We start from the raw sequence: 66962 nt of genomic DNA, 5'->3' as shown, positions 1-66962 counted from the left end.
TGTTTAATTTCGTAATTTCTTATTCATGAAAACGTACCATAATATAGTAAATGTGATATAAAATACGAATTTGCTCACTTTGTTTGTACCATATCACTCAATCATCATTCGGTCGCCCTCAATCGCTTTTTAGCTTATTTCACGCTATTTTTCATCTTATAATCTCTTATCCATAAAAATATATCATAATATATTAAGTAGCATATAAAATATGAACTTACTCACTATTTTTTTACTATATAACTCAATTTCCATTCGGTCGCTCCCAGTCGCCATTCGGTCGCCTCAGTCATTTTTGCTTTATTACACACTATGTTTAATTTCGTAATTTTTTATCAATGAAAACGTATCATAATAGAGTAAATATGATATAAAACACGAATTTGTTCACTTTACTTTTACCGTATCACTTAAGAAAAAAGAACAAATGAGCAGCCCAAAAGAAGAAGAAGAAAACGTTAGTTTAAGTTCAAAGAAAAAATTTTTTTTTAAATAAGAGTAAAATGGAAATTAAAAAAATGAGTGTTAATTTTTTAAATTCGTTGTTGACGAGGGTTATCTACCTAAATTCCCCCTAAATTTATGTACTTAATTAGCTTCTTCTTTTCATTTCATCTTAATGCTAACATGCAATATTAGTACAACATCAATATGAAGTCGAATATTAATGACATGTCTGATATCATTGCATTACTCCATCAAACATAAAAATGACTAAATACGAAAAAAAAAGGAAAAATTAATTGGCCAACTTTCTGAATGAAAATTGCTATGTGTCTTCCATACAATAAAAACCATATATTATATATTTAAGTTAAATTTTTTAAATTTGTGGTTGTTATTATTCCATCACACCTATTTTAATTGGAAATTAGTGTACACCCACTTATTTTCATACAATAGAAGAAAAAAAAATCAATGTCGACTATGTAAAAACAAGGCTGGTGTTTGAACTTTTTGAACACTTTAGAAGACCTTGCATGATAGCACCACACACACACACACAAAAAAAAAATTTGAGAGGGGATGAATATATATATATATATATATATATATATATATATATATATATATATATATATATATATAGAAGTGTAGGTATAACTACCTTTGTACTATCTTTGAGAGACAACGAATCAATGAATATCTCATCTATAGTTAACAAAAGTCGTATAATTTTCTAGTTAATTAATAAAGGCAATATGAAATGGTGTGGTGATTATTTATTTAATTTAATTTGATTAAAAAGAAAAGCGACATTTCCTCACTTTATTTACTTTGGGCGATCGACCCTTTCTTAGTCTCATTACGTTTTCTGGTTTTCTCATGGTTAGGATTGTAGCGACGCGAAAAATTGAATTTATGATCATAATTTTTTATAGAAACGGGCGGCGACGTCACCAGAATTTTCGGGTAAAAATTTTAGAAATATCTTTTGGTGCACCTTTAATTTTGAGTTCAAAGTCCTCTTGAATAAGAGTGTGATAGGATAAAGAAGGTTTTTTTTAAGAACTGCGAAATAGTGTCTGAATAGAGAAGCTCGTTTAAAATTTTCTTTTCTAGCACTTTTCGGAAGTAAAAATATCTTTTCTTTTACTTTTTAGAAGTAAAAGATATCTATTTGAATGAGAGAAAATTTATTTGCTTCATTCGTGTTTTGCTCAAGTTTTACAGCAATCGGAGTTAAAAAATGAATGGTAATGTTATTCTTATATTTTAATTTTTCATCTCATTCTTCGTCGTCTCATCCAACGAGTCAAACAATACCAAAATAAGGAAATATGACTCGATCAGGGTGGACCGAGGGTTTTCGAGATGTCCCTAAATAAACCCAAGTTTTGAAAATTTAATTTTTTAATGTTTGAAAAAATGTTTAAAGATATATGAAAGATTTATGGAAAAACTAAGAAGTCGTTGAATAACATAATTCATTTGAATTCATTTTAAAATTACTGAATATTAAGTAGCTGCCTCAAATACTGTACACTTACTTGTAAACGATCCAAATTGTGTATTTGTCAAATTTCTAAGGGCGTGTTTGGTAGTGTTTTGGGGTAGAATTTTGAGAAATAATTTTAGGAAAATATTTCATAAATATTAGTTAAAGTTTTACTTTTGGAAATAAACCATAGTAATTATGGTAATCTAACTGATTTTTGTGTTTCCAGTTTGGCAGGTGTTACAATATGAAACACCTCCACAAATTTATATTTTCCATACATTTTCCTTAGATTAATAATTACTTATATTTTGAAGCAATATCATCACATCCATTATAAATAAAAAAAAATAAAGTTATAACTGTGATGGAGATTCCATGCATGTACATAAATAAAGTAAAATAAAAAATTGAAAAGAACATCATTTTCAGAAATGAACATGAAAAGATAGCATTAGGTAACCTTAAAGTTTCCATACAAGAAAAAGATCTGTCCTAAGGTCATTATATATATATTTGTAAGAAATTTAATAAAATTTCTCATTCTTCTTTATCTCCCTTTCCTTTGGAAAAGTAGAAGCAAATATTTGAATCAAACGTACATAATTTTTTTCCTCTAACTATATATAAAAAGTCTCCACCAAATCTAACAACTCCTCATTTATTAGTCCATTATCCTCTACTACAACTTGTGCCATATCTCTTATTGTCATTACACTGATTCGATATTTGTCTTGTATTGCGAAATCCAGACAGATATCTAATCAGTGTAACATAACATATGATCATATCGGATGCTGGGAGACATTCGAATCGAGTACGTTACCCGCGTGTATCATGTCCAAAGTGGTTCCCAAGCCACACCCAAAATGCTTTCATCCAAAAAGAATTGGGAATTATTAATCTCATCATATGGGAACATTAGTTCTTGTGCCGAGTTATGATTAGTTTCTTGATCAAGATCATCATGTGTTGCCATCTTTTTGCAGATTATTTCGAATAATTTGGCGTTTTGGCATTGCATGTTCATGATTTCTGCTTGTGCCTTAGCCAATTCACCTTGGAGTTCACTGATCTGTTTCTGGAGCTGGCAGATCGAACCCGCGCAACCGTAAACAGGATCCCTTAGCCTAGCGTTAGCCTCGTACACCATGCTGGTTACGGCATCAGCCCTTTGAGCTTCAGGAAGATCCTGAAAAAATACATGACAATATTAGTTTAATATATATAAATATATATTTTTAAAAAGTTGATTATTGTTGGTCTTCATGAAGAATAATTAACAAGTTTAATTGAATAAAATGACATTTTGGTGTACCTAATTTTGTTGGTATTTATGTTTTCCATATACGTCTTTTTCTGTGGTGAAAAGAGTTGAATTTTTGTTATAAATGCTGTTTATTAGTAAAATTCCACAGAAAATAAGGTGCATTTTGATTAGTTGGCCTTGGTCCATTGACCTCAACACAAGTCCTTTTCATCGAATAATAATCTTATTGAAAATATTCAAATGTGAGGATTATAATGAATTTAATATGCAACAATTAAATATTCTAATTATGTAATTAGATTCGATCTTGCAGAAATTGATTAGAAGTCAAGCGAAAGTAATACACAAACCTCTTTTTCTTTGTTGTGACAAAAAATCAATACCGACTTATTGGTGTATTTTAGTCGCTTTTCTACATAATTTAAATAGAGACAAAATTAATTTCTAACTTTGTCTTCCTTTTGTTTCCCTAAAAGAAAAGTTTATTACCGTAAACGCATGGTCGGAGTTACGTGCATAAAACTTGCACTAAGTAAATATTTTAATATTTAGATCGCCCTATTACTATAAAACAATATATTTGTAATACGTCGAAATTTATAAATTCATGCTATGAAATTTCATTTTTAGTTATATATATTTCATTTTTTTGGGATAATTTAGTCATTTTTCACAGGAAGTGTCGGTATGTACTACACACAACAGCACCAACCGGTGTCGCATTGTGTCACGTCACTATCACATCGAAAGAATGACTATAATTTTTAAAAAAACCCGTAAATAACGGACTAAAACTAAAATTTGACAACATAAAATATAAAAGTCAGTATAAAAACTAATTTAAAGGAATGATATTACAATTTTCCATTTGTAAAATTCATATGTAGAATGACTTTCTACTGCTATCATGGATATTTGACTGTTTTTACGTGAGATATAGTGTCATGCAGCAATATGAAAATGCTTCAGTTCCGAAGTTTTTTCAATGCCACAGTCTAAAGTTGTAATAAAGTAATTACATAATTTCCACCGAGAAAAATTGAAAATGTGAAATACTTTTTTCATAGCTGACATAAAATACAACCACGATATTTAATTTTTATACTTATATAAAATTTCTTATTCAACCACTAAGTATTTATATTATATGTAACATATAATATAGTGTGAAATGCAAAAAAATTAATTAATAGCATTATTTATATCTATAATTTATAAACGATATTTAGTACGACAACCAATAATTTCACACAATTACGATTTGCTTCACTGTGGGTTTTCTAAGTCACATGCAAGAATTCAGCAGCATTATGCTGTCGAAGAAAACTAGTAAATTATTCAGAAATGATGAATATTATTTACCCGCAGTAGCTTAATTATGTTGCTAGCTCCGAAAACCCTGTGTGCAATGGTGAACTTGAGGGGCTGATCCGGCGGGAAGTAAGGCGCCAATATGCAGTTCTCGACACATCGGCGGCGGAGGATCTTGCAGGCTGCACAGGGACTGAGAATCACGTGCGGCGGCGGAGGAGAGGCCGCCGACGGAGATAATGGTGAGGGTGTAGGAGATATAGAGGAAGGATAGCCTCCCGCCGCTGCAACGGAAACGACAACAGCTGCGGCGGAGGAGGTGGGGGATGTGGTGTTTTCGCTATATTCCATTATTTAGAAGCTTTGAGGTATAATGGTGTGTGGGGTATTTGAAGTTTGTTTATGCTCAATTGCTTACGATGAAGAGCAAATATTTATAATAGAAAGAGCGTAATTAAGCCAATTTAAAAAATTAGAAATATAGAAAGAAACAAAAATATGGTAGTTGGTGATGCAAGGCCCACGTCATAAATAAGGTGAATAACTTTATAAATTACATCCTATTTTGTTTAAAGAATTTACAAATTGGCGATTTTTTTTAATATAATTTGCATTTATTTTTTAAGACAACATGCCATTTAAAAATGCTTCACATTCTTGTCGTATATCTTACACTTCCATGTTCCTAAGGACTTCATCCCATTTTAGTCTACAGTTTAGGGTTATTCTTGATTCAGTATCTCACACTTGTCTCATAGCAAAATGGTCCATCGTGTTACAATTTTTTACCCTCCTGCCACATAAAACAGACGAGTTGAGTTCGTAATTTTTTGCGACCTCCGCCACCCCATTAATCTGTTTTGACAGTACCAGATCATTTTGATACGACATATGCAAACATGACTTATCCGATAGGAAAAACATCTAAACTACATGGAATAAAATGAGTATTAACTATTCATATTATTAAGCCAATTACTCAACCCGCATCATACGACTCAAAATATGTTCATATTGGAAGAAAATTCAAATTTCCACCAAAAAGACAATAAAAGAAGACGCTGATTTGCTAATCTATATGTCAATGTTGCTAGAATTTATTAAATTTGACTCCAAATCTCAACTTTATTATCTGTAAAGTATGAGAATTAAGGTAATGTAGAACTTATGGTTAAGTAATAATTCAAGAAAGTACTATTGATACAAGACCAATGACTTAGATTTTAACTTTTATCAATTAATAATTTAACGTACAAAACTCGGTGTACATTCGTGCTTATTTAATTGGCAATCAGTAGTCATTAATTTCAAGATTGTTTGAACATTCTTTTATTTAATATGCCAAAAATATACATAAACTACATAACTTTAAATTTCTTTTTTTTTTCCTATGTTGTTTGTCCTTCGTTTTTTTTTTTTTTTGACTCAATATTTTCTTCTCATATAGTATTTCATTTGGATGAACATATTTTATTTAAAAACAACAGGCGATTGGACTGTTGTGTGGCACTGGCATGGTTCTGATGTATATATGTAGTGTCACGTTACTACTTTTATAAGAAAAAATGAATAAAATCGAAAAATCAATAGTAACAAATTAAGTTCTTATAATTGAAAAATTATGTCAAAATAAAATTTTAACATGATATATTATATGATTATAATATCTTTAAATTAATTAAAATCGGTTTGATTTGGATTATTTTAATCTAAAATTTAAATCAAACTGATATTTTTTGTTTGATTGATTTTTAAATGATTGAAACTATGATCGGCTAAAAACCAATCTAAACCATCCGTTTGGCTTGCTCTGGCCTAGTTTAGTTAATGCTCACCCAACGTGTACGAGCCTCTTTATGAATTCACACATGAACTATTTCACACCTCAAAAGTCAAAACATGGTCGTCCTCGTTACAGGTCCTTTCCTAAGCCAAAATTATTTGATTAAATTATGAAAAATGTTTATTTTTTGTCATGTTTATCATATAATCTTGACTATTTTAAATCCCTGGATCATCAATTTTATAAATTCGTGGCAGATTTTTTTAAACTGTATTATATATTATTGTATATATTTTCTGTCACGGAACGTGTCACAAAATTTTAAAGTTAATTTAACTCTGAGTTTATCTTCAGTAGTTGCATCTTATAATACTTAATTTTATAATCATTATGTTTAATGAATGTTTGTAGTGGCATATTTATTGAATAATGGGTCTCTTGTGAGACGGTCTCACGAATTTTTATCTGTGAGATGAGTCAACTCTACCGATATTCATCATAAAAAGTAATACTTTTAACATAAAAAGTAATAACTTTTTTCATGGATGACCCAAATAAAATATGTCTCACAAAATACGACCCGTGAGACAGTCTCACACAAGTTTTTGTCTTTCTTTGAATTAATGTGAAAAATAATATTCATTATTAATATTTCGAATTTTCCCAAGTTGGGATAAAAAAAATTATTTTAAAGAGATTATTAATTTATCGGATATTAATTTATAGATGTTTTACTGTAGAATAATAAAACGAAGCGATTATCGTATACTCAAGCCATGTAAAAACAAGAATATATACGGGTCGTTGGGGAAGTTTCCTTATCATGGGTCCTATACGACTCGACTTAGGACTAATTTAGATCCTAATTAAGTTTTTTTTAAAGAATTTTACAATTCATTGATTTCTAACATTTTAAAATGACATGTCTATTCAAGAGATCAATCAGTTTAACTACGGTCCTTTAAACCTAGCTATTTTAGTCAATGTAATAGAATTTTCCCTCATATTTTAATAAATAAAAACACATTTATGTAAAAACTTTTGAATAAATTTAAAGTGTAAAAAAGCCATATATAGTTTATTTGACATATATAGTTAGGAGTTTAGGGAAATGAATATAATAATTATCAATATTTTTGGGATTTTTTGGCATCAAAACTTTTAGAATTTTTTTTTCACCTAATGGATTTAAAAACTACGTGTGCATGCAGCCTTTATATATTTGACTTCAGCCACTACCTCAATTCAAGGCCGATCCTAATCATATTTGAGCATGAGTTTAACTTTTAAAAAAAGATATCTGAATCATAATGTGTGTTCATATTTTTTTAGTTCCATAACAATTTTTCAAATTTAATCAATACGTCAAAAGACAATATAAAAGACTAAAAGAATAAAAATATCAAACATGTCCAAACGATCACTAAAAAACAACCCGCATAACAGTTTTAGAGCTAAAAATACTAATTAAGTCTGTATAATCAAGTTGTTCAGTTATTTCTTTCTCAATCGATAACATAGCCAATCCATTCAATCTTTCTCGTGACATGGTTGATCAGAGAAAAGTTTTGATCATGAGATTTATCTTTGAGAAACTTCATTCTGCACTTGCTACTGTGACCGGGACAGTCAACAAGATTTTATAAGCAATATGAGGATTTGAAAGTCGGATAAGCATTACATCTACCAAAATTTCCGTCAAAAAACGTAGATTATAGATGCCATATAAAGCCCCGAAGAAAATAAAAAACTACAATAAAAAAATTAGAAGCTCGAACAAAGCAAATACAAGAAAATAGACTTACAGCTCCTCACGAGTCTTTCAATCAAACTTAGAGACGACGCAATGACTGGAGTCGATTATGGCTTGTCTACATATGAATATTGAGGAAGATTAGGGAATAAATCGATAGCAGGCTAAGCAAGTTCCATTTAATAAATACTTAGTTTTGAGCTATCTAGTAACTAGTATTATATATAATAAATTTTTTAAAAAATTTTGGGCCCCAAAAAAGAGATGAGCGTGAGTCATTAGACTCATTTGCCTCTTAATAGGCACGACCCTGCCTCTCTCACGCCTCAAAACGTGCTCTTCATGGGGTTTTGCCCTAATTATTAAGCATAAAAAATTTGATTAATTTATTAAAAAACTCATATTTTGATATCATATTTATCATACAAATCTTGAATATTTGAAATCCCTTGTTCAAATATTACAAATTTGTGGTTCTTTTCCTTTTCTTTTCTTTTTAATTTGGGGGTGAGAAAAGACGCAAACCTGAGTCTCTATCACATTTGTGAGATATGTAAACATGTTTTCTTTTAGTATAATACTAACTTGAATAACAAAAATTGTGTGAGACGGTCTTACGGGTCGTAATTTGTGAGATAGATCTCTTACTTGGGTCATCCATGAAAAAGTATTAACTTTTATGCCAAGAAAATTAATTTTTATTGTGAATATCGGTAGGGTTGACCCGTCTCATAGATAAAGATTCGTGAGACCGTGTCACAAGAGATCTACTTAACTTGAATTGTATTATCTCATACCTAAACATGTCACAATTTTTTTAAATGTTTAACTCTATGGTTTATCTTCACTAATTTCCTCTCAGCTTTATTTTTAATTCGATTCAATTTGTTGGTTATGTCGTAATTAACAATGGCAAAAACTTGTATGAGACGGTCTCACTGGTCGTATTTGTGAGACGGATCTCTTATTTGGGTCGTCCATGAAAAAGTATTATTTTTTGTGCTAAGATTATTACTTTTTATTGTGAATATGAGTATGGTTGACCCGTCTCACAGATTAAGATCCGTGAGACGGTCTCACATGAGACTCACTCATTAACAATATATGGGTGACCCTTGCAGTGGAATTAGTGTGCCTATCTAAAATTTTGGATGAATTAATTGAAGTCGTGTAAATAGACAATAAATATGTATTTGGTCTGGGAATTTTTTCTAATAATCGTCCAACTCGACTTCGGATTAATTTAAAACTACAAGGCAAGAAATTACAATATGTACGATATTGTAACTTGAGTTGATCATTGTTTTAGAACGTCGATGGATACATAGATTAAACTGTGTCTATATAGTTGGTCCCACAACAGTGACACGATAATGTCGAAATTTGTTACTGATCTCGAAGATGAGACTAAAATCTTGATGGTGTTTGACTATCAAACTACTATTCTAATATATATATATATATATATATATATATATATATATATATATATATATATATATATTATAAAAAACTCCAAAATATTCGGTCAGGTCTTTTCATCAATTGGCATGAAAATCAGCTTGCACTTAATGATCAATAATGTCAATTTTAAAAGTCTAAAATTAACCAAATATAAATTATTTATGAAAAATATACATAAATACTATTTATTAGTTGAATTTTAGTCTTTTGTGTATGTATTGATGTGTGACATTTTTAGTTATGTATGTTTCTTTAATTTGAATCAATTATAGTACAATAACTATGAGTATTTTAAAATCAATTTTAGTCCTTGTCAAAATCGTATAACTAAATGTCTAATATCATTGTTAGAATTTATAATTAAGTTGTCAAACATATGTTCATATCTCGATAATTTTTTTAACTATATATACTTACAAAAAAATAACAATAACATTGATTTTTAATTACATGATTTTTGGGAGAAGGACTAACATGATAAAAAAACATAATTACGTACAAGATTATAATTGATTCAACGAAACGTACATGAATAAAAATGTCACACACCAATACATAAAAAAGTAAAATTGACATTAAGCCAATTAGATATTGAAAAGAAAAGCTTCACAAAATTATCTCAATTTTCACTTGTTATTTAAAATTAATTACAAAACAATATAATATTTTAAAAAACTCATAAAAAATTTACAGCTATAATTTTTAATATAATATCTGAAATTTCAAAAAATCATCGAAACAAAATAATAATAATTGAAGTATATGTAGGCATCGCATTCCCAGATGTTCATCCAAATGTTAAATGATTTTATTGCACCTCATCCCAAAAAATATTAGAAAACACAATAATTTTTTAAATAGTTTCATTTTTATATAGTCTCTAGTTTTCATGCAAAATCCAGAAGGGGAATATATATGGAAATCTTGGTCAAACGAAAGTGAATTTTGAAATTTTCCCATTAAAACCCAATCAATTTTTATATATATATATATATAATTTAACATGATTTCTTTCAATTATAATATTTAAGTTGAAATATTATAACTCATATATACGTAATAAATGGGAAAAATTAGATCTTCAAATATACCTTGGTATTAATTATGAGCAAAAACTTATGTAAGACAGTCTCATGGGTCGTATTTTGTGAGACATATATTTTATTTGGGTCATCCATGAAAAAATATTACTTTTTATTCTAAGAGTATTACTTTTTATTGTAAATATCGGTAGGGTTGATCCGTCTCACAGATAAAGATTTGTGAGACCGTCTTACAAAATACTTACTCTTAATTATGATACACAATAAAAATTTAAAATTTGATGTTCATTTACTAAAATTGCGAGACCAATTAAATGTATGAAATTGATTTGATAAAATAAACGAAATATTATACTAGAATAATACCAAATGGCGTAGCCCTCCGGTTCGTATGGTGCGGTACCGACTTTTTAACAGTGTAAAACGACCATTTAGTTCCGAGCCGCCAAGAAAACGCGCGTTCTCCCAACTAACGACACTACGTGTTAATTGTTGATAAGCCGGGAAAAAGGAAGTGCTGGTGCACGTTTATAATGAGAATGCGACTTCAGTTTGAAACTAAAGTCTCAATGAAAGCGATATGAGTGAACAGTGATGATTCTCTATACGTATATAGTTTATATTATTTTTAAAAAAAATTGTATAATTTTTAAGATCGAAATACCTTTTTTGTCCAAAAATTAAGTAAATATGGTAAATAGTTAGTAACATTGAGATTCGAGAGCTCAGAGCTGAAATGTTTTTATTCGAAACGAATAGTAGGATACTAGATTGAATTCGATTTTTGAACCAAGTATGAAACACTCAAAACAACTTTATGAAAACTTGGTTTGATGTTTCTTTACAATAATTTTGAGAAAATTATGGAAATTTAAATTTACGCACAACGAAAATATCAGAAGCAACCCGCTAAGAGCGTACTCAATTGGGATTGAAGTATATCAAATCAAAATTTTCACTTAGATTCATCAATTCAAACAAAAACTAAGTGATTTCAAATACAGTAACTGATCTCAAATTTATTTTTTCACCGTAAACCGCGACTAATATAATGAGAAGATAATGGCTCTCACTCAATCTCCATCAATCTGGCATTTGACTTCAAGATTAAGAGAAGATAAGTCTCTCACTTTCTCAATAACTAACTTTTTGCTTATACTTTTCCACTCACAATTGAGTTTTTCCATATGAATAGAGAAATAATAACCCAACTCTCTTGGGATGATGTGTGGAAATATCTAGAGGAATGGATTTTTTTTTTCTTGGATTTTTTTTCTCTGTAACATCCATCTCAGTCACTTTCCACCCTTATTTATATCATTAGGTTAACATTGGATGAGAATATATTTACTGAAATTAAAACAAATGCCGTACCAATCTGTAACATTTGTCACAATTTTCAACTACACTTGGGAAAAATCAAAATCCAATAATTACGTGAAACAGTCGAGAAATGTTGTATAATGGTATTTGCATATTTTTTCAATACTTCAGTATTATTTATTTTGAGTCTAAATTCTCATATATTTGTTTTTCATTTGCGCAAAATTTTTTATATCAATAAAAATATTTTTTATGTCATAAAATCATGATATTTTTCGTGCATTTTCGATATATGTATATGAATAATTGTGGTTGATATTTCGATAAGTATTGGTTGAGGCCTACTATTTTTATTGACAAAAACTGTCTTACAGGTCGTATTTTTTGGGACAGATATCATATTTGGATCATCCATGAAAAAATATTACTTTTAATGCTAAGAGTAATATTTTTAATTGTGAATATCGGTAGGATTGATTCGTATCACAGATAAAAATTCGTGAGATCGTCTCTATTACCCCTATTTTCTGAGATCTCGGATGGGATTTTTCTTTGTTAAGATAGAATAACGATGCTAACCTATTATGGTATTCAACATAGAGATACAACATCCTAACAGATTGTCAAATCACTTGACTTTTTGATATCGTCAAAATTGATAAATGGTCATAATTACTAAAAAAAATTCTCTTTGATTTATTGAATAAGTGATAATTACGCTTTGAAAACTGTGTCTGTAGCCTGTGCGCAGCCTGATATTATCAATAAAATAATCATTAGATTAGCTTAACAGTTAATTCTCTGTAACAAATTCTGACTCTTTTTTTAATATATATAAATATAATTAAATTGATGTAATGAAATTAGGGAATTCGATTACAGATTCTCACATAGAACACAAGTTCCTAGACCATTCGAAATTATTTGGACCAAGTTCAATATTTGACTAAATGTCCTCTTTTTCTTCTAATGTTAGTGATGGACAGGAACATGTGCGTGTGTTAAAGTCTTGTATATGATAATCTTGGATTAAACGTGCTGGAGTGAGAGTAATATCGAGATGAGTGATCTCAGGAGAAGTTCTCATGTGTTAAATTACTGACATTGCGCTGCTTGAATTGGTTTGTTATCTGCTAGGGACATTACCTACGATAGAGAAAATGTAAGACTGATATCTAAGGCGTCACGTCCCGGGCCCGGGCTTGCACCGGCGTGACTGTACAATGGACCCTTATAGCAACTACTTCGTTTTCGTCCTCGCTTTTATGAAAATGATTAACCCAAGTTGCTATAGAAGTCCATTGTAAGCTCATTATAAAATCATTTTAAATATTTAATTTTTAAGATGTGGGACAAAAGTATCACAATCACCTATCCTTCAGAACGCGACGTCTTCGTCGCGGTCTGACCAGTCGATACACCAGCGCCGAGAATCTAGAGGTGACTCCTACAGGTTCAAGAGGTGGCTCCCGTCATGTAGCACTGTGCCCCGCAGGTTCAAGAGGTGGCTCTCATGCACGTAGTACTTTGCCCCGCATAGCACTTATTTCCCGGTATTCCTTTCTGGTGACCGGCTCTGATACCATTCTGTCACACCCCGAGCCTGGGCTCGCGCCTGCATGACTGTACAATGGACCCCTATAAAAACTACTTGGTATTCGTCCTCGTTTTTACGAAAAATGATTAACCCAAGTTGCTATAAAAGTTCATTGTAAGCTCATTATAAACTCATTTAAAATCTTTAATTTTTAAGATATATGACAAAAGTATCTCATAAAGAATATGAGAAAATATAAGCAGATAGACACGCACTTCTCCAACTCATTGGCTTAACAGGCAGACTCATTAGTCTCAAAGTAGGTACACTATGCGTTGTCACGAATATAAGGAAATAAAGTTGCGACTTGGCCGAAAACTATAGCTTTTGGCCTAGTGACAAGTGTTTGATTTTAACAGACAAATAATCCAAATTAACTCAAATTGCTAAAAAAGTATGGTCACCAATAAGAACACTGAAGAATAACTGATATGCAAAGTAAAGTGCCGTGGGTAAGGGAGTCATAACTTAAACATGCAAGGGAAACTGATTCAATCCACCTCCAGATTCTCTGTTTTTATGGATCGATAGAGTGGCGGCAAGAACATCATGTATTATTGTGGGGGTAACCAGAACTCTTATCTCACATGAGTTAGAACAAGAAATTTTAAAATGATTTATAATGAGATAAATGTATTTTATTTGAATTAGTTATTTTCATAAAGCGAATATAAACACAAATTAAATATTATTAGAGTTTATTGTATAGTCGACAAAAAGTAATTATGAATATTTGAAAACATCAAGCCTGCTAATGAGTAGAAATATTAAAAACTAGTCTATTTTATGAAGTAATAATTAATAATACGTATTTTTTATTGTATTATGGGCATAGAATACATGAAAATATTGTTTCAAATGAAACACAAACTACAACAATGATTAAGCTAAGACAAAAACTTGTGTGAGACGGTTTTACGGGTCGTATTTTGTGAGACGAGTCTTTTATTTAGGTCATCCATAAAAATATTACTTTTTATGCTAAAATTATTACTTTTTATTGTGAATATCGGTAAGGTTGACCCGTCTCACAGATAAAGATTCGTGAGACCGTCTCTCAAGAGACCTACTATTAAGCTAAATTTAATAGAAATAACTAAAAATGAAGCAGCAACATCAATATTTATCTTGCCAAAAATTATAAGGATCTACTATCATCAATAGGAATTGGTTAGGGATGTCTACTGATAGATATTGAAATCACTTGTATTGCAATTCAAGTGGATTTCGAATATATTTTATACCAAGTTATATAATTTCAATAAAAATTGTGGTAGATTTCAAATACGTACATCTAAGGTTGTATATGGAATGATAGATTTAAGATGTATTCAAATGTATTTTTGTTGTTTAGATAAACAATATCATAAATTTCAAATATATCAGTTACATGTTTATATAATATTTTGTAAGGACCGTGTATCGTATTATCGTAAATCTTATATGATTATCGATAATTCACGAATTTGTTATGTGATTATACATTTGATGTATATTATGACAATGAAATTGAGAAAATGAATATTGTATATGAATTGACGTTGTAAGAGATCGATTGGAAAGGCCGGACGCCAATATAGTACAAAACTCATGTATTGTACAGAACATGTGGCGCCCGAGCGGTAGAAAATTACCGTCCGAGCGCCAGGGTATTTGAAATGTGATATTCGGGCAGAACACTTCGCGCCCGAGCGGTAGTTTGTGACCGCCCAAGCGCGAAGCGAGTGGCATGGGACAGAACATGCCGCGCCCGAGCGGTAATGTTTGACCGCTCGAGCGCGGTACAAGCAACTCTCGGGGACAGAATGTCTCGCGCTCGGGCGCGAGAATTCTACCGCCCGAGCGCGAGAGCGGTGAGGATAAGAATCCTTTCTTTTCTCTTTCCTTCGCCATTTCTTATACGATAACTTCGAGGGAAAGTTAGAGAATTCGATTTCTTTCGTCCGATTCGACTTTGAAACGCCGTCTAAACGCGAAACAAATTATATATTTGTTATCTGCAAGTCGAGGGCTTTAGACTGAGGTACTTTTCTTCTGGTTTCAGCAGCTGTAAATATCAAAGTGCTGGAATAGCATGTATTTGAAGTTGAATTTCTGATATGTAATAGAATAACCGACAATAAACTCGTATTCGAAGTCGGAATTGAATTATGATATGATTATGATTTGATATGAATTTTTGAAGTTTCAAATGATATTTGAAACTCATATTAATGATTTTGGAGTATGTTATTGATTGAAATGAGTATGTAATTGATGTAGATAAAGTGTATCTTCAAGCTACATCAATTGGAACGAAGAATTGAGGTATGTTGCGACCGGGTAACATACGACAGGTATCTGTATTATATGATATATGATTGGATATGAGATGTGGGATTGATGGCGCTTCGTCGACGCTATCATATGTGTATTCCCATATCGGCCGGTGTGCCAGCTCGAGCATTGATTTGATTTGATAGCGATTCGATTGATTCTGACATGTGCTCAGTGGATGGGCATTTGACCCTATACCTCCACGACATACATGCATTGCATACCATATATCATTGTTTAGATATCTGTGGTATATATGATTGGTTGTTCCATACGGAGCTTTGCTCACCCCCAAGGGGGGCTGTTGTTGTCTTTGTGTGTGGACAATGGCAGGTACTCCAGGATATCAGGAGACCAGAGAGGGTACTTCTGATGGGAGCCACAGCTTGGGCTGAGGTTTATGTTTATGTCTTGTTCCCAGTATATATATGTATATATATCTATATACCGGGGCATGTCCCGAGGATATGAGATGTTTGTATGTGATTGATTACGTGTGGGCGTGTTTATGATTTGAATTTAGATACTATTTTTAGTATTTAAATATCAGAAGAGATATTTAGGGCTCATTGTCAAGAAATTTTAAACCCGTTTTCCGCTGTGATTAATTAAACCCTAATCAGATTGCATTGTAATAACGATTAGGAGTTAAGGGCCCCACACTAGATGGTATCAGAGCATAGCTGGGAATGCTCTATTGAGTCTTGTGTACACTTGAATAGGCACAAATGAATTGTGCGTATGTGTTTGACTTATTTGTATTACTTGCTCTTATGTGATTTGATTTGAGTAAGTATCTGATGAGATTGATGATATGAGGTGATGAGATTATGAAATTGATATGAAATTGTGATATTCATCTTTTGATTTGTAGATGGATCACACAAATGAAACTGCGAGTAGCAGTACTGAGAGGATTGTTGGACAATTTGAAGGGTTGTCCATGGATGTTGTGATGGCTCGATTCCAGGATCTGAAACCACCGAAGTTCTTTGGCACTGAGAGTGCTGAAAGACCTGAGGCCTGGCTGAAGGATATCGAGCACTTGTTTAATATTGTTGAGTATTCCAAGGCTCGGAGACTGAAACTTGCTCTTTATCAGTTGAAGGACCGAGCTAAATCTTGGTGGGAAGCCGCTGAGATTGGACTGAAAGAGGCTGGGACTGAAGTCACATGGGATGTTTTCAAGGCCCAGTTTTTGGAGCAGTATTCCCCTCCTTCTTATTATACTGCTCAGGAGAATGAATTTAATAATCTGCAGCAGGGAACGATGTCTGTTGCAGAGTATGCTTCAAAGTTTTCTACGTTATTGAAGTATGCACCTCACGTGGCTGGGAATGCGAGGGCAAAATATAACAGGTTTGTAAATGGTTTACATCCTGTCTTGTATACCTATGTTGTTTCTGGATTGCCTACCAGCTACGCAGAGGCAGTTGAACGAGCCAAGGCAGCCGAGGCTGGACTTAGGCGGGGAGGTCCACAGTATACTCCTCCACCACCGGTGTCAGCTCAGCAGCCTACTTTGCGACCGAGGGGTAAGAAGTTCAAGAAGACTGGATCTGCTTCTTCGTCTTCTTCGAGCTCTAGTGGATCACAGCGAGGGAGTCCTGTGATAGCTCCCTACTGTAGTCATTGTGGAGGCAAACATACTATCGAGCAGTGTCGAGGTATGTTTGGTACTTGTTATCAATGTGGGCAGGAAGGCCATTTCTCTCGAGTATGTCCGAACAGGGGTACGACTTCTGCTCAACCCCAGCCAGGATTTAGAGGTGGCCCTAGTATGATGAGACCTGCTGTTCCTGTTCCATCTTTTCAGCAGTCGAGTGTCCCATGATATCGAGGACCGGGTGGTCAGAGTGCCCAAGTTCCTCCTCAAGTGAGAGTGTATGCCATGACTGAGGATCAGGCAAGAGAAGCTCCTGGAGGTGTGATTGCAGGTATTTGCACGCTTTTCGATTATCCTGCACGTGTTTTATTTGATACAGGAGCATCTCATTCATTCATATCTCATGCATTTGTTGCATCTCACGATATTGAGTGTACCCCGTTGTATGATACCTTGTCGATAGCCACGCCGGCAGGGAAGATTATATTGTCTGAGAAAGTTGTGCATAATTGTGTATTGATATATGAGGATAATGTGATATTTCTGAATCTGATTGTCCTCCATATGCACGACTTTGATTGTATTGTTGGCATGGATATCTTGATGACGAATCGAGCTACTGTTGATTGTTGTCATGGAGTAGTTCGATTTCGACCGATTGATGGACCCAAGTGGAATTTTTATGGCAAGGGTTCCCAAGCCAAAATTCCATTGGTATCTTCCTTGGAGATGTCTCGATTGTTGAATAGCGGAGATGAGGGTTATCTTATCTACGCTATTGATATTTCGAAGAAGGAATCTTCCTTGTCTGAGATTCCTGTTGCGAAAGAGTTTCCAGATTTGTTTCCCGATGAGATTCCTGATTTTCCTCCTCATCGAGAAGTTGAGTTTAGTATTGATCTTGTGCCGGGGACTGCACCTATATCTAAAGCTCCCTATCGCATGGCACCATTGGAATTGAAAGAATTGAAAGAACAATTACAGGATCTTCTCGATAAGGGATATATTCGACCGAGTGTATCACCTTGGGGAGCTCCAGTTTTATTTGTTCGGAAGAAAGATGGTACGATGCGAATGTGTATCGACTATAGGCAGCTGAATCGGGCTACTGTGAAAAATAAGTACCCACTTCCTCGTATTGATGACTTGTTTGATCAGCTTCAGGGTACTTCTGTATACTCGAAGATTGATCTTCGTTCTGGGTATCATCAAGTACGAGTTCGAGACGAAGATGTACCCAAAACTGCTTTTCGTACGAGGTATGGCCATTATGAATTTCTGGTTATGCCTTTAGGTCTTACGAATGCTCCTGCTATTTTTATGGACTTAATGAATCGGGTCTTTCGAGATTATCTGGACCGATTCGTTATTGTGTTTATCGATGATATTCTTGTGTATTCGAAATCGAGAAAGGAGCATGCTGAACATCTGAGACTGGTACTTCAAACTCTTCGTACTAGTCATTTGTATGCCAAATTGTCCAAATGCGAATTCTGGATGGACAAAGTGGTATTTTTGGGCCACGTCATTTCGAGACATGGCATATCTGTTGATCCTACAAAGGTCGAAGCTGTATTGAATTGGCCGAGACCTACGAATGTTCCTGAGATCCGTAGCTTCATGGGTTTAGCTGGATATTATCGTCGTTTTATTGAAGGATTTTCGAAAATAGCTAAACCGATTACTCAACTGACACAGAAAATTCAGAGATACATTTGGTCAGATGAATGTGAAGCTAGTTTTCTTGAATTGAAGACGAGATTAACCACAGCACCTGTGCTTACTATTCCCTCAGGTACCGGAGGATTTGTGGTTTGTACAGATGCGTCTGGTAAAGGGTTGGGCTGTGTTCTGATGCAACATGGCAAGGTGGTTGCTTATGCGTCTCGTCAATTGAAATCTCATGAAACTCGTTATCCTGTTCATGATCTCGAATTGGCCGCCATTGTGTTCGCTTTGAAGATTTGGCGCCATTACTTGTACGGAGAAAAGTTTGTTATCTATTCGGACCATAAGAGTCTGAAATATCTCTTTTCTCAATCTGATTTGAATATGAGGCAACGCAGGTGGATGTATCTCCTGAAAGATTTTGATTGTGAGATTCAATATCACCCTGGATCGGTGAATGTTACTGCGGATGCCCTGAGCCGGAAAGTTCATGATTCTGTTCTAGCTTCTGTCAGTGTCGCCAAGGTACATGAAGATATATGTACTTCTGGTTGGACTTTTCACTCGAATTGGAATTCTGTCACTGTCTCAGCATTGCAAATTGAGCCGAGTTTGATATCGAAGATACGAAAGGCCCAACGAAGACGACCCTTGGAATTTCAGAAAGGTGACAGAGTGTTTTTGAAGATATCTCCCTTTAGAGGCACTGTTCGATTCGGCATGCGAGGGAAGTTATCTCCTCGATATGTTGGTCCAAACGAGATTCTGGATCGAGTTGGTGATCTTGCGTATCGATTGGCATTGCCACCAGCTCTATCTGCTATTCACGATGTGTTTCATGTTTCTATGTTGAGAAAATATGAACCTGATCCATCACATGTGCTTGCACCTGATGAGGTTGAACTGGATCCTTCTCTTTCCTATGTTGAACAACCTGTTCGCATTATGGATCGAAAGGAAAAGATATTGAGAAACAAATCGATTCCTCTGGTACGAGTTCAATGGACACGACATGGTGTTGAAGAATCGACGTGGGAATTGGAGAGCAAGATGCGAGATTCGTATCCGCATTTGTTTGATTCTACGACATCTATTCCATTGTATTCGATGTATTCTGATCCTTATTCTGACTTTAGCTTTGATATGTATTATAACTGGTGACATATATATATGTTTACCTAGGTTATGTATATAATGATATTTGAGATTTCGAGGACGAAATCTTTTAAGAGGGGGAGAAATGTAAGGACCGTGTATCGTATTATCGTAAATCTTATATGATTATCGATAATTCACGAATTTGTTATGTGATTATACATTTGATGTATATTATGACAATGAAATTGAGAAAATGAATATTGTATATGAATTGACGTTGTAAGAGATCGATTGGAAAGGCCGGACGCCAATATAGTACAAAACTCATGTATTGTACAGAACATGTGGCGCCCGAGCGGTAGAAAATTACCGCCCGAGCGCCAGGGTATTTGAAATGTGATGTTCGGGCAGAACACTTCGCGCACGAGCGGTAGTTTGTGACCGCCCAAGCGCGAAGCGAGTGGCATGGGACAGAACATGCCGCGCCCGAGCGGTAATGTTTGACCGCTCGAGCGCGGTACAAGCAACTCTCGGGGACAGAATGTCTCGCGCTCGGGCGCGAGAATTCTACCGCCCGAGCGCGAGAGCGGTGAGGATAAGAATCCTTTCTTTTCTCTTTCCTTCGCCATTTCTTATACGATAACTTCGAGGGAAAGTTAGAGAATTCGATTTCTTTCGTCCGATTCGACTTTGAAACGCCGTCTAAACGCGAAACAAATTATATATTTGTTATCTGCAAGTCGAGGGCTTTAGACTGAGGTACTTTTCTTCTGGTTTCAGCAGCTTTAAATATCAAAGTGCTGGAATAGCATGTATTTGAAGTTGAATTTCTGATATGTAATAGAATAACCGACAATAAACTCGTATTCGAAGTCGGAATTGAATTATGATATGATTATGATTTGATATGAATTTTTGAAGTTTCAAATGATATTTGAAACTCATATTAATGATTTTGGAGTATGTTATTGATTGAAATGAGTATGTAATTGATGTAGATAAAGTGTATCTTCAAGCTACATCAATTGGAACGAAGAATTGAGGTATGTTGCGACCAGGTAACATACGACAGGTATCTGTATTATATGATATATGATTGGATATGAGATGTGGGATTGATGGCGCTTCGTCGACGCTATCATATGTGTATTCCCATATCGGCCGGTGTGCCAGCTCGAGCATTGATTTGATTTGATAGCGATTCGATTGATTCTGACATGTGCTCAGTGGATGGGCATTTGACCCTATACCTCCACGACATACATGCATTGCATACCATATATCATTGTTTAGATATCTGTGGTATATATGATTGGTTGTTCCATACGGAGCTTTGCTCACCCCCAAGGGGGGCTGTTGTTGTCTTTGTGTGTGGACAATGGCAGGTACTCCAGGATATCAGGAGACCAGAGAGGGTACTTCTGGTGGGAGCCACAGCTTGGGCTGAGGTTTATGTTTATGTCTTGTTCCCAGTATATATATGTATATATATCTATATACCGGGGCATGTCCCGAGGATATGAGATGTTTGTATGTGATTGATTACGTGTGGGCGTGTTTATGATTTGAATTTAGATACTATTTTTAGTATTTAAATATCAGAAGAGATATTTTGGGCTCATTGTAAAGAAATTTTAAACCTGTTTTCCGCTGTGATTAATTAAACCCTAATCAGATTGCATTGTAATAACGATTAGGAGTTAAGGGCCCCACATATTTCATGTTAATTATGATATATTTTAAGTTCATTTAATAATTATCATTTGAAATTCATTATACTTTAATTTGTATTACTAATGCATAAATAATAAGGCGTGAATTTAAGATTTGATATATTATTTCATTGCAAACAATAAAACTATAATCGAAATAAATGAGTTTCAAAATCCATCTCCAAAGTGCACCATAAGATTATTTTTAGTTTAAATATATCCAACAAATCCTTTTTTCAAATCAAACTTTCGTTTTAAATCAAATTCGTCAATTCAAACACAACATGAGAATATTACGCTCGATATATATGTAATGACTAGTATTTTCCTAAAAAAATTTTCATATAGGGTCAAACACGAACCTCACATATTTGGATCAATAATAATCACTACAAAAAAAATTTATGATTAGCGACGGTTTTAGCGACGAAAATAACACTACCCCACTCTGACACATCATTAACGGGCTATAATGCTCATACTATGGCTACATTAATGGCTGAATGAATCCTCCTACTTACTGTCATTAAATCCAATTCACTTCTCATGAGAATAACATGATTAAGACGGCCTAATTTTGATTACTCATACGCCCACGATTTAATTATGGTCGGTCGATAACTTTACAGGAAGATAATGGATATTTTCCCAATCTTGTATGTAAAGACATGCAAAATTTTATTCCACGATACGTAACAATATACCCACAAATAGAAATGTTTCATACACAGATTTGCCGAATTTAAAACATGACACGATCGAACAATAATAGAACGTAAAATCGTCGTCTTCGTCATTATACACTCCGAATCTAAATGATTCGATCGGGAACTTTTGGTCATTTGGGTGTGGACGGATGAATGAAAAATTGTCCAAAAGTAGTATAGAAATTAATCAAGGATAGCCCATGCATTAATTTTTATAATCAATATTACCGCGTATAAGCTAGACTGAGATTTTGAGAGGAATCCAGATATAGTTTGAAATGTGACTGGCACGTTCTGTGTTCAAACTTTAGACAAAATAATAATCATTAATCCACATTATATTTCTTGTACTTGGACTTATGGGAACAATGAAACGAATTTAAAGCACTACAATTTGGCATATAACACTACATTCTTATCTGTCGCACGTGCGTGACACTCACTATGTAGGATGCTTCCAAAAAAATTGGCAATTTAATTGGAATATATATATATATATATATAATCCATGGATACATGTACTCCTCCTCATATCTTACATCGTTTGGAGGTTACATTCAATTTCGTGTCTTATATAATGTGCACAAAATTTATTATATATTACAATATGTTCCAAAATTGGACATGTTTCGAGTTCGAGACTTGTAAACTTTCATCACCAATATCAAAATATATGTATATATGGTTAGAGTATTTTTGGGGAAAAATTTATTTTGGTAGTGTATATTTATACTTTGTGATTTGTGTCGTTAAATTTTAGTTTAATTACGATGTCTTTGATTTATTTATTTATTTTTTTTTTTGCAATTTTGATAATTTTTCTCGACATAATGCTGACGTGTCACCAAGGGCGGAGGCACTTATTTGTTCACCCGGGCTTTAGCCCGGGTGTTCTAAAAATTTTTAAAAAAATTTATATGAAATTTTTTTAATAATTTCGGATAAATTTGATATTAGTCCGGGTAGATCAATTTAAAATATTAAAAGATTTTAGAGTTTAAAATTCTAACCAAGGTATAATCGGATTCCTGGCTCCGTCCCTGTGTCTCACTGATGAGTAGGGTCGTACCTGACTTTTTTCGGACATGAAACAAATTTTAAAAATGGGGCTTCTTAAACGATACAGTACGATATTTATTTTATCAATGATATATTTTTAAAAAAATATATTTAAAATAAAAATCAATTAAATATGACAACAATAAAATATCATCTAAATTTCTTTTACAAAAGTTTTATTTGAGTGGAGCATAAATAAAAATTAATGAATCATGCTCCATTTTTTTTTAATATTTGAAGTTATAATTTCATAAACAAATTTTTTTTATGAAATATTTCTCATAATAACTAATAGATAGAGTTGTTAATTTCATACGCAACGTTATAAATAAGTTTCATCCCTTACCATGAATTCACTAATAAAAATGAAATTCAAAATATTATGAATTAAAAATCAAGATAAAAAATTGAAAATTTGTTATCTCTCAGTTATGTCGCATTGTCATCATAACATTATTACATTGTATCATTTTTTTTCAACGTATTTTTATTTTTACACGATCTGTTATTCGAAGAGAGTCCATAAATTTTTTGGACGATTGAATTTCTTAAATAATTAAATTAGCTAAAACTTAATAATTATTTTTTTAATATAAAATTAATATATGCTTTATTTTTTGGGGGCCTTATTAGACGTCTCAACCTGAGGCGGATGCCTCGTGGGCCTCTCCTCATGTCGCCATGTTGATGCAACACTAACATGACATCGACATAAGGACTACTACATTAACAGTAACAAAAGAAAATATATCAAGACTGAAATTTGACAAAACAATTAGATTAAACATACACAAAAAAATGAATATTGTTGTAAAACTAAAATTTGATAATAAAAAATCCATAAAAGGAACATTTTCATAACTTACATGTTTTTCATTTTAAATAATCATGCTGACGAATAATTCTATCAATTTGTATTTTTTTTTTATTTTAGTCATTTTTCGCTGGAATACTGATATGACGCCAAAAACCATGACTTGAAATAAGAAAATGATGGCATGCCATCGAAATTTGTTTACGCCATGTTGGACATTGTTGACATGACATCGACTACGTCGTAAATCTTGTGAAAAAGGAATAAAATTGAAAAAAAAAACTCTTAGTAAACTAAAATATGAATCGAATAATAACATGATAAAAAATAAAAAAACATAGAAGTTACAAGAAAAAAAGTTTAATTTCCTCATAAATAATCTATCTAGATCACTTTACAAGAGCGAGTTTTGAAATTCTTTTTTTTTTTTTGGTATACTCTCAAATTATACTATCTTTTTTCTTTAAAAAAAAATCTATGGATCCCATAATAAATATTCAGACATGAGGGGGGGCATTACTTACAACTATACAAGACTTTTGTGGGATAAAATTAAATAAATATGAACCATATATATACTTTTTTAGGACAGCATCCACACGGTTTCGTGCATTTTGTGCCACCAGCCCAACATGTTTTATATTAACATCGCATTTACGTATAATATAACAGCTATATCATTATTTTTGAATTTTTTTTTATTCTGAATTCCGTGTGGGGTACCTTGTTCCCGTGCAGATGGACACGAATTTCCATTCATTTAATTTTATCTTCTTTTTTTTTTAATAAAAAAACAATTTATCGGGGTCTAATATAAAATTATATATGATAGAAATTGTAGTTTAAGAAATATTTAAATAAATTTCATTTTTTTAAGTGTTTTTTTTTAAAATGATTTTGACGTTTGGCTATAACTCTCATACTGTGGCTACATTACTGGCTGAATGAATCTACCTACTTACTGCCATTAAATCCAAATCCCTTATCATTCAGAGTGAGTTTCATTTGAGATCGTCTCACGGATATTAATTTGTGAGACGGATCAATCCTACCCGTATTCACAATAAAAAGCAATACTCTTAGCATAAAAAATTATATTTTTTCATGGATGACCCAAATAATCGACCTGTGTCACAAATTCGACTCTTGAGACCGTCTCACATAAGTTTTTGTCTATCATGAAAATAACATGATTAAGATGGCCTAATTTTGATTAGTCAGATTACCACAAATTAATTATGGTCAGTCGATGGTGTTAAGATTGGAACTTGGACCTAACTCAACCCCAAAAGCTAGCTCAAGGAGGGAGGATTGTCCAAGCCAATATATGCCACTCAAAGGTTATTTATCTAACCGATGTGGGACATTTAACACACCCCTCTCACGCCCAGGAATGAACATCTGGAGCGTGGAGTTTACAAATGACCCAATTATGGGCAGAACGGGTGGCCTAATTATGGGCAGTCCAACACATAACGGTGAAACCCGGGCTCTGATACCATGTTAAGATTGAAACTTGGACCTAACTCAACCCCAAAAGCTAGCTCAAGGAGGGAGGATTGTCCAAGCCAATATATGCCACTCAAAGGTTATTTATCTAACCGATGTGGGACATTTAACAGATGGCAAGATAGGAAGAGAATTGATATTTTCCCAATCTTTTATATAAAGACATTCAAAATTTTATTCCACAATATGTAACAATATACACACAAATAGAAATATGTCATATTCAGATTAGCCGAATTTAAAACATGACACAAACAATAAATGAACATAACATCGTAACAAAATTGTTTTTGTATGATAATCACGTTTTCTGCATTATAATACACACTGAAACTCGATTTCTGAATAATTATGATGATAACAAAATTTTCCTCAGTGTTCGATCTAATGAATGGGTTTTCGAATCCTCCAAGATTTGTGGGCCGGGTCGGTGCTATGAGATCTACACACAGACAATAATAGAGTTAGGGGTGTCATAATGTTTCTGGCGTGACGACTCTGATACTTAAGTTAATGTTCTGATTATAAATGCAAAGAGCTAGAGGTAAGAAACTTGGGATAGCGGGACTCAGTAGATGGCTAGAACTCTTGGCTGATCTTTGATAGATTTGGCCAAATTCCATATTTATCGAAGTTTCCTATTTATCGTCAAAGATCTTTATCCATTCTCGATAGCCACCATTTGTCCGTGTGCTCTGCCCTTTCAAAATGGTGATGGGCTCGGACCATTGGTAACAGTCAGGGGCTTGGACCTTTTTCCATATCCTTGGAGTCTTGGGGGCCCAAAAAAAATTAAGAAATGGGCTCGGATTAGCCCAGACGTGGTGATTTTTAGGGTCCATCAAATTCGATCAAGAACTTTTGGTCATTTAGGTGTGAAAGGGAGAATGAAAATTGTCCAACTCCAAATAAAATATAAATTATCCAATTAAAAAATATTTCCGTAGATTGATGTTTATTTAAGTCGCGTTTACTTTTACGAATTGTGAAGATATAATTTATAGGGTGATTATTAAAATAATTGGATATGATATAGAATGATTATGAATAAATAATAAGATTAAGAATGTAATTAAACAAAAAGCTAACAATTTTGGGTTAAATTGATTTATCTCCAAAGTGAAGAAATTCGCAAATTTTCGAAAACAATAGCTTTAACCACCGTCTAATTGTGTTCTACGACCAAAAAATAGACATTTTGACGTTCGATTGACCAAAATAATCAAAATTCATAAGTTATTATACTAAAACCAAAAATTGAAAAGTTAGTGGATCAAGTATAAAGAAGGAACAACCTACTAATCCAAGAAGTTATTTTTCATTTTTGTTTATCTTTTTAACTTTTCAAGATTGAGTACTTGAGTTTGATTATGAATGTCTTTTGTTAGTTTTAGTTTTATTTCATCCTAGTGTGACGTGTCATTTGACAAGTTACTAGTTTTTCAGCATTGCATCAGTATTTTTTAGTGTCACGTCAATATTTTTTGATGTTACACCATCACTTTGACAATATAAGACTAAAACCTAACAAAACAAAAAACAAAATTCCATAACACTCATTTTAACAAGTTAAAGGACGAAAATAGAAAACTTGACATTTAACAGGATGAATTTGACATTTGATTGTAATACGTGAAGCTTATATATATATATATATTTATATATATATATATATATTTATATATATATATATATATATTTATATATATATATATATTTATATATATATATATATATATATATATATATATATATATATATATATATATATATATATATATATGAAAATGATACCCTACACACCTTTGGTGTATACTTACTCGGGCACCGTTGAGTCGGCGTCCACATGGCTCCTATTATAATATGACACGATATTTAGTATATATTTGTTTATATGTTTACATGTATAGATAATAACCATTAAAGGAAGATGAATGAATCGACTAAACAAGCTCTTCATTACCTTTTGTAAATGTTGAACAAAATCCAAATACTGTATATATGAAGAATCTTTAAGCTTTCTGTTTCATATCAATGACTTGTAGAAGAAAAGCAATGCTAATAAAATAAAAATGATTGATAACTAGCTGATAATAGATGTAGATGGCATTCGTACATATAGTTTTTCACATTGTTGGTGGGTAAGTGTCGATCGCTTTTTTTTTTTTTAGAAGAAGGGATAGTTTTCCTGATCGCTTATTTTTTGAGAAAAAGATATAGTTTTCCTGATTTTGTGTATTGACAATTGTAAAAAAAAAAAAAAGGAGCCACGTGAACGCCAACTCAGTGTCACCCAGGGAAGTACACACCAAAGGTGTGTAGGGTATCATTTTCTTATATGTATATCTAATCTAATTTTTTTAACATATAATAAGAGAATCTTGGGATATATAAAAAACAGATTTCTTCCATATATTTGAGATTTCTATCGGATAGGATGACATAAGAATTTTAGGTTAACTTAACTACAATATTTCATCTTATAAAATAATATATTTATAATATATTTTCAAATTTTTTTTTTTGAAGGAATATATTTTCAAAGTTACGTTGAGGGCTTAGAGTATGGCTTAAAATAACAAAATTTAATGTTTTGGTTTTTTTTTTCTCAAATTCCAGAAACATTCAATTTTTATTTAATGAAAAAAATCATAAAAACCTGTTTTAGTAAATTAAATATCTTATCTAAAACTATCATATTCTAGTATATTATATTTTATCTATATTTTTAACTTTTAAAATAATTGTGAGTATAACGATAGAACATTACGGTAAAGTTGAATAATAGTATAAGGATTTCAAGTTTATAATAAATCGAGTGACTGTAAATAAGAACAATTGTTGTTCCCAAATATGTTTAAGAAAATAAATTAAAATTACAAAATTTCTCTATCAGCTTTTAATGGAAATTGAACGTATAACGTTATATATGAATGTGCGTGTGGTCTTGTTAAAAAAATTATAAATTTATTTGTAAAGATCATTAAACATCGAATTTAAATTTTTTTCTAAATTTTTAAATTTAATTTTTATGCAGATAATAAATTTTCTAAATCAACAATGATCAATAATTTTCCATATATACATACAAGATTTCTACTATCGTATGTGAGGAGTTTTATACTTCAATCTTATTTAAACAATATTCACGCAATTCACAATTCCTTGTTCTCTTTTCTTGAAAAACAATGGTGACCCAAGAATTAAATCCTTTCGAAAATCTTCCACAGGACCTTATCACCGACATCTTATCGAAACTCTCCGTGAAATCTCTTCTCCGGTTAAGATGCGTTTCGAAATATTGGCTTTCCCTCATTTCCAGCCCCGAATTCCAGACCAACTATCTCGAAGTATCGACTGCCGAAGACTCGTCTTCGGCTCTGCTACTAAACTTTATACTTGCCCGCTTGACGGTATCTTTTATGAAGATCCTCCTGTAGATGATGCGCTGTGCGATTTCACCGAGGTTCTCCGATATCATAACATTCATATAGTGGGTTCTTGCAACGGGTTGGTCTGTTTAGTTAATCTACACACAGGTCATATCTTCGTGTGGAATCCGGCGATAAGAAAGTATAAGAAACTACCTTTTCCTTTGCGATTCAGCTCTCGGGAATCCTACAGGTTCTGTTACGATGCGTCTTCAGATGATTACAAAGTCGTGCACATAATTAAAGAGCCAAATTCCAGACCCTATTCCAGAACTTACAGCTTAAGAAACGATTCGTGGAAGTCGTCGGATTGGTCTCATGGTAGGACGCCGTTTGCTAGATCAGGTGTGTTTCTGAATGGGGCTATTCATTGGCTAGTTGGCTACAATGACAACGGTGCCAAAGTTAGGGCCGTGGTGGCGCAAAGCTTGGCAACAGGAGAATTACTTTGGAGTGTGGCACTTCCATTGCAAAGTAGGGCCTCTCTACAAGTTTTGGGGGAGCGTTTGTGTGCGTGTTTCCAAGGTGATATGCAAATCGAAGTTTGGGTGATGGAGGAGTATGGTGTGCAGAAATCTTGGAGCAAAGTGTTTTGCTTGGATGACGAATTCGGATCGAGGAAGCCTTTATTAGTCACGGAGAAAGGGGTTGTCACGACCAAAACTTTTAAAAGATCGATGGGAGAGAGAGGGATTGTCACGACCAATAATTTTAAAAGATCGATGGCATACATATTTCTTGAAAATGGAGACGTTCTTCGATATTTAGAGCGTAGATATATTACGGCTACTACCTATGTTATAGGTTCATTACATAACTATTACTTCGTACAAAAACATTGAATATTACATCTTACGCACTTTATGGTTTGTTTGCATCTTTTGTTAACTGAGGCGAAGTTCTATTCCAGCGGTTTATTTCATCCTACCTATGTGGGCATTGCCCCATGATAGGATGGATGGTCAAGATTTGTCCATGCATATGTAGGACCCACAATTATTTTTTTGAAATTGTATGTTTGGCAAGATCTTGGCCATCCATCCTCTCATGGGACAATGCCCACATGGGTAGGATCTCATTAACCATTCCAGCATATCTATATCCTGAAAGTAGATCCAATGGTAAAAAAATTGGTTCGTTCGAAGCTATATATGGGGGAACTGCCCCACATGATTTAGATGGACAAGATTAACACACATATGTGATTTTAAAAAAATTAGTGGACCCCATGTATGTGTGGCTCTATCATGAGGTAATACCCCTACATGTAGGATGGAATCAACCAAAAAAATTAGTCACGTCTAGCATCCAAATTTAAATGGCCAAAAAGGTATCACAGACACCAAAAACTAATTGGATCCTTCCACACTCGAACTCAAATTTCTCATAAGCAAATCCAAGTAATTGATCATTGAAAATACATTATATATAATAAGTCTGCTAATGATTCACCACCTATATCAAATAGAAGTATAAATGATTGAATAACTAATTTCGATCTGCTCCATGGAGTAAAATCAAATGAAGCAAGTGTATATAACAATCAATCATATGCAGTAACAAAAAATAATTGGATATGATATAGAATGATTATGAATAAATAATAAGATTAAGAATGTAATTAAACAAAAAACTAACAATTTTGGGTTAGATTGATTTATCTCCAAACTCAAGAAATTCGCAAATTTTCGACAACAATAGCTTTAACCACCGTCTAATTGGTGTTATCCGACAAAAAATGGACATTCTGGCGTTTGATTGATCAAAATAATCAAAATTCAGAAGTTATTGTTGTAAAACCAAAAATTTAAATGTTAGTGGATCAAAAAAAAAAAAAAAAAGAAGGAACAAGCTACTAAAAAACCAAAAAGTTATTTTTTCTTTTTGTTTGTGATTTTAACTTTTCAAGATGGAGTACTTGAGTTTGATTATAAATGTCTTTTGTTAGTTTTAGTTTTAGTTTTATTTCATCCTAGTGTGTCATTTGACAAGTTATTAGTTTTTCATCGTTGCATCAGTATTTTTTGGTGTCATGTCAATATTTTTTTATGTTACAGAGTTACACCATCACTTTGATGATATAAGACAAAAACCTAACAAAATTTTTTTTTCCATAACACTCATTTTAACAAGTTAAAGGATGAAAATAGAAAACTTTACATTTTACAGGATGAATTTGACATTTGATTGTAATACGTGAGAAACTAGAGCTATAGAATGTTTAAGAAAATAAATTAAAATTACAAATTTCTCTATCAGCTTGTAAAAAAAATTAGAAATTTATTTGGAAAGATTAAAATCGAATTTAAAATTTCTATAATTTTAAATTTAATTTTTATGCAGATAATTATAAATTTCCCAAAATCAACAATGATCAATAATTTTCCATATATACATCTAAGATTTCTACTAGCTACCACATACGATGACATGGGAGGAGTTTTAGTTTAATTCAATTGCAATACTTCAATCTTATTTAAACAATATTCACGCAATTCACAATTCTGTGTTTTTTTTCTCTTTTCTTGAAAAACAATGGCTCAAATCCTTTCGAAAATCTTCCACAGGACCTTATCATCGACATCTTATCGAGACTCTCCGTGAAATCTCTTCTCAGGTTAAGATGCGTTGCGAAATCTTGGCTTTCTCTCATCTCCAGCCCCGAATTCGAGACCAACTATCTCGAAGTTTCGACTACTCGCCGCCCAAGACTCGTCTTCGGCTCTGCTACTAAACTTTATACTTGCCCGTTTAACGGTATCGAAAATCCACCTGTAGATGATGTGCCGTGCGATTTCACTGAGGTTCGCCAATATCATAACATTCATATAGTGGGTTCTTGTAATGGGTTGGTCTGTTTAGTTAATCAAAACACAGGTCATATCTTCTTGTGGAATCCGGCGATAAGAAAGTATAGGAAACTACCTTTTCCTTTGTGGTTAAGCTCTCGGGAACCCTACGGGTTCTTTTACGATGCGTCTTCAGATGATTATAAAGTCGTGCACAAAGTTGAAGAGCCAGATTCCAAACCCTATTCCAGAACTTATAGCTTAAGAAACGATTCGTGGAAGTCGTTAGATTGGTCTCATGGTAGGACGCCTATTGGTGGATCATGTGTGTTTCTGAATGGGGCTATTCATTGGATAGTTGGCTACAATGATAATGGTTCCAAAGCTATGGCCGTGGAGGCGCAAAGCTTGGCAACAGGAGAATTATTTTGGAGTGTGGCACTTCCGTCGAAAAGATGGGCCTTTCTACAAGTTTTGGGGGAGCATTTGTGTGCGTGTTTCGAATGTTATTTTCGAATCGAAGTTTGGGTGATGAAGGAGTATGGTGTGGAGAAATCTTGGAGCAAAGTGTTTTGCTTGTACGAACCGCGATTGAGGAGGAGGCCTTCATTTTTTTTTGAAAAATGGAGGAGGCCTTTATTTGTCACAGAGAAAGGGGTTGTCACTACCAAGACTTTTAAAAGATCGATTTCATACATATTTCTTGAAAATGAAGACGTTCTTCGAGGTTTAGAGTGCAAATATGTTACGGCTACTACCTATGGTGAGAGCTTAGTGAACCCTAATAAAACATGGTAGAAATTATTGGTTTGTTTGCATCCATATGTTTTGTTTTGTTCGAAGTTCTATTACAATTTATTCCAACATATGATCTATATCCTAAGAGTAGATCCAATGGTCAAAAAATGAGTCACGTTTGGCTTCCAAAGTTTTAAGAAATTAAAATTACAACTATGTGATACCTTTTTTTTTTGGCCATTTATATTTGGATATACGTACAAAATTGTTACTCTGCTTAAGAAATTAAAACGACAAAATCCTTGTATCGACATCGAAAGTTTGATGTGAAATAGAGAAATATAATTTTAAAAAGAGTTTGAAATTTTTTGTTATATATGCAATTATTTCTCTTCGAGATCTTCGTATGAAACTTGGATAAGCGAGTGAAACCAAGTAATTGATTATTGAAAATACATTATAACAAGTCTGCCAATGATTCACCACCTACATTAAATAGATGTATAAATTATTGAATAACTAATTTCGATCTGCTCCATGGAGTAAAATTAATCAAATGAAGTAACCAAAAAAAATTACAAGCGTTTGGCGACACTCGGAAAAATTCGAGCCGTTGGATCAACCCTTGCGGACACTGCCAGCAGAGGTAGGGTCGAGTTAACCATATAGAAGAGGAAACTCCTTCAACTTACCAAAATAAGCATAAGTATACATTATCAAAATAAAAATATGTAATGAAATTCATATCATTACAATCAATCATATTTATAATGACTTCTTCGAATGTTTCAGATCAAGATTTATAGATAAAAATGAAATTCAATGAAAAATTAAGATAACAAATTGAAAATTTGTTGGTTCTCTGCTATTTCGCATTTTCATCAATACATTATAACTCTGTATCATTTTTTTCAACGTATTTTTACTTTTAGACAATCGTTTATTCGAAGAGAGTCCATAAATTTTTTGGACAATCGAATTTCTTAGATAATTAAATTAGCTAAAACTAATTAATTAATTTTTCTAATCTAAATTAATATATACTTTATTATTTTTTGGAGACTTATTAAACGTCTTGGCCTGAGGCGGATGCCTTTTGGGCCTCCCCTCAGGTCGCCATGCATGATGCAACCCTAACATGACATCGACATAGGGACTACTACTACATTAACACTAATGACAAAAAATATATTAAGACTGAAATTTGACAACACAATTAGATTAAATGTACAAAAAAAAATGAATATTGTTGTAAACATAAGATTTGATAATAAAAAAATCCATAAAAGGTAAATTTCCTATAACTTACATGTTTTTCATTTTAATCATGCTGCTGAATAATTCTACCAATTTGTATTTTTTTTAAAAAAAGTTAAGTCATTTTTCATCGAAGTGCTGATACGACGCCAAAAATTATGACTTGGAAATAAGAAAATGATGACATGGAACCAAAATTTGTTTACATGGTGTTGTACATTATTGAGATTGCATCGACTACGTCATAAATCTTATGAAAAAGGAATAAAATTACAACCAAAAAAAAAAAACTCTAAGTAAACTAAAATATAATCAAATAATAACATGACAAAAAATATAAAACATGGAAGTTACAAGACAAATAATTTAATTTTCTCATAAACTAATCTATATAGACCACCTTACAATAGCGAGTTTTGAAATTCTTTTTTTTTGGGTGTACATAAATACTTGTGATAATACCTAATGCTCTGTGTTTATTTCAAATGAGTGATTTTCTAACATTTTTATATTGTATACTCTCAAATTATACTATCTTTTTCTTTAAAAAAAAACTATGAATCCCATAATAAATATTCAGACATGGGGGGGGGGGGGGCATTACTTACAACTATACACGACTTTTGTGGGATAAAATTAAATAAATATGAACCATATACATAATTTTTTTAGGCCAGCCTCCACACGCTTACGTGCATTTTGTGTCCACCAGCCCAACTTATATTAACATCGCATTTGCGTATAATATAACAGCTAATCATTTAAAAAAAAAAAAAAATTCTGAATTACGTGTGGGGTACCTTGTTCTGTTGTTCCCGTGCAGATGGACTAAGCGTGTTAATTCGAGTGGATTGGGTCGGATTGAGCAATAGTACTATTAAAAAATTGCTCAACCCGAACCCGAGCTAACCCGAAAACTCTTAACCCGAACTCAAACCTGTATAACCCGATTTTAAATTTTTTTAAATATAATTCAAAAAAATTAATAATATTTTAATTTAAACACGTAATAACAAGATCTCACACACACACACACACAGATATATATATATATATATATATATATATATATATATATATATATATATATATATATATATATATGCTTTAAATTTGAAAGTCTAACTGTAGAAAAATAAAGTATATTTACTAAATCAAATAAACAATGATTTAAAAAATAAAAAAATATTCAAAATAAATATTAAATTATGAAAATTATGATATAAATATACAACAAATATTTTTCCAGATATACAATACATAAAAATGTAGGCAATATTTATTAATTATATATTTTTTAAAAAATATATCAAATTTCCAGATTGACCCGAACCCAACCCGATCATTTTTTTCGGGTCAGCTATCAGGTTCAACCTGATCTGACCCGAACCCGAAAACCCAAAATTCAAACATGATTTTTTTTTTGGGTTGAACTATGTCGAGTTGGTGAGTTGTGTCTGATTTTGACATTTCTAAGATGGACACGAATTTCCATTCATTTAATTTTATGTTTTTTTTAATTTATCGGGGTCTAATCTAAAATTATATATGATAGAAATTGTAGTTTAAGAAATATTTAAATAAATTTAGTTTTTTAAAATGTTTTAAATTTTTTTTAGAAAAAATGATTTTGACGTTTGGCTACAACTCTCATGCTATGGCTACATTACTGGTTGAATTAATCCACCTACTTACTGCCATTGAATTCAACTCACTTCTCATGAAAATAACATGAGTAAGATGCCCTAATTTTGATTAGTCAGATGACCATAATTTAATTTAATTATGATCAGTTGATGACAAGATATGAAGAGAATTGATATTTTCCCAATCTTTTATATAATGACATTCAAAATTTTATTCCACAATATACACACAAATAGAAATGTGTCATACGCAGATTAACCGAATTTAAAACATGACACAAAAAATACTACAAGGCGACATCGAAAAAACAACTTGTTATTGTATGATAATCAAGTCGTCTTCCTCGTAATACACAATCTTGATGTCTAAATGATCATGATGATACCAAAATTTTTACATCGAGTTCGATTTGGTGAGCGGATATTCGAATCTTCCCAGCTTTGTGGGGTGGGTCGGTGATATATGGTCTGCACAGACAAAAATAAGGTTAGAGGGCGTCAGGGATGTTTTTGCCGTGACCTATCCGATGTTTAAATCAGCGCTATTATTATGAATATAAAAACCAAAGAATGTGATATAGTAGTGTTAAGTGAGCATGAGAGTGTGAATAAGTAAAATCGTAGTAAATTTCTGATATTTATAGTAGCAAGAGGGGCTAGTCTTTAAATATGATAGAAGGGTCATTATTTTAACTTTTGATTAATTATAGTTTAATTTGATTACAAACTCTTTCGAGTTGATTGTTACAGAAAATTTGTAAGATTGTGCATGAATAATCTAATAATTTAATCGAAATATAACATTCATAATCTAACATTTAATAAAATCATTATAAAAAAATAATTAAATTCAATCAAACTTTAATAGAATTCCACCTTCTTAATCATATTTAGTTTTTATTGAAAATTTTAAAAGCTAATTTTTAACATTTAGGCTACAAAATATCCAAGTACAAACTCCATAATATTCTAATTTTTTAAACTTATTTTTTAGATGAGTTTTTTGGTATGAAAATTAAGTAAAAACGAGTTTTCACACAAGTATATTTTTTGGTAACCGGATCGATATCTAAAAAGGAAAAAAATATTTTTTTGTGCGAAGAAGTTGGTTAAAATTGGACTAGAATAGTTGTATCCAAACCATTAAATTTAGATTTTTTTATTTTTTATTTTTATAGATAGAAGGTTAACTCGACCCAACTCGACCTAACACATGACCTTAAAAAGCTAACCTATTTTGCCCCACTTGTGCCCAACCCAAATTTTTTGAGTGTTGGGTTCACAACCCAACATAATTGATCCATTTTAACATTTATGATTTTAGTTATGTTAGTTACCACATTCTTTGTTGGTAAAAATTTAGAGTTTTTTTGGTTTAGTTCATTAATTTTTAAATTTTAGGCCTTAGTACAATAATTTCTAAATTTCGAATATTTTGATCCATCTATCATCGAAATATTCAATTTTTTTCCTAGGAAAACTAATTAGGTGATTGCTAAAACACATTTTGGTGTCAGAATCATTGAATGGTTATGATGGAATACATAAAACTTGCAAAGTTTGCTTCATTTTTTGAATTTTTTTTTAATGTTAAATTGCTTCCAAATTATTAATCTAATTTTTTTAAACATATTTTAAACCTATAATAAGAAAATCTTGTGATATATAAAAAAACAGATTTCTTCCATATATTTGAGATTTCTATCAGATAGGAAGACATAAGAGTTTAGGTTAACTCAACCACAATATTTCATGCTATTAAATAATATATTTATAATATATTTTCAAAATTGAGGGCTTAGAGTATAAAAAAATTAGAAATTTATTTGGAAAGATTAAACATCGAATTTAATTTTTTTAAATTTAATTTATATGCAGATAATAAATTTCCAAAAGCAACAATGATGAATAATTTTTCATATATTCATCTAAGATTTATTTATACTAGCTACTACATACGATGACATGAGAGGAGTGTGGGCCATAAAAAAATTTGGTCAAAGTAAAACTTGTAAAGCAAAACTCAAATATAAAAGATAAATATTATGTAGCATTAAAAAATATTTGTAAAAAGATCAGATAGAAGACTTAAATACTGTAAATATTTAATTTAATGCTGTTTTGATAATAAAATACTCAAATTGTAAGGATCTTTTTTTTAAATAAAAAAACACGTGGATCTAAATATAACTAATTTTGCAGAAAGTTTTTTTATTTTTTAAATACTTTTATTTTATTCATAGGGATGTAAGTTGTAACTGACACAAGATTATCCTCATTTTTACCGCTAAAGAAAGCCAAATACAAATAGACACTCTTCGCCATCTGTTTTCTCGACGTTAAGCAGAAACCCATGCAATCATCGCAACGCCAAGTACTCCACTGCAGCGGCAAAACCACGAAATAAGCTCAAGGATAGAATTGCGCGCGCACAACAGAGATAAGCCACCGGCAAGAATTCCATGGGTGATAATGTACACTTTTTTGAATTATTGATCATTGAGTTTCTTTGTTTCTTTCTTTTTCTTCTGGTTTTGCGTTTGATGGGCTATGAAAAAATTCTAGTCATTATGATTCACTTGGGTTATTTGTTGTGCTCAACTGGGTGGATTGTAAAGGTTGGCACTATTGATTTAGTGATTTCTTGTTTCTTGGTGTTCGTTAAATCTTGAAGCCATGCTAATATTTTTTTTTAAAGATTTTAAAAATTTTCATCATGGTTGGATAATCTCACAAATGCATTATGGCGATTGACTTGGTTGGCTTGATCACTTTTTATGAAATTTTTTCCTGGTTAAACACAATTTGGGAGTAGGTCTCTTTCATCGTTTATTTAGTAGTGTTCTTTGCTGTACACAGTGAAATCTGCTATATGTTTTCTGCAACATATTTTTGTTTGAGATTGTCTGGTGCATTATGAGGGGTGGTTAACATTCGGTTTTGACTAGCCTAGTGATCTGCAAAAATTCTTGTAATTTGTAGTTCACCTTCTGAAATCAACTGTTAAGCAGAAGTTAAAGTTTCATATTTTCACATACTTGCAATTTTAATTTCATTACAGAAAAAATGTGCCATTTGCTTGGGGCCTATGGAAAGGGGGCAAGGTCAGGCTGTCGTTACTCTGAGTGTGCTCACTCCTTCCATTCTAGCTGCGTAGGCAACAGTGGTGTTGCATGTGACAATTACCTTTGTCCTGTTTGTCTAGCTGAATGGAATGATGTTCCAAACTCTAACACCGTTACCGATAGCAATTCCAGCCCAAATCCGTTCAATCAAGTTCCTGAATCCCAGGTCCCAGTTCACTCTCATGTCATGGATGAGCCAGAACCAATTCGATTTTCTGATGATGAACCGCTCCTGCTCCCTATGGTCACTGCGGATCTTATGTCTTCTGCTCCATCTGCTGACCTGCAGATTGTCAGCATCAATGCCATTCCAGAGCGGGTCGCTGTAGCTTCTTCGGAATCTGTTTCTGAATTTGATGTTCTTATTACTATAACTGGACCGCCACCGTTAACAGAGTTCCCTCAGTTCCATGGTGGTCCTATCGATCTTGTTACTGTGCTAGATATCAGTGGCAGCATGCATGGGTCGAAATTGGCACTCCTGAAAAGTGCTGTTGTGTTTTTTATCGATAATTTGGGTCCTTCTCACCGACTTTCGATAGTCTCATTTTCAACTCATGCTCGGAGAATTTTACCCTTGCGCAGAATGACTGAGGAGGGGCGCGAAAATGCTAAATGGTGTGTGAATTCACTTTCTGCAAGGGGCTCCACCAATATTGTGGAGGCTTTAAAGAAGGGAGTTCAGGTTCTTGATGAAAGGAGGCACCAGGATCCAGTTTCTGGCATCGTGTTATTTTCAGATGGTAGGGACACTTGTTACCGTGACACACATTTTCCACATACAGGGCATCATCCACAATATTTGCATCTATTGCCTGGTTCTCTCAATCCTAAAATCCGAGGAATCGAAGATCATGACCAGCTACAAACATATCCAGTTTATTCACTCTGCTTCGGTACAGATCATGACCCTTTCTCAATGCATGCCATATCTGTTGTATCAGGAGGTAGTTTTTCCTATATCGAATCTGATGAATGTGTGGAAGAAGCTTTTGATAGCTGTATCGAGAGTTTATCAACTGTGATAGGCCAGGAGCTTCATTTAAGGGTGACTTCTGCATCACATGGTGTCCGAATTAGATCCATATCTTCAAAAATATATGCAAGTGAAATCTGTAATCAAGGATCAAGAGGTTCAATAAATGTTGGGAATATTTGTGCTGATGATGACACAGATATTCTCATCAACTTAAGCATCCCTGTATTTGGGAGTATTGAAGACAACAAAAATGATTCCAACACTATGCACCTTTTGCATATTACGTATTCTTACACAGAATTTGTGTCAAAACAGATGGTACAAAGTGATGTTCGGCCAGTCACCATAAGGAGACCGAAATCTCTATCCCCACGTGAGATGACAGTACATGAGGATGTTGATAAGGAAAAGAACCGTCTCCTGGCAGCCGAAAGCGTCACAGAGGCTCTACAAATGGCAGAAACAAGGGATTTAACAGGCGCACGTACTCTTTTGCAGGATCGAAGTTTGATTCTTACTGATTCTTCATCTTGGCTAAAAGGTTATGGATTTCTTAGGAGGCTTGAAACCAAGTTGAAAGATCTGCAGGAAAAAATGGTAAGTAGGGAGCTGTATGAAAGTGATGGCCGAAGGTGTGCTCTAGAATACATATATTTGCATGGAACACCTAATATGGCGAACAAATTTCATCAACTTAGCAAGAAAGTGGGCAGCCCTCCAAGTGAAGAATGAGTGATGTTAGCATTTTGTTTTCTGCTGGTGCTTGATAATTGAAATGTACAAGTTCAGCAATAACCAACCAACACTTTTTCTGTTTGCTGATCAGATGTCTTTTTTGAAATCTGATGAATTGTTTGCCTTTCAAAGCTAGCTGGTAGTGTATATCAAGTCAATCCAGTGAGTTCAATTTTCAAATATGTTAGTTCAAATTTCACTATCATAGTCAATTCTATTTGTAATAAATGTCACCTCGTGTACGTTCATTTAGCTACAGGCTTGATTATAGTGTGCCATATGGCATATAAATTGACTCGTGGGGTGGTGGGATCAAGTTATTTACGCCAAGAGATGGACTACTGGTCATTTAGCTGTCGCTGAAACTAATGTTTATTACTGAGATTTTGGATCAATTTTCGATAAAGAAGTGATAATATTTTTTTTCTATAAAATTATTTTATTTTAATATGTTATTAATACTAAGTAAGTTAATATTTAGCTATTTTGACGAACAAATTTCGTCTAGTATTGCTTAAATTTAAATTTAATGCGAAGGTATAGACTTTATGTGTATAATTCAAAGTTATCATTAATTAAAAAATTAAATAGACATGAAACTTCCAACTTCCTCCTCCGCAACTAAGTAGGACCGATTTTTTTTTATTTTTTTCCATCATATTAGTTATTTATTAATTGGCAGGCAGAAATTCAGCTAACATGTACGTGTATTCTAAAGGGGACTTCAATCTAGTGGAATCTATCGACTACTTCAAATACGACAATGCAGTAAAAAATAGAAAAACATGATTATTTTATGCCAAAATATAAATTCGTAATCGTCACTACAAGAAATCTGATCTATCGCAATGTATCGAACGTTCAACGTCTTCACTCTTCACCTGGTTCTGCCCTGATTAAGCATAAGTAATTCGAAACTTTCAGGATATTTGAAATCCCTTGATCAAAATTTGCAAATTCTCGCACAATAATGTCGATTTTTGTTACTTCTCAAATTAAAGATAAGACTAAATTCTTGATAGTGTTTATGTTCCACTATTTAAAAGATGTTAAATATGTTTGGTATAAACTCTTAAAAATATTTGATAAGCTGTCTCTTTAAATTTGTTTGACAATTTTTTTTTTTCAAAGAGCTTATAAACTGTCAAAAAAATAAGTTGTTTGAAGCCGCTTTCAAAGAAGTAGTTTTTTTTAGAAATATCTTATCTTAATATTGTACTTATCAATATTATCCTTGTATATTTTCTTAAATGTTTGAAGGTATTGTCATAAGAATAATAGTGTAATATTTAGATCGGTTTTTTGGTATATATGAAAATTTAGTCTAATGAGATTTGATGGCATGATTAATTTCTTCTCTTAAATATCGGGAAATACAACCAAAGAAATCTTGGGAGATATATTCAATAGATTTTTTCCATGTATACATCTTAAATTTCTACTACATACGATGACATAGGAAGAGTTTTAGTTTAATTCAACTACAATTCATCAATCTTATTTAAACAATATATTCACTTTGTGAATTCTCACGCAATTCACAATTCGGTGTTCTCTTTTCTTGAAAAACAATGGTAACCCAAGAATCAAATCCTTTCGAAAATCTTCCACAGGACCTGATCACCGAAATCTTATGGAGGCTCTGTTAGAGTAGATGCCCTACAAGCCAACTGTTGGCTAGGGAATTTATTGACTCAAGTGAAATAAACAATCTTTATTTTAATATAATTTAACTTTTTATGGTCTTGTTATACTTTATCTGTATACCCATGCAAACAGCATAGATAAAGTCCTTGATTATGCTTTAATACAAATGAATCGTAATTCGATGTTGAAACTCATTTGTAAACACTGCATATTCTAAATTTGTTCATAGTCGATTCAGCCGCCTAAAACAGGGATAAAGGTCGCTTGAGCTCGAGACTAGCATCTGTGATGTTGTGTACTGCGTTTCTTGGTAAGGGCATAGAGATGTCCAAACATACAGATGGGTAGTCATATGATGATTATACCGAACAACCCTCCCTCGGACTTTCCAAGTGGTTATCATTCATCGAGAGGATAAGTCTGTGGTTATGATTGTACACCATTAGTCCTTATGACCCGGGACAACACCGAGGCTCTATATGCTAGGGCTGTGCTTTGACTCGTTTACCGGCTCCAGGAGAGTCATCAGGTGGCGAGGTTGGGTGCAGTTGCGACACATATAGGAGCCAGTGTATTGTAGTCGGGGATTCACCGCTCACCTACAGGTGTGGATATCCTATGTGATCTAATGTAATAATAGTGCATGGAATCTCTGGCCAGAGTATGAGATGTACGTTGGAGAAGGAGTTCTCCAAATAGTACACGCGATGCCACTATTATAGTTATCACATAGTTATCGAATTAATATGCAACCCTCGATGAACCAATGGTTGCAGATTCGATCGGGATATATGAGATGAAGGGACCGTACTGTACGTTAATCATAATCTACTGGTTCTTGCAGGCACTATCAGTGATACCTAGGGGATCATGGGGCGATGCTACTAGACGCTCTTACCATGATCCGATGGGTGTAATCAGAAATGAGTTCTGACATTCTTGATCAAGGTGTTGGTGAAAAGAATGGGGCTAACTAGGGTAAGCCCGAATAAAGGATTATGTCCTGAATCACAAAGAGTTGTGAACCCACGGCTAGCTGTATCCCTGAACCATTGAGGGTCACACAAGCACTGGATCGTTTGTTCCCGTTGAGAGAATAAATTCAAGAAGTTGAATTTATATTATGATATAGTAAATTCAAGGAGTTGAATTTATGATAATTAAATTTTGAGAAAATAAATTCAAGGAGTTGAATTTATGAGATACTAAATTCAAGAAGTTGAATTTATGAAATATGGAGAGAATAAATTCAAAGGGTTGAATTTATGAAATTTGATAATTTAATTTATTAAACTCAAAAGTTGAGTTTATTAAATATTAAATTTTGGATGTGATAAATTCAAGGAGTTGAATTTATAATTTAAATATTAAATTCAAATGTTGAATTTATAATAGATATATACATCGAGATTTGGTCCAATATATGCATGCAATTAGAATCCATAGTTAACTTAATTAATATAATTAATTAAGTTAAAGGATGGGTTAGAAAAATATAATAATGATTTTTTTATTATTATTATAATGCATGAAATTTCGGTGGAAACAATCTAGTTGGCAAAAGGTTGGCAGGATTTTAGAATCTTTAATTATCTTAATTAATTAGATTAATTAAGTAAATTAAAGATTAGAAATAAAAATAAGAATTTTTTATTCTTATAAAACTAGATTGCATCCGAAAAAACCTAGAGTAGAAAAGTATTGCTTTTCGGCTATTCCAAAAATTCGGCCGTCCCTTTTTGCTCTCAAAAGGGCTCACGAAAATCTCTTCTCAATTGCAAGAAAAATTCGGCTTTTGGTGTTGAGTCGATTTCTTCTTCGTGTTCTATCTCATCGCAAAATCTTCTATACTTTCTAGTGCGAGTTAGAAGAGGAACAAGCAATCCGGTCGTGGACCTAATTCGAAGTACATCGAAGAACGTTCGTAGGGATTCACGAAGAGCTATCTCCGCTAACCCCGGAATAGTTGGAGCCACGTGATTTATTCACCAAGGTATAACGATTTCTAACATCCTATGTATGTTTTGATAAATCATACGAGCGCCTAAAGCAATATTATTTTGTTTTTCAAAATAAAATAAAAAAAATTTTAAATCTTCCGCTGCGTTTGGGCGTGTAGAAAATCGGATCCAACAGTGGTATCAGAGCCAGGTTTTCTAAATCGTATGATTTAAATTATATTGAATAATTTGTTTCTAACCACACAAGAAAATTTTCAGAAATATTGATGCACCATAAAAATTTTATTTTTCCAGAAAACAAAAAAAAAAAAAATTCGTTTCTGCCCGGAACTGTTCCGGGCAGCCCGTGCGCGCAGGGTCGCGCACGGGGGCGCGCAGCGGCCGCGCGCGCTGTGCGGAGCGTCCGCACAGCGCTCGGCGGCTGCGCTAGCGCGCTGTGCGGAACGTCCGCACAGCGCGCGGCGGCAGCGCTAGCGCGGCGTGCGGAACGTCCGCACGCGCCGCGCGCACCTGTGCGCCCAGCGCGCACAGGGGCTGCCGCCACTGCCCGAAACGTTCGGGCAGCGGGCGGGCTGCACGGGCGGCTGCCCGGGATCGTCTCGGGAAGCGTTCTGGATGATGGGCCTAAATTGTTTGGGCCTAGGGTGCAATTTTCTGATTTTTCAAATTTTTGGGTAAAATTGATATTTTTGAAAATTGTTTCAATTTTTATTTTGGAAAGTAATTTTTGAAAAATTAATAATTTTCTTGTGAAATAAATAATTAGAATATGATTTTAATTATTTATGGTAAAAATGAGTTTTTACAAGAAATCAATTATTATTGATTTAATTGGAAATTAAATAAAGGAGTTTATTTAATTTATTAAATCTTTTAATAATTGTGGTGGTTAGTGATAAAATTATTAGATATATGATTTATAAATTAATTAAATTGTTTAATTAAATTGATGTTAATATTTGATATTAAATGCATGAAGGATGATCGAGAGCCTTGACCAATGTGTTAGGTGTATGTTAGGATATTTTACTGTTTTATTCGGTTTTTTATTAATATTTGATATTATTAAAGTGGGCCTGGTTTATGGCTCGTTCCCACCCCATGAGATGTATCCCTTATGTGCCATGGCTATTTAAATGTAATTATTAGAAATAGTGGGAGATCAAGACTGGAAGATGGTGGGCCCGATGATCAAGATGAAGACATGTAAAATATTGGAAGCTCTTGTAATTGTTGCATTTGCATCCCTGCATTCACCTAGGTTTTGGACCTGGATCCATGTCTGGCTCACATGGATCTAATAGTGTTGGCGATCGATCATCCTTATTTATTGTTGAATGTCATATTATGATATATGTGATATATAGTAGTATGCATGTATGTATATTATTATATAATATAGTTGCATGAATCCGGCAAACATACAAACTCGTGGCACGCGATTTTTAAATTAAAATGATGGGACAATTTTAAAAATTAAAATCCCTCATTTTGAATATGATTCAAAATTTATATCAAACCGGAAAAGTAAAAATTAAAAGAGTTTAATTTTTCCTTGCCTTCCATCAACCGTGGTTGCATGTTGATCGCTACCCGCGGACAGTGTCTGGCTCATATTATTGGGGAGGCCTGTACGCCGGAAAGCTGTGACTTCCAGCGGACATATGATGTGAATTGAGTGGAACTCCCATGACTTCGGCTCATATTATTGGGGAACTCATGGCGACCGTCTACTACAATTCAATATTGATGGGTCGGTTTGACACGCGAAAATAAACGGCGTCATATTATTGGGTCCTTATTAAACGTGAGGCAAAACACGCGGAGGTTGCATAGGGATGCAATTGAATTCTACCTTTTAGAAATTATAATTGGCTGATATTATTCGGGATTATAATTGGCTAATTGGACTCTACGTGCCCACTAAGGAAATATGATTTCCCTTTTTCATCAGAGGGTGGTGAAAATGTCAAAATAGTGGGAGGGAGATTTATAAAATGAAATCCATATTTTATATCTTAAAATTATTTTAAAATAATCAGCAACCATTATTCTGTTTCCGTATCAGTATATTTTCGATTTCGTCACGTAATACATTTCTGTTATTAACTAGCTAACCGAATCTAATTTTCAAGACTGGTTGGGAAATTGTTCTGAATTCGGAGAAAATGACATACACAATAATGTCAGTCTTGTTGAACTGACAAAGAATGCAAGATGGTATGACCATAGTGTGCAAGCTAAAGTGTGATGTGCTCGCTTCTATGTCAAATGAACTGTAGGGACAGTTTGAGGATATGTTGAATGTTGCTGACATTCGAATAAACATGCAAGAGTTGCATGGTACATGAAACTCGTACAGTGATGCACACCAATTTCAAGGAGCTCATGACTACACATATGCAAGATGGGGCTTTGGCCCATGAGCATAGTGTACGTATGACTGGGCTTATTGAGGATGTGGTGGGCCTGGAATATGTGATTCCTAACGAGTTACTAGGTAACATGAATATGTTATTTTTCTCTTCCTCATTTGACGGGGTTATGGTGAACTTCAAGTTTAATAAGATATTTGATAGCCTTGAAGAGCTAGTCAATATGCTTATGACTTATGAGATCACCATAAAATAAGAAAAAATTGTTGTTTTTATGGGCCTCTCGTCAGACGAAAATGGCCCACAAGATAAGGGAAAGAAATGTTCTGCCCCTCACAAGAAAAACAATCCCAATAAGAAGCAAACTCTGAAAGACACTTAAAAGGCCTACAAAGCCCGATAAGTTAGAACATATTTATTTCACTGCAAGAAGTCCGCACATAAGAAATTATATGCGCCAGAAATGTTCTGGAAATGATAAGTGAATGTCGAAGTAAACATGATTTCAACAACAAACAAAATAAAGTTAGATGATCCAAATCCCACACAAATATGGCACGCTAGACTATGTCACATTTCCAAAGAAGGATGCACAAACTAGTGGGAGAAGGCATGTTTGACTTGTCAGACATAAATTCTCTACCTGCTTGTGAGTCCTGTAAAAAAGGAAAAACGACTAAGACTCCATTCAATGGAAAAGTAGAACGTGCACATGGTCTATTGGATTTGATCCATACAGACGTTTGTGGCCCGCTAAGTGTTAGCACAAAATTTGGGCATTCCTACTTCATTACCTTTACTGATGACCATTCGAGGTATGGGTATGTTTATTTGATGAAACATAAATCTGAAGCATTTGAAAGGTTCAAAGAGTTCAGATCTGAAGTAGAAAATCAGCTAGAAAGAAGTATTAAGGCACTTCGATCTGATCGAGGTGGAGAATACTTGAGTGCTGAATTTTTGGGTTATCTAAAAGAGAATGGGATTCTCTCACAGTGGACTCCACCAGCAACACCACAATTGAATGGTGTTTCTGAACGTCGTAATCGAACATTGATGGACATGGTTCGATCTATGATGGGATTCACTGAATTGCCTACAATGTTTTGGGGTTTTGCGCTTGAAACTGCGGCAATGTTGTTGAATAATGTCCATACTAAAGCAGTGGATAAAACACCATATGAGATATGGATGGGGAAACCTACCAAGTATTCTTACTTGAGAATATGGGGATGTCCTGCTTATGTGAAGCAGACAGTGGGAGACAAATTGGATAGTAGATCCAATTTGTGCTACTTTGTAGGATATCCAAAGAATTCTGTAGGATATTATTTCTATCATCCAAATGAAGCAAAAGTGTTTGTTTCAAGAAATGCCACCTTTTTGGAAAGGGAGTTTCTATTAGATAGAAAAGGCAAGATGATAGAACTTGAAGAAATTCAAGATACTCCCTCAACTTTAGAAGTTGAACCTAATCCCCTAGAACCAGTAGTTGAAGTACAAGCTCCTAGAAAGTCTGATAGAGTTATTAGACCACCTGCCAGATATACACTTCTTCATGAACAAGGCCATGATGAGCCTTGTGTTGGATGCGATCCAATGAATTTCAAAGAAGCAATATCTGATACTGATTCAACTAAATGGCTTGAAGCCATGCAGTCAGAAATGGACTCTATGTATTCAAACCAAGTCTGGACATTAGTGGATCCACCTGAGGGAATCGTTCCCATAGGATGCAAATGGATCTACAAAAGAAAGCTTGGGGCGGATGGGAAGGTAGTGACCTTCAAAGCAAGACTGGTTGCAAAAGGTTATACTCAAAGGCAAGGAATTGACTATGAGGAAACTTTTTCACCAGTAGCTATGTTTAAGTCCATTAGAATACTACTAGCCATAGCAGCATGGTATGACTATGAGATATGGCAAATGGATGTAAAGACTGCATTCCTCAATGGAGACATCAAAGAAGAAATTTATATGTCTCAACCTGAGGGATACACATCAGTAGGAAGTGAGCATAAGGTATGCAAACTTCAGAGATCAATATATGGTCTCAAGCAGGCATCAAGGAGTTGGAACCTCAGATTTGACAGCACTATCAAAGAGTTTGGTTTTGCTAAGAATCCTGAGGAACCATGTGTGTACAAGAAAGTTAGTGGGAGTGCAGTGACATTCCTGGTACTTTATGTTGATGATATCCTGCTCATTGGGAATGATATAGGATTACTGCAATCAACTAAAGTATGGTTAGCCAGTAAATTCTCCATGAAGGACATGGGTGAAGCATCCTATGTATTAGGAATACAAATCTATAGAGATAGATCAAAAAGGATGTTGGGGCTCACCCAAGCCACATATATCGATACCATTATAAAACGATTCTCTATGGAAGAGTCCAAGAGAGGATACTTACCAATGTGTCATGGTATTACTCTATCTAAAGCTATGTGTCCTAAAACTGATGAAGAGATAGAGATGATGACACGTATTCCATATGCGTCAGCCATTGGTAGTATCATGTATGGTATGATATCGACACGTCCTGATGTTGCTTACGCTTTTAGTGTTACAAGCAGATATCAGGCAAACCCTGGTCCAATGCATTGGAAGGCCGTGAAAGATATTCTTAAGTACTTGAGAAGGACTAAGAACTTGTTCATGGTCTAAGGGGATGGAGAATTGAAATTGGAAGGCTACATCGATTCTAGCTTCCAATGTGACGTAGATGATTCGAAATCGACCTCTGGCTTGGTATTCATGCTATATGGTGCGGCTGTCTTTTGGAAAAGTTCCAAGCAAGACACCGTTGCGGATTCCACCACTGAAGCTGAATACATTGTTGCATATAATGCAGCCAGAGAGGAATTTTGGATGAGGAATTTTGTCCAAGAGTTGGACGTTATTCCTAATAGAGTTGATCCAGTCCCCGTGTACTGTGACAACACTGGTGCCGTTGCGCAAGCAAAGGAACCAAGGTCTCATCAGCGATCCAAACATGTACTGAGGAAGTTCCACATCATACGGGAGATTGTGGGAAGAGGAGACATATCAGTCGAAAGACTTCCCTCTGCAGATAATGTTGCTGATCCACTTACATAGCCCTAGCCAAGAACATTGTTTGAGTAGCATCGCGAAACAATGGGATTATGGGTAATTGGCTCTAGGGCAAGTGGGAGATTGTTAGAGTAGATGCCCTACAAGCCAACTGTTGGCTAGGGAATTTATTGACTCAAGTGAAATAAACAATCTTTATTTTAATATAATTTAACTTTTTATGGTCTTGTTATACTTTATCTGTATACCCATGCAAACAGCATAGATAAAGTCCTTGATTATGCTTTAATACAAATGAATCGTAATTCGATGTTGAAACTCATTTGTAAACACTGCATATTCTAAATTTGTTCATAGTCGATTCAGCCGCCTAAAACAGGGATAAAGGTCGCTTGAGCTCGAGACTAGCATCTGTGATGTTGTGTACTGCGTTTCTTGGTAAGGGCATAGAGATGTCCAAACATACAGATGGGTAGTCATATGATGATTATACCGAACAACCCTCCCTCGGACTTTCCAAGTGGTTATCATTCATCGAGAGGATAAGTCTGTGGTTATGATTGTACACCATTAGTCCTTATGACCCGGGACAACACCGAGGCTCTATATGCTAGGGCTGTGCTTTGACTCGTTTACCGGCTCCAGGAGAGTCATCAGGTGGCGAGGTTGGGTGCAGTTGCGACACATATAGGAGCCAGTGTATTGTAGTCGGGGATTCACCGCTCACCTACAGGTGTGGATATCCTATGTGATCTAATGTAATAATAGTGCATGGAATCTCTGGCCAGAGTATGAGATGTACGTTGGAGAAGGAGTTCTCCAAATAGTACACGCGATGCCACTATTATAGTTATCACATAGTTATCGAATTAATATGCAACCCTCGATGAACCAATGGTTCCAGATTCGATCGGGATATATGAGATGAAGGGACCGTACTGTACGTTAATCATAATCTACTGGTTCTTGCAGGCACTATCAGTGATACCTAGGGGATCATGGGGCGATGCTACTAGACGCTCTTACCATGATCCGATGGGTGTAATCAGAAATGAGTTCTGACATTCTTGATCAAGGTGTTGGTGAAAAGAATGGGGCTAACTAGGGTAAGCCCGAATAAAGGATTATGTCCTGAATCACAAAGAGTTGTGAACCCACGGCTAGCTGTATCCCTGAACCATTGAGGGTCACACAAGCACTGGATCGTTTGTTCCCGTTGAGAGAATAAATTCAAGAAGTTGAATTTATATTATGATATAGTAAATTCAAGGAGTTGAATTTATGATAATTAAATTTTGAGAAAATAAATTCAAGGAGTTGAATTTATGAGATACTAAATTCAAGAAGTTGAATTTATGAAATATGGAGAGAATAAATTCAAAGGGTTGAATTTATGAAATTTGATAATTTAATTTATTAAACTCAAAAGTTGAGTTTATTAAATATTAAATTTTGGATGTGATAAATTCAAGGAGTTGAATTTATAATTTAAATATTAAATTCAAATGTTGAATTTATAATAGATATATACATCGAGATTTGGTCCAATATATGCATGCAATTAGAATCCATAGTTAACTTAATTAATATAATTAATTAAGTTAAAGGATGGGTTAGAAAAATATAATAATGATTTTTTTATTATTATTATAATGCATGAAATTTCGGTGGAAACAATCTAGTTGGCAAAAGGTTGGCAGGATTTTAGAATCTTTAATTATCTTAATTAATTAGATTAATTAAGTAAATTAAAGATTAGAAATAAAAATAAGAATTTTTTATTCTTATAAAACTAGATTGCATCCGAAAAAACCTAGAGTAGAAAAGTATTGCTTTTCGGCTATTCCAAAAATTCGGCCGTCCCTTTTTGCTCTCAAAAGGGCTCACGAAAATCTCTTCTCAATTGCAAGAAAAATTCGGCTTTTGGTGTTGAGTCGATTTCTTCTTCGTGTTCTATCTCATCGCAAAATCTTCTATACTTTCTAGTGCGAGTTAGAAGAGGAACAAGCAATCCGGTCGTGGACCTAATTCGAAGTACATCGAAGAACGTTCGTAGGGATTCACGAAGAGCTATCTCCGCTAACCCCGGAATAGTTGGAGCCACGTGATTTATTCACCAAGGTATAACGATTTCTAACATCCTATGTATGTTTTGATAAATCATACGAGCGCCTAAAGCAATATTATTTTGTTTTTCAAAATAAAATAAAAAAAATTTTAAATCTTCCGCTGCGTTTGGGCGTGTAGAAAACCGGATCCAACAGGCTCCCCGTGAAGTCTCTTCTCAGGTTCAGATGCGTTTCGAAATCTTGGCTTTCCCTCATCTCCAGCCCCGAATTCGAGACCAACTATCTCGAAGTTTCGACTACTCGCCGCCCAAGAATCGTGTTCGGCTCTGCTACTGAACTTTATACTTGCCCGCTTAACGGTATCTTTAATGAACTTCCTCATGTAGAAGATGCGCTGTGTGATTTCACTAAGGAAAACCGATATTATAAGATTCAGATGGTGGGTTCTTGTAACGGGTTGGTCTGTGTAGTTTATACAGGTCATATCTTCGTGTGGAATCCGGCGATAAGAAAGTATAGGCAACTACCTTCTCCGCGATTCAGTTCTCGGGAACCCTGCGGGTTCGGTTACGATGCATCTTCAGATGATTATAAAGTCGTGCAAATTGTTGATAAGCTAAATTCCACACCCTATTCCAGAACTTATAGCTTGAGAAACGATTCATGGAAGTCGTTGGATTGGACTCATGGTAGGACGTCGTTTGGTGGATCAGGTGTGTTTCTGAATGGGGCAATTCATTGGATAGTTGCTTACGACGATAATGGTGCGAATGTTTGGGCCGTGGTGGCGCAAAGCTTGGCAACGGGAGAATTAATCTGGACGGTGGCACTTCCGTTGCAAAGTTGGGCCTTTCTGCAAGTTTTGGGGGAGCGTTTGTGTGCGTGTTTCCGATGTGGTTTTCTGATCGAAGTTTGGGTGATGAAGGAGTATGGTGTGGAGAAATCTTGGAGCAAAATGTATTGCTGGGATGAATCCATGTTCATGAGGAAGCCTTTATTAGTCACGGAAGAAGGGGTTATTACGACCAAGACACGTAACAGATTTATGTCATTCGTATTTTTAAAAAATTGGGACCACTTTTATTTAGAGGGTAGATATGTCACGGCTACGACCTATGTTGAGAGCTTTGTGAACCCTATTAAAACATGGTAGAAATTATTGGTTAATTTTATAATTATTACTTTATACAAAAACATTGAATATTAACATTGAATGCACTTTATGGTTTGTTTGATTCATTACTTGAACTGTGTTCATGGTTTTGTTTTTTGTTGAAAAATTTATAGTTTGGATATTCATTGTTGCGGCTTTTATAAAAACTATTAAGTCAAGAAAGTGTTGTGAAATCAGTACGAGCTGAGTCAAGTGCTAATCTATGTTGAAGGGAGGGCTCCAAGTTTATCGAGATTAATGCATAGCTCTATTTCTAGTGTGCATGGAATTTAAATTGGAATTTTGAATTTTGAGTGATTTATAATATTTGGAAATTGTTTTTTTTTTTTTTTTTTTGTGAGATCTATATATGCTATTTCATGGATTTCTACGATTGTTTGGAGTTCCAAAGTTGTGTTTTGATGCTCAACGTGGCCCTTGAAAGTAGAGACATGAGTTTCATATAACGTTCATTAGACATCGGAAAATACAAATTGTGCTTTCTGGGATGGAACATGATTCTAAAATTATCTTGTACGTCACTTACCAATGAAGCATTTATATACACATGTATTCAAATCAAATCCGACCCAACATATATATACATATTTATATATGTAATATATTCACTACCGTTCATATGAAAAACTCGACATATATATATCATCACAAAATCCAAAAATTAAGATATGCTTAGGAGATAGGATGAGCTACAGGCCACCATAGCTCCTACATAGATACATCCCCATATCGATCCTTTCTTATTTATAATGGTATTCACGAATAGTTTTTCTATTTGTAAAAGTCGCAATTTTAAGTCGGTGTATTGTTTTTGTACTCGAAATTTGTTATAAGTTATCAAATAATTTTTTAGTATTGACAAGATTATATAAAAATATATGGGATCAGGATCCCCTACTGTGGCATCCCCACAGTAGGAGATGCTGTGCACACATTTTTTTAAAAAAAGCTTATATATTTTTTTTAAAAATTTTTTTGGATTTTTTGTTTTAATTTTTTTTTACTCTCATTCAAATTTGTTATTTTTAAATATTTTTTTGCTCCTTTTAAAATATATTATTATTTTTTCCTTCTTTCTTATTGGTAGAACCAAGTGTTTACCACATTAATGAAAATTCGATGTTTTTTGGTAAAATTGTTTGATGATGAAAACAAATCACAAATTTTTAATCTTGTTCGAGTATCGATGAAAATGAACGAATCAAGCATGCGAAAAGAACTAAAATTTAAATGTCAAAAAAAGAATCAAAAATAGAAAAAAAGAATTATAATATATTTTAAAAGGAGCAAAAAAATATTTAAAAATAAAAAATTTGAATGAGAGTAAAAATAAATTAAAACAAAAAATCCAAAAATTTTTTTTAAAAAAATATATAAGTTTTTTTTAAAAAAAATGTGTGCACAGCATCCCCTACTGTGGGGATGCCACAGTAGGGGATCCTGATCCAAATATATGCATGTGATCATTAAATATTTGTGCATGTTATCCAAAGAATTCGACATCCAATAGATAACTATATTTAATTTTTTTATTTTTGGTATGGTTATACATAGATCATGATTATTTAAGATTTAAGATAGAGAGATATTGGTTGTGTATATACATGTATTTCGAATTTTATGAGTATAGTTTCAAAATTTGTTAATTAAAATAAAAGATAAAGGGAGATTTGATAGATACATAGTCACCATTTTTTCAAAATTGTCACATATTTGTGGATAGATGATCCGAGAAGATCAGGAAAATCAAGAATCATATATCTCGGGTGCAAATCATCAAAAAATTCGGAAGTTTCAAAAAGAGAATTCGAATTTTGAGGATACATGGAGTAACTTTGTACCCCAAAATAAAAGATTTACCGGATTTCAAAACTTTGGGTAATCTCGGAATCCCGTTCAAATAAGTTGTTTATAGATATCAATTAAATAATGTTTCATCATTCATGTGATTGCTAGTGTTTTACTATAGCGTGATGAATTTTGTGAATGCCAGAGGCATAGCTACAGCCTACCTTGAGCACAATGTGTGTGTATATAATACGGAACGGAAATATATTTTTTTTATTTAATTGATATAATTTTTTATCTTAAATAATTTCTCTTATATTATCTTTCTTTTTTGATTTGATTGTGTAAAATATTTAATGAGATTTTGTCTTTCTAGATAATGAGATAAGTATAATAGTATTATAATGATATGGTATAATATTTAAAAGAGTAGTTTATTTGCTAATCAAATTTTACCCTTCCTTATATTATAGATTTGATTGTGAATTTGATAAATAAGAGAAAGGAGGATAGTCAGGACGGACGATCGATCAATCATATACTCACGCTCGTGCTTTGTGGAATTTCAGAAGAAAACATTCTTCAAGAGACGTGAAGTTTTGAAGTGAGCAGATACTGCGTGTTGCCTTGAATATTGGAGACATCTACAGACAACATCTGTTACGAAGTTGGCTGAAGATCGTTTTTGTTGCTCATGTTTTGGCATCACGTTTTTGTTTGCTTTCTTGACTATGTTTATTCTAGCTATTTGTTTTAGAAAGCTGTTTATTTTCTCAACGTGTTGAGGAAATTGATTTGCGTTAAAATCACCAGTGATAGGTTTTCGTGTAAACTATTGGTTTTCTAGTGATTAATATTTTGCTCTGATGCAATACTTGTGCATATTTAATCGTGTCTATCATTTTTATTTAAATTCAATTTGTGTTACAAACTTTAATATTCCCATGCATATTGTCTTAAATGTTGTAACATTTTACACAACACTTAATCCTGATAAAACACAAATTTATGAGTTACACACATCTGTCAACCAATATTCATTTCAAGTGGTATCAGAGGCCTTCTCTTGATATACTAAGTGCTGATTCTGGTTTTATTTTTTCTTTGACAGAAAATATCTAATGGACACATCACTTGCAAACACAGCACTTCGACCACCAGTCCTATATGGAACCAACTACAGTCTATGGAAAGTTAAAATCAGATGTTACATAAAATCCATACATGAAAGGGCATGGCAAAGTGTCATCAACGGGTGGACTTCACCGATGATGATGGATCAAGATGGTGACAGCATGCCGAAACCGAAAACTGACTGGACTGCCGATGAAGTGCAGAATTCTAATTATAATTCAAAGGCTTTGAATGCGATATTCACTTCAGTCGATGTGAATATGTTCAATTTGATCACAAAATGTACTTCTGCTATGAATGCATGGGATACTCTTCAACGACACTGTGAAGGTTCTGAGAGTGTGCGACGAACAAAACTGAGGATGCTTACTTCCAAATTCGAGATGATGAGGATGGAAGAATCTGAGAACATACTGGATTATGATCGTCGCCTACGGGAAATTGCTAATGAGGCGTTCAGCCTTGGAGAACTCATCTCTAATGAACGATTAGTTAGCAAAGTTTTTTCTTCTTTGCCCGAAAGATTCAACGTAAAAATCTATGCAATCGATGAGGGTAAGGACACATCTCAGATGGCTCTAGAAGATCTTATGAGTTCACTCCGTACCTTCGAAATGAACATGGACATGCAGAAGAAAGATAAAAGGAAGACAATTGCATTCCAAGTCTCAAATGACTCTTATAATGATCTTCTTCAAATATACCAAGAGGTTAATGAATCAGACCTTTGTGAGGATTCCATCGCTTATATCACAAAAAAATTTGGAGATTATTTGAAAAGAATCAGGGACAAAAAGAAGTCTGAGCAACTATCAAGATTTCCGAGTCTTCCAACACCTAAAAAACCACAAAAAATTCATGTTCAAAGCCAGTTTCGACCAAAAACCCTGAAGTGGAAGAGTCTTCTGGTGAAGCGGATGAGGGGAACTGAGATGTTTTTGGTTTTTGGTTGTGGTTAATGTTTTATGCTTACTGTTTTATTTTACTTCATCAGTTATCAGTGTTAGGATTTGGTTTGCGCATGATGTAGTTACCCCTGAGGCACCGCAAATTGATTTTACATTTTTCAAAATAATTTGGCCCAAATATTAAGTCAAAACTACTGATATGCAATATGTATTATATATGCTAAATAAATTTTAACAACATGTATATATTAAATAATATTTGATTAAATAAGAAGTTTCTCGGGATTAGAGTCTCATTTGTGTGTGGGTTTAGATAGAGACAGATTTCTCTAACTCTTACTATATAAAAATAATAATAACTCAATAATAAAATAATAACTTCATTGAATAATGTATACTATATACTATTTATTTTTTGTGTATTTAGTTAAAATACTGTCATGATATATTAAATTTAACATGTATGTCAAATCATCAAATTAGTAAGAATGATTTTTTTTTCCAAATTAAAAATGTATTAGTTGTATCTAGTTTAGTTATTCTAAGAAACGGTTGACGAAAAGCTGCCTAATCGATTTTTATTTTTTATATATAAATATTAATTTTTTTTTTTCATTTCATATTTCTTTAATAATTTATCTATATTTCTCTTATATTTCTTCGATATCGAATTCAAAACTAACAAGATAAATGAAAATTTCTCAAATAATTTATCAATATTTCTCATATAATTCTTCGATATCAAATTCAAAATCAAAATCACAAGATAAAAATATTCAGATATTCATCGGTTCCTGTCATAAGATATTGGCTGATTCATATTATTCTAAAATTAAGTGATTATAAAATATTCCCCAAAGGTTACACACTTATTTGTATGATCATATCTCAAATTAAACATGATCGGTGATTAATCAATCAATATATATGATTGAACACGTTTAGCATTTCCAAAGATGACAAGAATATCGAATCAAACATCAGTTTTCCTATTTGAGATTTTGATTTAGTGATCTTCCAAATTTTGATTTGATACAATAACTAAAATTTTTATTTTTTTATCAAGTTTCAAACTATTCAATATATATATTAGATGAGAAAAACTAATGTGACATCAAATTAAAAGTGAATATCAGGTAAGACAGTCTCACGTGAAACGAATCAACTTTACACATGTTCCATATTCACAATAAAAAATAGTATTTACTTTTTATAGATGATCTGTCTCACAAATAAAATACAACCCGTAATCAACTTTACACATGTTCCATATTCACAATAAAAAATAGTATTTACTTTTTCATAGATGATCTGTCTCACAAATAAATACAACCCGTAATCGTCTGACACAAATTTTTGCACAAAATTAGTAACTCAAATGTTATCCAGCCAACAATCTAATGAAAAATAAATCTTAAATTAAAAACCTCGGAACAAGATCGAAGATAACAAACAATTCTTAGTGAGCCGTGCCATAGACCTTGGCACGAAAATCGAATCAAACGGAAAAAGAAAATCTTATTCAAGATCACAAAGCATCGTCGATTTGCACCAAAAATTGAATACAAACACACGCACACGCACACTAATAGTTGAAAACCGAGTGGAGTAGTTTTGGGATATAGATTACAATTGTCGACCCCATCATTGGGACTATGCAACCAACACGTAAAGGGCATATATAATCCCAGGTATGTACCCCAAGATTGTCAGCAACAAGCATATCCAAAATTCCACCTGCATCAAGGTACAGACAGTTTGTCCAGAGAAAGGTCACAAATACTGTTCGATTTTATGGCTCATAGCAAATCAAATACTAAAACAAGGTAGCTATAAAGTTATACTTGCATAAAATTTATCAAGAAAATACTTACTCCACAGCCAAATCTGAGGAAAACACCCAGAGGTGGCAAAAATATGGCCAAAATGACTTCGATGAACGTTGCAGAACCCATTGATTTGATTAGTAGAAGAACAATGAAGAGAAGCGAGTTGTCTAAATAGCAAACAAAATATAACAGAGACAAGGGGAAGGTGTTAACTGTTATAAACGAAAGGTGTCCACAGTTGAGGAGGGAAGGAGCCCAAATGCAACCACGTGGAATCTGTGGTCACTACGTGGGCAAACTGAAATATCAACTTCTAATATAATTAATTATTAGTGTACGGACGCACGCGTTGCTTGCTTGTATCATATTTTTATAACTCATTTTATTTATATTTAAATGAGGATCAAATATAATTATAAGAAATAATGAGAGACTACACTGTAATTTTGGATATATAAATTAAAAAATAAAAAAATGACCTCAGTAGGAATTGAACCCATAACCTAAACTCTAAGTGACAATGATTCTATTCATTGAACTACATATAAGGTACATTAAAATTTTAACATTTTATTTATATATATAATTCTAAAACAGACCATGACACCAAAGTTAGTTACTTTAAGTGCCTCAAACTTAATAAAGTAGTATAAATATGCAATCAAAAAACACAAACAAAATTTATTCAACTTTAAAATATCCTTTTAATGAGAATATAATGAGAATATCGACGTGAATTGTGTCAGTGATATTTCTTGTTCACATGCTAAAAATTGAAGAATTAAAATGATTTATAAAAGGTTCAAACTTCTATTTTCATAAATAAAGATGAATACAAAATAATTGTTACAAAGAACCATTACAGACATTGGCTTGAGCTCAGGACATGATAGTGTTACATTGATGTCAGATTAACTATATATATATATATATATATATATATATATATTATATATATATATATATATAAATATAAAGAAAGAATTAAAATTTAACATCATAAAATCTAAATCCCAAATGAACAAAGGTAAGTACCAAAAAAACAACTTTCCCTGATATTTTACTAGGGATGGTGAAAATGAGCATCTAAGTTGTAGACAGGTAAGCATATAAGAAAACCATAGAAGTTGGGAGAAGTTGGGACTTGGTAGAAGGATAATGAAATTATTTAGTATGATCTGGAATCCTTTTGAAGTCCCTTCGAGCAGCGTCCACGTGTTAAAAAGAAAAAGAAAAAGAAAAAGAAAAAGAAAGTTCGAGGCCTTACGAGTCAAAATCAGAGTGGTCCCTCTGATTGGAAGAATTTGAGCACTTTGGAATTGTGGTGGAAGAATTATATGTAATTTTTAATTAAAAAACAACAACGGTATTGCGTGTAAAATGATGGATGCGGTATAAATTTATATACTTCAATTTTTTGTAGTTTTAAAATCTAGAATTCTAAATTGAAGATAGAGTATTACTAAAAAAAACGTAGATATCAGAAATGAATTAAAAAAAAAATTAATGACTATTATAGTTCGGTTCAATTTACTTTATATATTTTCTAAAACGTTTATTCAACAATCTACATTTATTTAAAATGTAGCTTCCCTGATTTTTAGAGTACTTGTGATATAAATATAATATCCATTCGGCCTGATATTAGAAAGTGAGCCTTCATCATAGGCAATTTGGTCCAATCAAGGCATGAAAATCAACTCATGAAATGTGAGAAAATATTCATTACAAGAACAATCGAAGTTAGCCATTTCTTGAAATAGATGACAATGAATAAATGTGAATTCTAAATACCTAAAAAATAATTTTAAAAAAATAAATAAAAAGTCGGAAAGAAGAGCCACTGCAGATCTTTGATAATAAACTTGTTCTGAGAAGCCACCAACCTTCCCTTTTTATCATTTGCCTAACTGCTCTTATCCACCATTCTTCAAGTGCCCCCAAACAGTACCTTATATTATTCTACAGCCAAGCAAACTGCAAATGGGAATTTTAAATTCTTGTGAAATATGACAGCTATTAAAGTTCCAAATGTAAAATGACAATTTTTTGCATTGATTCCATAAGCTATTCACATGGTCAGGTTTGGCCTTTTTGCACCATGTGATTCAAGATTCTTCTTCTATTATACACACAGGATGTGTTTGGTTGAGTGGATTAAATAAGGATAGATTAATAGTCCAATATTTATCGTTAAAATTTTAAGTTGTTTTAATAATCATTTTGACCCGGTTTAAGATCCGATTTTATGGATAGCTATTTGATTAATAAAATTGGATCTTAAACCGATTCAAAACGATTATTAAAACATCTTAAAATTTTAACGATATATATTTGACTATTAATATATCCTTATTTAATCCAATCCACTCAACCAAACACACCCATAATATATATACATCAGTGCATCATTTGTCCCAAAAAGTAGTGTAAACCGAAACCCTATTAATAGATATGAACACATTCCAAACATTTTTTGAGTGTTTGTACGATCTTTTTTATAATTAATTTGATTTATGTTCAAATAACGGTAATATCATAATTGTAAAAAGTAATGAAATGTCATACTGTAATTTGAATTGATTATATTTATACTCTGAATAAGATACTCGTTTAATAAAATACGACCCGTGTGACCGTCTCACACAAGTTTTTGTATAAGATAATTACCATGTTTAACTTAGTTTTTTTTTTATTAAATTACCAAATGTTACATGAATCTTGAAAATAAGATGATGAGGCCACAAATTAGTTTATTCATTTACCTGCATTAGGATGGGGAATAGATGTGGGCTTGGACATGAGAGGTGGGATAGTAGTGGATATTGGGCTTGCTGCTGCATGTGAAAACATATGGGCCGGGAGGCCCAATGTATGTGATTGCTGGACATGATAGAGAGGGTACATGGGCATATATGTGTTTCCACCAATCATGGCCTGACCTGGATACACTTGAGGGAAATGCCCATTCATGTATGTCCCACCATGGAATCCCAATTTCTACACCAAAAAAAAAAAAAAAACAAATAAATAATAATAATAAATTACTCAAAATAATATATTAAGATATTTGGCATCCATTATTCCATGTTCATTTGCACCTTCTATGAATTCATAAAAGTATTATATTAGTAATGACTAGTGTCATCTAAACTCCGAATTTGAAATTGCTAAACTAAACTCTTCTATCGATCCAAATACAATCTAAACAGAAGTTCATCTGTATGTATATGTATAAATTTAGTGGTCGGATTTGGAATCGTGCCGAAGAATTTTAATACAAACACATAAACACATTATATAAACATATACTTACATGATTGTAGTTATAGTCGGTGGTTGCGACGTAGGTCGGGGTGTAGCCATAGTAAGGGATGGCTTGGTGCGAAAAAGGCGAAGCCATGGCTTGGGCCCTTGAGGGATAGTACCATTGCACCTGATTTCCTTGTGCAAATGGTACCGTCACTCTCGATCCAATATTTGGTCCTTCAAAATTAACAAAAAATTTGTTTCATGCAAAACTGATATATTATCTTACCAAAATCATGTGCATTTTAAATTTTTATGGGTTATTTTACCGAAAGAAATTTATAAAATGAGTCAAATATTGCACAATTGAAGATATTAATTATTGAATGTGCATGTAATATAATAAAAATGTCCAATATATATAATTACAACTAATCTATAATTATCGTGATGACAACTCACCTTATGGTGGCAAATCGATCCCATTAAAAATATTATCTATCCAACTCTTCTTGAAGTTGCTATTTTGACATGGCACATAGTTTTGAAATAATTTTTAAAAAAAATAAAATTTTTTATTACAGTAAAACGTATGACTTACATTTAAATTAAATTTTGTATTAAAATCATTAAAAATTTGTGTAAACACACACACACACTATATATATATATACGTTTCTTATAATTTTTACCACCCCTCTTACTTGCTGAATTGTATATCGTATGTGTGTGTGTAAAATAAACAAATGGCATTGTTTACCTTGTTGAGGCGGCAGAGGAGGAGGGGGAGGATTTGTAGCAGCGGGGACGGCGGCGTTGGTGACAGACTTGGGACGTTTGGCGCCGAGCGCAGCCAGATTGCAGTTGGCTCGCCGCCCGTTAATGATCGGCGCGGCGTCTTCGCAGGCCTTCCTAGCCGCCTCCGCATCCTTAAAAGTCACCTACATTGTTGATCCACATTGCAAAACACAAACGTTGGCAATTTTATCATGTAAAAATACTTACTAAAAGATAAAAGATTTCGATGAGTACGTACGAAGCCATAGCCTTTGGATCTGCCGGTGAGCTTGTCGGAGATGATGACAGCTTCAAGAATCTCCCCATACTTGTGGAAGTGATCTCTCATGGCTTCCTTGGGAGTCTCCCACGCCAGCCCTCCGACGAAAACTTTAGTCAACGTCGTATCCACGACATTCCCGCTGTTATTGTTGTTGTTTCCACCCACCATCATCGTCATCGTCGAAACAAACCTCGATCAACCGATTTCTTGAACCGTTGGAATGAGAAGATAGTGTGTGGAAAATGGATAGATACAAGGGCATAAATATATATGTAATGTGAGGATTTATGTTTGAGGGAATATAATAAAGGGTGACAGATGGATTCTGTTCAATCCGGGGTTGAGGCCAACATCTAACCCCAACGTGCTACCTTAATGCTTTCTTTTCTTTTCTTTTTCTTTTTTATTTTTATTTTTTTAAAATGTCCCAACAAATTGATACTAAATATGTAGATGTAGTCGAGTTGATGCAACAAGTTTAGTGGATGTTTGGGTTAAGTTGTAGTGTCAATTTTTATATATAAAGTTGATATGCATTGTAGAAAATTTATGGTGCACGAGCTCGGCTCGATATATTCGTTTGAATCATGAATTTTAAATGACTATGAATTATATATTAGGAAAAGAAATTAGTCGGGTCTATGATTTTTAAATTATTCAAACGTACAATTTGAATGAGTTTAAGTTAAGGATTCGAAATTTAAATATATACTTATACGTATAGCAATTTAGCGCTACAAATTTCCATGAAAATTGTGGAAAAATAATAATAACGATGTTTCTGCAGCACGCATAATAGTTATTTTGCACACGCGATGCGTGAGTGTATAGTTTTTTTTATCATTATCGATGGACTAAAATGATATTTGACAAATTAGTATCATATAAGGGTAAAGTTGGAAGAAAAATATGATATCCTTCTTAGATAGTTACTATAATATCCTACACTTTAATAAAATAGAATAAATTAAATATTGTAAATAACCTTGATAACTTATACTACCCCAAATGTCTGACTGCATTTTCTAATTGAAATGGACTATAATTATATGAAAATCGAGAAATCAATTCCTTCTATCTACCATACATCTCTTTTGTTAGCTACATATGTCATCACCCAGTTTAGCCCTGTGGCTAATTTCTTTTAATAAAAAATTATAAATATTAATTTTAGAAATTTTGAATTAATTTAATATAAATTTTAATAAATCAATTTAAAATATTAAAAGATTTTAATCGTGCTATAATTTTGTTGGTAGGGCAATGGATGTTGACGATGTTGATGACTTCATGTCTTGGTGGGCTAATATGAAATACAATTATGGGCCTGGGCCTTACATGTGTCAACGATACAAATTTCCCAGCACATTATAAACTAAATTTTTTAAAAATAAAAATTAGTATAATTTTTATATAATTTCTCCCTTTTTAATTATGAGTAGGTTTCTTGTGAAACAATATCACGGATCTTTATCTGTGTGACATGTCAACTTTACCGATATTCACAATAAAAAGTAATACTCTTAGCATAAAAAATAATATTTTTTCATGGATGACTCAAATAAGATATTTGTTTCACAAAATAGGACCCGTGAGACCGTTCACACAAGTTTTTATCTTAATTATTTATTATTATATAATTTATTCTGACACAAATAATACTACTGGTGTGAGGAGTAGACAGCTTTTAGATCCTCCATGCCATGTCTCCTTTTTTTATCCCTCCAGAATGTAACATGGCCAGCTGTTTCCCAAGCAGGTGCATTCTCGTCAATTCAGTCACCCCCCACTTTGACCGTTGACCAAGTTTTTTTTTTTTTTAAAAAAAAAAAAAAATTACTCCAACAATGTGTCATAAATTCAAATAATCACGCAAAGGTTCTTGTCTGTCATTAGAGAAATGCATGGATGTTAGCTGGAAACCCTCCTGGCTTAGGTTGGCAAATATTAAAGTGAGGGCTTATGAAGGTGTGTTTTGCATATCGGTTTCGATTTCGATTTCGCTCATGCATAGACCCGATTATTTCGAAAAAATCGATTCATATGATATCCGATATATCGTGATTCGGTAAAAATCAGATACCGTTTAAATAAAAACACAATGTGATACATCATTTTCGTTTTTTTATTAAATTTATTATTTCTTGGGATCTGTTTTAATCATTTTTAATTTTTAATACATAATATAACTCATACTTTATTTAGTTTAGTTTATATTTGACAAAAATTTATGTGAGACGATCTTATGGGTCATATTTGTGAGACGGATCTCTTATTTGGGTTATCCATGAAAAAGAATTATTTTTTATGCTAAGTGTATTACTTTTTATTGTGAATATGAGTAGGGTTAACCCGTCTCACAGATTAAGATCCGTGAAACGGTCTCACATGAGACTCACTCTTTATATTTTTGATATTATACTTTTAATATTGATATATACACATGTATTGACACATTAGGGGTATGATTAATTAATCGGCTTGGATTTGCAAGATCACAGATCCAGTCTGTTAATCATTCAAAGGATTCGTATCTGTCTCAATCCGTTTGAATCTAAACCTAGACACATTTCAATCTACACGAATTTTGATGGCTTCAACCCATCCGATAATTATATTTGTGATATTTTTTTATATTCTTAATTATAGCATAAATAAAATTAAATAGCTCAAATTAAAGTAATTCTGGTGACAAAGCCAATACAATAAAATTAACTAGTCGATATCTATTATCATAGACTAGTCAATAAATCACTCAAACTTGAATAATCATCGAAAAATAAAATAAAATAGATCTAATCAAATTCAAGGGTATTTGCGTAACTTTCCATGCAAAATTTTGAAACAAGATAGAAAATCATCCGAAACATGTAATTAAGAAAACTTTGAAAATGTGATATTTCTCAGAAGTTATTCCTTTAAATTCTAATTTTCTTTTAAACCTAATATGTAAAAATACAAAACAATACTACTTAAATGATTATATATTTTTTTAGATTTATTATATGACATTAAATTATTGGAATTTGTGATTAATATATATGAAATGCAGCATGCTGCATGCATGTACTGCAATTACCTAATTTAATCACAGAGACGTAATAGAACTAATCTTAAAAGTATTTATATTTTTTTTTAAAAAGTATAAAAATGCGATTAATGTTAAAAAAAACAAAAAAAAAAACATAAATAATTAAATGATAAATAAATTATTTTTTTAAATTTATATCTAAATTATTTTTAAAAATTTCATAGACAAAAACTTGTGTGAGACGGTCTCACGCGTCGTATTTGTGAGACAGATCTCTTATTTGGGTCACCCATTAAAAAGTATTACTTTTTATGCTAAGAGTATTACTTTTTATTGTGAATCTGGGTAGGATGGACCCGTCTCACAAATTATGATCCGTGAAACGATCTCACATGACACTTACTCAATTTCATAATATGCCAATTAAGATAGAAGGCAGAGAGCTCGTGCGGGCAAGAAATGATGGGAAGGACGTGAGAACGCGTGTTTTACAACTGTATATCCTCAAATCATGCCTTCCTCTCACATTGCCACGTGACTCACTGTCGATGGACACGTGATTGCCACGCTGACAAATTATGCAAATCGACTCTTCTTCTTCTTCTTTTTTTTTTTTTAAAAAAAAAGCTTTTTTTGTTCAATTTTGACCAAATTTGATAAAACTTGGAAGTAAAGTTTGTTATACGAAATTATAATTCGAGCTTGGTTAGAAATAATCGAATATGTATGTCGGCTAGTTATTCGAATCATTGCTTGAAAATAAATATTCAAAATTAGGTAATATGCAATTATATTGTATTAATAAATATTAAAGTTTGTGGGTATATCACAATTACAAAATAAAATAATTTGAACTTGAGTTTGACTAAAAAAAATCGAACATATTAGAGTTTTGTTCGAGTCGATTTTAGTAACTTGAGAAAAAAAAGGAAATTTTAATATCACGAAATTCATCAAAGCCCAAATATATGTGATGGGATTAAATCCTTTGATTTCAATTACTCGAACCGA

At 33.1% G+C, this 66962-nt stretch overlaps 6 protein-coding genes across 6 annotated transcripts; 3 read left to right on the top strand and 3 right to left on the bottom strand.

Annotated features, from left to right (window-relative positions):
• Nucleotides 1–2377: 2377 nt before the first annotated feature.
• LOC140823494 (LOB domain-containing protein 1-like) lies at nt 2378–4918 on the bottom strand. Its single transcript, XM_073184873.1, has 2 exons — nt 4572–4918; nt 2378–3131 (listed from the first exon to the last, which is right to left on the bottom strand). Exons 1-2 carry the CDS (start codon nt 4869–4871, stop codon nt 2775–2777), a joined length of 657 nt encoding a protein of 218 aa, XP_073040974.1. The 5' UTR covers nt 4872–4918; the 3' UTR covers nt 2378–2774.
• Nucleotides 4919–29258: 24340 nt separating this feature from the next.
• LOC140817854 (uncharacterized) lies at nt 29259–32990 on the top strand. Its single transcript, XM_073177854.1, has 2 exons — nt 29259–30050; nt 31890–32990. Exons 1-2 carry the CDS (start codon nt 29259–29261, stop codon nt 32988–32990), a joined length of 1893 nt encoding a protein of 630 aa, XP_073033955.1.
• Nucleotides 32991–38471: 5481 nt separating this feature from the next.
• On the top strand, nt 38472–40789 carry LOC140810553 (E3 ubiquitin-protein ligase WAV3-like). Its single transcript, XM_073168394.1, has 2 exons — nt 38472–40478; nt 40518–40789. The coding sequence occupies exons 1-2, from the start codon at nt 38900–38902 to the stop codon at nt 40667–40669; spliced, it is 1731 nt and encodes a 576-aa protein (XP_073024495.1). The 5' UTR covers nt 38472–38899; the 3' UTR covers nt 40670–40789.
• A 1263-nt stretch (nt 40790–42052) lies between these two features.
• On the top strand, nt 42053–52937 carry LOC140810548 (F-box/kelch-repeat protein At3g23880-like). Its single transcript, XM_073168383.1, has 2 exons — nt 42053–42311; nt 51974–52937. The coding sequence occupies exons 1-2, from the start codon at nt 42244–42246 to the stop codon at nt 52929–52931; spliced, it is 1026 nt and encodes a 341-aa protein (XP_073024484.1). The 5' UTR covers nt 42053–42243; the 3' UTR covers nt 52932–52937.
• Nucleotides 52938–58282: 5345 nt separating this feature from the next.
• LOC140810538 (low temperature-induced protein lt101.2) lies at nt 58283–58815 on the bottom strand. Its single transcript, XM_073168372.1, has 2 exons — nt 58657–58815; nt 58283–58519 (listed from the first exon to the last, which is right to left on the bottom strand). The coding sequence occupies exons 1-2, from the start codon at nt 58735–58737 to the stop codon at nt 58436–58438; spliced, it is 165 nt and encodes a 54-aa protein (XP_073024473.1). The 5' UTR covers nt 58738–58815; the 3' UTR covers nt 58283–58435.
• Nucleotides 58816–60279: 1464 nt separating this feature from the next.
• LOC140810531 (probable RNA-binding protein ARP1) lies at nt 60280–63267 on the bottom strand. Its single transcript, XM_073168368.1, has 5 exons — nt 62897–63267; nt 62621–62801; nt 61928–62097; nt 61377–61611; nt 60280–60588 (listed from the first exon to the last, which is right to left on the bottom strand). The coding sequence occupies exons 1-5, from the start codon at nt 63095–63097 to the stop codon at nt 60569–60571; spliced, it is 807 nt and encodes a 268-aa protein (XP_073024469.1). The 5' UTR covers nt 63098–63267; the 3' UTR covers nt 60280–60568.
• Between the last annotated feature and the right edge of the window lie 3695 nt (nt 63268–66962).

Source organism: Primulina eburnea, chromosome 1, assembly GCF_022965805.1.
Source record: "Primulina eburnea isolate SZY01 chromosome 1, ASM2296580v1, whole genome shotgun sequence".
NCBI classification, from domain to species: domain Eukaryota; kingdom Viridiplantae; phylum Streptophyta; class Magnoliopsida; order Lamiales; family Gesneriaceae; genus Primulina; species Primulina eburnea.
The sequence above is the reverse complement of the archived record's forward strand: the minus strand, read 5'-3'. Positions and strand labels throughout refer to the sequence as shown.

Bases quoted from the DNA above. Each gene is read 5' to 3' on its own strand.
- LOC140810538 (XM_073168372.1), bottom strand. From the start codon at position 58,737: ATGGGTTCTGCAACGTTCATCGAAGTCATTTTGGCCATATTTTTGCCA. The intron at 58,520-58,656 runs GTAAGTATTTTC...ACCTTGATGCAG, and splicing joins TCCTCAGATTTGGCTGTGGA to GTGGAATTTTGGATATGCTT.
- LOC140810548 (XM_073168383.1), top strand. From the start codon at position 42,244: ATGGTAACCCAAGAATCAAATCCTTTCGAAAATCTTCCACAGGACCTG. The intron at 42,312-51,973 runs GCTCTGTTAGAG...CGGATCCAACAG, and splicing joins ATCACCGAAATCTTATGGAG to GCTCCCCGTGAAGTCTCTTC.
- LOC140810531 (XM_073168368.1), bottom strand. From the start codon at position 63,097: ATGACGATGATGGTGGGTGGAAACAACAACAATAACAGCGGGAATGTC. The intron at 61,612-61,927 runs GTAAGTATATGT...TTTTTGGTGTAG, and splicing joins CCGACTATAACTACAATCAT to AAATTGGGATTCCATGGTGG. The intron at 60,589-61,376 runs GTAAATGAATAA...TCCCATTTGCAG, and splicing joins TATTCCCCATCCTAATGCAG to TTTGCTTGGCTGTAGAATAA.
- LOC140817854 (XM_073177854.1), top strand. From the start codon at position 29,259: ATGCGTTTCGAAATATTGGCTTTCCCTCATTTCCAGCCCCGAATTCCA. The intron at 30,051-31,889 runs GTTGTCACGACC...ATTTAAACAATA, and splicing joins TATTAGTCACGGAGAAAGGG to TTCACGCAATTCACAATTCT.
- LOC140810553 (XM_073168394.1), top strand. From the start codon at position 38,900: ATGTGCCATTTGCTTGGGGCCTATGGAAAGGGGGCAAGGTCAGGCTGT. The intron at 40,479-40,517 runs GTTATGGATTTC...CCAAGTTGAAAG, and splicing joins TTCTTCATCTTGGCTAAAAG to ATCTGCAGGAAAAAATGGTA.
- LOC140823494 (XM_073184873.1), bottom strand. From the start codon at position 4,871: ATGGAATATAGCGAAAACACCACATCCCCCACCTCCTCCGCCGCAGCT. The intron at 3,132-4,571 runs GTAAATAATATT...GTATTTTTTCAG, and splicing joins ACATAATTAAGCTACTGCGG to GATCTTCCTGAAGCTCAAAG.